Genomic DNA, 52,775 nt, shown 5'->3' on the forward strand with positions numbered 1-52,775 from the left:
TGTGTGTGATATATACATATATATATATATATTTTTTTTTCCTGTGACTTACAGGTGAACCTAAACTTACATGGTACCCCATGGTTAGAACCTACATTTTATTCCAATCCATGGGGAAACTATTGGAGACTTTTGAGCCAGGAAGTGACAGAAATTGTTTCACTTTTTAATAGACTCATTCTGCTGCTATGAGCGAGGAGACTGGGCCCAAAGGAACAAGAATGGACACAGGAAAGGTCAGCTGAGGTTATGGCAGGTATCCAGGTGCATGAAGATGGTGGCTTGGACCAGGTGGCCATGGTGGAGAGAACAGGAAATGATCATCCTTAATATGAATTAGGATGAGTGTGATTAATAGAGGTGAGGAGAAAAGTCGCAAACACATATATACACACATGCATATGTATATGCATATGTGTATGTATATATGTATATATTATACATTTGACTTAGAGACATAGATCTGATTTTCCCATATAATATTTTCTTAAAACAGGTCATTTCATAGTTCCTATCTCCTTAGCTCACTTCCCCATGTTTCCAGTAGTTTAGTGAACAGCACCTCAATTGTTTGTATAGAATCCATCATAAAGCAAGAATTAGGAAGACTTTTTAAAATTCTCATATTTACAATGAGAATAAATGAGGCAGAAGAAAGTGGTGCAACTTTCTATAATTCATCCCAGTGAATAAGTTTGACACCTGGTATTAAAGGATCTGAAAATATTGAAGCTTCAGTGAAAAGCAGATTCCTCCGAAGCAATTGTTAAAGACTTCTTAAGGAAAAAAAATCAGCATTGCATTTATATGTGTTATTTTACATAAGTATATCCCTCTGTTTCTCTTAATAATTCCAACATATGCTTTAGCTCATGGTTGGCATCTGAAATAGCATTTGATAATACACATGGCAACATAGAGAAATAGATTTAAGAAATGTAAAATAAGGCTAAAACAATTGAAAGGGGATCAAATCCAGGGGAAATGTTGCACCAGGGTGTACAGATTATGGCTCTTTGATGGTTCCTGAGAGGGAAGTAAAGCTTTAACTCAGGGTTTCCTAGCGAGAAGGAAACACAGTTTATTACATGTTTCTCATTGTCCATAAGAAGAAAACATACCAGCTATAAAGGGGCCATGAAGGTGTTCCCGCCATTGAGATCTGAAAGAAAAATATTATGAACAGTTTTAGAACAGAAATAATTACCCTGTAGGCTGACTTCTGCAGTTTCACTGATAAGCATTATGGAGTCAATTTTCTCTTTTTTTTTTTTTTCTGAAAAGTTGTGGTTGTGTGCATTTTTTCCCTCTGGATGGGGTCCACGGTTTTAATTATATTTTCAAAACGGTGAAAAGCTCTCAAACTGTTAAGCATCATTTACATAGAAAATAATGCAGTAGGCAGCATTCTCCAGGCCATAAAAGCTGCAATAAATGTGGCAGCAGGCTTCCCAAAGCTTTCCATTTATATAGGTTTCTTAGCAAAGTTGAGGGTCTGACAATTTTATTTTTATTCCTTACTCTATTTACTCTCCCCCTTTGTTGTCTTTATTATCAGCATATGCTTCCTTCAAATGATGTCATTATCACGATGTTCATTTTAGTGTAGTTATTAAAAGCATGGGCCCAGGGGCCAGAAAGCCCACCTGTAAATTCTGCCTTCACCACTCCCTCACTGTGTGCTGTGGGATGGGTGGCTTCTTGTTTCTGTGTCTCATTTTTCTTGTCTGTAAAATGGGGCTAGTAATAGATAACAGGACAGCATTGTGATGAGATTTACGTGAAATGGAAAGCACATATGTCCACGTCAGTCATGTCGCACATGCTCAGGAAGTTGAGTCCTTTCTTGATGTTGCCTTCACAGTCATTGTTATCATGGACTTTCCTTTCGACGTGCCAGAAGACATCTCACACATCAGGTTACTTAAAATGTGGGGCATTCTAATATTTTTATTCAAATATTTATAGCCATCAAATAGAGAAGTTTACAATCATCCTCACCTCCACATAACTGATCTTGATTTAGGACTGTGCACATTTAGCTTTCACAGTCAGTGTGTATGCGTCTATCCCAGAGTGGGGGACACCATTGTGTACAATGAGGAAAACACAGGTGCCTCAATTCATCTGTCCACTCAATGTGTCCCTGCCCAGCAAGAGGCCACGTGAGTCTCAGAGCCCCTCTGTTGATCCCTTTCTTTGAGACTCTTTTCATTCTTGTCCTTAGAGACAAGATGCTCTGCATGTGTGTGTGTGTGTGTGTGTGTGTGTGTGTGTGTGTGTGTGTGTAGTTGTTTAACTGTTTTACAACTTGGTACTTTAAACTCAAGATCTTCGACTGGGGCTCAGCAGAAACAGCAGTAATCTGTTGCAATGCTGAAGGAAAAGCCAGCTGTGCCAAATATATTGCAATACAGAACTTTACCATCTTTAAGGGAGGTTTTGGTTTAAAGAGACTTTTTAGGAATAATTTGATGCTAGGTGCATTCTGCTTCCATGTAGACGTTAGAGATTGAGCCCTTTTTATATGAGGCTTCACTGAACACTCAAACTGAAGTCAGAGATTCCCTTAGGGGAATGGCAATGGCTGAGTTTTAGGTAAGATGCAACTCTGTATGACTGAGTAGTTTAGCCAGTTCTACATCTGCCCATCCTCACCCCAAACACACCTTATTCCCAGAGAGATTGGAAACATAATCACCAAAGTCAGATGAAAATATGCCTTCAATCTGCAGCTCTGGAGAGTCATTCCATTCCACAGTCTCTCTGTGAAAAAAAATGTCAGAGTAAAAAACATTCTGAATTTTGTTAATTTCTTTCTCTCAAAATTATGGTTCTAATTCTCCTTGCCAATCTATCTGCACACAAACATGCAAACATACACACACACACACACACAAACACGTGTGTGTATGTTTATATAATACATACAATTTCTATTACTCCTGGCAGTTATATTCCAATGAATTAACACATACTGAAGCATTGCTCCTAGGGAAACTGCAGAGATAGGTTTCTCTTAGTCTTTGTTTGCAAAGTTTTCATCAACTGATCAATATATAATTTATTTTATGTGTACTTCTGTATAAAGATACTCTATTTAATATAGATTATTGATTCATTAACATTGAATTCACAGCTGACAACACTGCATAGCTCATGCCTGAGCAAAGTTTATCTAACACAAACAGCAAAGTTAGTCTCAAAATGAACAAAAATAGGAAAAGCATGGAACTGAGCAGACCACAGAAGGACCCTTGCTTACAGAGCTGGACAGGAAGTGAGGGCACTGCCTTTTTTGACCTCAGTTTGGATGATTCACATTTTTTTGCTGCTCTGCCCATGTACAAAAATGACTTCAGATGTTCCACAGGTATTGATTTGGGGGTTAAAAATAAGGGTTAGTAAGGAGCCAAATTTGCAAATACGGAATGTCAATAATGAAAATTGACTTTGTATGTGTGCATGTGTGTGTGTGTGTGTACATGCATATATAGGAGTGACAAGTGGCTGGCCCAATTCAAATTTATATTGATTAGATAGTAGCTACTTATAGCCTTTGCATGGTCCCATAAGATGCATTCTTTTTGTAGCTGAGGAAATTTAACTGTTTTCTACCATAAAAATTGTTGTAGTCATCTGCAATAAGGAAGTAGAATAATGTAATAAGGATTGTCCGAGTCCTTGAAAGAGACAGCTCTTATTAGTTTTGTCTTAGGCTTTGGGGTAGGAGAGTGTGTAGGACAGATTCTATTGAGGATTTTCATGGAAAACTCAGCTAGGGAAAGGAACAGGTTTCATTATTTTTTCAAATTAATGAGCCAGGTTCTTTCATTTCTGTCTTTGAGGTACAGGAAGGAATTCAGAGTGGTGTTACTGAGTGGATTCCGGATATCCGGCAAAATTGGAGAAGTTCTAATTTATGGAGAAGTTATAAATTATGTTCATCCATATGAAAAGTATGAACTGAATGGAAGGACTACTGGTGTAACCTCTTTTGTCACTGGAAAGTTATTGACTAGATATTTCAGTCTTTACAAAAGAATTCCAGAAAGATGGATGTCTTCATTATCTCGTCTGTAGTTGGTCAATTTTTATAAAATCCAAACTTTTCTTCTTCCCTTTTTCTCTTGTTGATAAGGATTGGACTTTCTATGGTTTATCCTTCCCTCTCTTAAGGTAGATGCTTCTTTTTTAAAAACCTAAGACTTGAGACTTCACAGGCCTCCATGGACTGTTTTTCCATATGCCCCATGTAATGGGAGCTGTCTAGGTACAGGAATGTCCTTTCACAGTGGTTCCTATGGTGCTGCTTTCCTCTCCCAGCTTCAGAAAAGGACACCTGGCACCTCTGAGTTCCTCACTGGTGGTGGCAGCAGGGCTTTGACATCCCCAGTTCTTATATCCTTACATAATCCATTGAGTGTAAGAAATAGTCTTCTGGTAGCTCCTGCACACATTCTGAAGGCCACTCTTTCTTGCATTGTCCCATACTCAGTGATAAACTGTGTTGCAGGGTCCTCAAAACTACCCCCAGATTCACTTATTCTCTATAAGAACTCAAGGGATTCAGCACACAGGCTTACCTGCAGCTGTGAATTATCATAACAAAAGATGTAAAGCAAAATCAGCAAAGAGAACAGGCTCACAGAGCAAAGTCTATAGATCGCTGGCACAAGCTTCCAGGAATCCCCTCCCACTGCAGTCGTCCAAGGGTGGGTGCCAGCTTTTGCATCCTATGGTAACAGCATTGTGAAATGTAGACCAGGGAAGCTCATTAGAAAAGCAGCACCCGAGGTCTTTGCTGAGGTCTGGTTGCCTAGGTACTTTCTGCCTATCATGTACCCAAATCCGAAACTCTAAGGAAGGAAGCAAGTGTTCAGCATAGACTGTTCTTTGTGCGAAGAGTTTTATCACAGTGTACCATTCTTCTTAGTTAGTGAATGCTGGAAACTCTCACAAAATCCAAGTTTCCAGAGAGCAGTCAAAGGACAACCTTATAAGCAGATCTTTCTAAGGACAGCAGTCTCAGGCCTCCTACATCCTTTTCTGCACACATAACCACCCTTGACCTAATCAAAGATTAAGTCCAAAGGGCGATACAGAGAATGTTAATTTCCTTAAGCAAATCAGGATTACTAAGATGTTTCCTTGTGTTTTGGATTTTGGCTCGACAAATCCCATTTAAGATTGTGCAGAAGAGACCCCCTGCCCTCCTTGTTGACCTGTTAACAACAAAAGGCTGAAAACAGAGCACAGGCTAACATACCGTTGCCATGACTACCTGTGTGACAAACATCTTAATGGCATTTCGCTGAGATGCTTCAGGTATTGGGCTTTGGAAAAGGGGTGGCTAAATAGAACTAAAGACCTTGTGGCACTCAGCGCCCAGTGGTGCACGAAATATCCAGTTAATGCCCTCAGTGATAGCCATTCGTTTTTTACCAAGGGTAGTAGAAGACGAAATGGGTTCATGCTACCATGAGTTGGTTTGGATACTCACAGAAAGAATGGTCCCTTCAGGCATTATTCAACTTCCACAGCTCCTGCTCACTCTCAGCCACTGTGCTGTGTCTCTGCCACCATGACACGGAACAGCTTTCACCAAGTGAGTGAAGTCCATTACTAAATTCGATGGTTGCTTCTGACTGGTTAGTTCCCTCGAGGCCTCAGTAACATTTGACATTAATACTGATGCCCTTTGTAAAGCTCTCTATGGCTGTGTTCTCACTCTTTGATCACAGGATCTGTTTATCCTTACATTGTTGAAAACCACCCCACCAAAAAAACCATTTTGCTTATAAACATTGATATTTATTAGAAATTAAAATGGAGAAATTTCATGATGTTGTTTCTCCAGTTTGTTGCAATATCACCTTTCCGGTAGCCTCCGGAAATCTCCATTCTGCATTCATGTGCTCATGAGAATGAAATCAACAAATAACACCTTAGTATCCATATAGAGATATTTTGGCTTGTGTGGACCTCCTACAAGGGTCATGGGAGCCCCGAGAGTTTGTGGACCTCACTTTGAGAATCACTGTTCTACATAATTCCTGTGGCTGTTTTTAACACCATGGGCTTCTGTCTTCCTCCTACCTTCCTGGCTCCTGCTTCTTGTTAGGTTTCCAAGGGAAGGTGAGGGTTAAAGACACACATAGAGCGAGAGGGCGGCTCAACAGCAAATGCAGGTATTTATGTCCAGGTAAACCTGCCGAGGTGGAGGACCAGCTTAATGCCAGTGCCCACCACTGCTTACAGGCTGGGATACTTGTAGGTATGGCAGGGAGGGGTCTGGGCAGTATGGCGTGCTGCCAGGGAAGATGTTGAGAAGACGTTCCCACAATGAGGCAGTTGGGGCCTTGTTCCCACAGAATGTAATAATGATGTTCCTTGGACTTTTTCTCAGCAGAATGTGTTAAAGTCAGGCGGTTGGGCAGGCAGGTTCTCATGGCCCGAACCCTCGTGGAATGTTTCACTTTGACCAAGGTCTGCATATTGGCAGGGAGCTTACAAAATGGTGCATTTTGGATTAACAGGTCTCAGTCTTGGGCTCCTCGTTGTCTGACAGATCCTAAATCTTGGCCCCTGCTGTTCCAGGTTCTCTTCTCATCATGCATGTTCTCTGGGTAATTTCATTCACTCCTAAGGCTTAAAACATCATCTCTCTGCTGAAGGCTTCTAAATCTCTTTCCCTAGCTCGGAGCCCTTTTCTGAGATTCAGATCCATGTGTAGTTTGATCTGGTGGGCACTGGTACTTTTGTATTCCACAGGTATCTTTGGCAACTATCTACTTCTTTCTATCTTCAGGGCTATTCTTTCAGGGTCATTCTAGCAGTCCCTAGCAGAGTTTACTGTCCTTGTCCCCGCCTGCTTTTGGTCCATTCTCCATCATTGTAGAGAGATATATTTAATCAAATCTTCTCATTCATGATTAGGTCATGTCAGTGCCTTTCCATTAGTCTTTGGATAAAGGCTAAGCATTTTAAAATGCTTAATGGCTTTTTGTGATATGACTCTTACCTAAAACTCTCCAGCTTGTGTTTTGCAGTTTGTCCCTTCTCTTGAACTTCATCTTTCAGTCACACTGAACTTTCAGGCTCTCCTAATGGCTATGTGTTCTCATCCTCTGGGCATTTACCTCTGCTGTTCCAGGAAATGGTCTTCAACATCTTCAGATACCTAGAAGGTTTGCCCCTCAGTGGGAAGAAAGCTTCCAACTCCCAGCGGTTCCAGCAGAAGTCCTGGGGCTGGAGAGCTGTTCCTGAGTTGCCTGTGATCACATACCACACCTGATGGCATCACTGTATCCAGGCTCCAGGTGCATAGAATGTTGTGAGGTCATGACTGCCAGCATTATGACCAGTCTTGGAACTAGGATTGGGGTGGGGTTCATCCCACCCAGACCACAGAGACTGAAAATAAGAAAGGGGTGAGGCCTAAGGGACAATCAGGATGTTTTTCAGAGAGAAGTGTGGATGCTGGACAGGAAGAACCACAGATACCAGATACGGGTACTGTTGTAACTCTGTTCTCCATGAAAAGTAATTTGCTTTTGCTTGATACTAATCTTTTTGCCCTCATACTCTTGTGCGTGGAGTTTATCTATCCACCTCCAACAGACACTCACACACCTCCCAGTCATTTCTTATCCTTCAAAACCAGCTCAGACATGTGCTTTTCCAGAGAAAAGATTGACGTTCTTCCCTCCCAGGCTGACTTTCCATATGCAAAGTACACATGTAGACACTGCAATGCATTACACACAGCATTTGATTTGTGGGTCTGTCTTCTCCACCACATGAGCTGACCAGAAATCATGCCATCTACATTTCCACATCCTCAACAAGTAGTTAAGACCTGGCACAGAGGAAGTAGTGCTTGATTAGGTTTGGGGAATAAGGGATATAGTTTTTTTGTTGTTTGTTTGTTTTTCGAGATGGTGTTTCACTCTTGTTTCCCAGGCTGGAGTGCAATGGCGCGATTTCGGCTCACCGCAACCTCCTGGGTTCAAGCGATTCTCCCAGTTTCCTCCAAGGCTCTTGTGTAAACTGTTCTTATTGAGACTTTGGGTTGGAGATTTCTAAGGCTTGTGGGATAATAAATCTTCTATTTTTTTTCTTGAGTTCCTCTTTATAGGTTTTATTCCACAGACATTTCCTGAAACTTTACTAATTAAAACAATGATGAGGCCTGCTTTGGGTACTTAACAGGACTGTCTACTAGGGGACACAAGAGAAGGACATGACAGAGCCTGTGACTTTTACCAGCCATCAGTTCAAAGGGAAACTTGCAAACAGCCTGCAGCTGGTTGAAGGATCAGGAAGGAAATAGTTCATCTGAGCACAGCCTCTGGAGCCTGAGTTCAAATCCTAACTCACCCCTTGTTAGTTTTGTGCCAGTGGGCAAACTTCTTAACCTCATATGACTCAGTAGATGCAAAGTACTTAACTCATGCTTGATGTATAGTTAGCAATTAATAGTTAAGATTAATTTAATTACCTATTTGTGATTATTTCAAACTCATTTATCTCTTCTTTTTCTAAACTCTGACAATAGTTAAAACTGTATAAAGCAATTTTAGCAGTGCATAATGCATTTTCATTTATGCATCAGTATTTATTGTGAGCATATGTCTTCTCTTCCCAACTATATTATTTGTTTCCAGGGATAATACTGTGTCTTCCACTGTGGATATGTGTTGGCTGTGTCATACGTGTAACAGCGGCCTTTACATAATTAGCTCTGATAGAAATGATACTTACATCTGTTTTTTTCTGTAACATAAGTTAAACATAATATAACAGTAATATAATACCATGAAAAAGACGGCAGGAGTGACAGTTAAGCTCCTGAGCTGACACTGTTTCAACTCTTAAGAAGCACCCATTAATACATCAACAAGTGTTATGGCCATTTTTAAACAGTCTTAATTTCCTTAAGGTAGTTGCGTTAATCTTCTGGTACTGCCATAAAATACCATAGGCTGGGTGGCTTAAATTTTATTTTCTCACTATTCTGGAGACTGGAAGCCCAAGAGCAAAGTGCCTGCTGATTAGTTCCAGGGCTTTCTTCCCAGCTTGCAGACAACCACCTTCTCACAGTGTCTTCACGTGGCAGAGAGAAATAGCGAGCGTTCTGCTATCTCTCCTTATAAGGATCCTATCAGACTACCACCTACTTTAACCTTAATTACTTCATTACTCCAAACTCAGCCAGATTGGATGTTAGGGCTTCAACATACGAATTTTGGGGGACACAGTTCAGTCCATAGCAGAGGTCTTTCCACAAGAAAAAAGCAACATGATTGTTCTATCTCTCTAGTTTTTGTAAATCAGTCCATACAAGAAACTGGCTTCCCCAAGTTATCCTGGATGACTTGTATTTTACCTTTTTAACAAACAAATTAAATTACCATATTGATGAGGAGTCAATGCCTAGATCGGGGCTATAAACTCACCCTGGGTCCTGGTATTCAAATGTATCATGGGGATTCTGTCTCCATCTCCAGTGCTGCTTTCCCCAATGTCGGCCTTGTTCTCACACAGTTCCCTGAAGGGGTGACAGGAAGGCCAGGCAGGGGACACAAATGAGGCAAGCAGTCTGGGCATGGGCAGCAGGGAATGGTGGGGACTGCAGCGAACCTTAGGACAGAGGCCCCATGTAAAGGGCTCAGCAGCCACTGAGGGCCATCTGACTAGTGCCAGGAAAAATGTATGTCCCACTTTCCAGATCTTTTTATATTTTCAAAGAAAAGCTAGAGAGCTGGATTTTTTAAAGATTGACAACTAATTAGATGTTAAAAATTGTGTTAGATTAGAAGAAAAATGTCATCTAGCATGGGATCTATTTTGGATCTCTAGCCTAAGCTTTTGGAGGAAATTGGTAAAACTGCCAAGATCACATTGGTCGGGGGTTAACTTATGTCTGATTTTTTCATTGCTACTGAGCTTATTACTGAGGACCCAGTGTCATAAAGTATTTCTATTAGATCATTCATGGCACTGGGTTCAGACAGTCTAATCTTACAATGCTAAAAAAAAAAGAGTCAATTCCAACAGTAACTTTTTTCTCCAGAATAATTGCTTAAATATCTGGTACACTCTGAGGGCACTCTTGGTTTCTCTTTTTTAACAAGATTACTGAGTTGAATAAGTCAGATTATGTTATTATTTCACTATTTTGTTTGGGTTTGGGAATGAACAATTGTTAATTTTTTTCTGCTTAGCATTCCTTTGCCCTTCCTGTCCTAACAGTATCTAAGAATGCTATGGAAAAACACCACCTGTCCCCTACCTTCCAGCTTTGTACTTCAGAAAAACTGACCCTTTTTTAGGCCTCGGTAGGGGGCCTCCTGGCATAGGCTGGGCTACTCAATATAGTCTCCCCCTAGGCCACAGTGATAGGGTTAGTGACGACACATGACCCACTAGAGACAATGACATGCTGCATGGCTTATTCCTTCTTCTACTGTGACTTGTGGAAAAGGAACCCTAACCAGTTCTTGATGGACTGAACAACATTTAGGAGATGGTGTTCTTGTCACCTTGTGGAGCTTAAGCAAAAAGCCACACCATGGAAAGCAGGACTGAGAAATGAATGAAAAAGCATGTTGGTGCCATTGGTTGCACCTGAATCCATCTGAGCCTGAAGCCAGTCTACTCCTAGTGACTGCATGTTTTATAGAATTCTTTTAAAAGAATCCTTACTGATATACATAATGGCCAAAGAAGAGGAAGATCAGTCTCAATTAGTGAGAAGTCCAAAGCAAATGGACTCTGTGGATGGTCCCATCAAAATGAAGTCAAAGGTTAAGGGCACATTTAAGTTGTCTCATGGTGTGTTTTTGGTGGGTGGATAGACTATAAAATCCCACTTAGCACAGAGAAAACAAACTGAACCTCAGAGGACTTACGTGGTTTCTCTCAGTACCTACAGTGGGCTCATGCAGGCCTGGGGCTCCAGCTCAGGTGTCTCAGCTTCTCAGGGCATCAGCTGCCTCCTATTCAGGTAGTGACAGAGCTACTAGGATTGCTCAGTGAACATCCATATACCAGCTCCTAGATTCAACAGTTAATATTTTACAATGTTTGCTCATCACGTATCTATCCATCTGGTCCACTGTCCACCCTTTAATCCATCTTATTTCATGTTTTAATTGGAGGTCATCTTACTTGATGCACAGATTTTTATTCATTTGGCAAATATGTAAGACCTCCCTCTAGGCACTTGGGATGAAACAGTGAGCTAAATACCAAAACGTTTCCTCTCAGGAGGCTGGACATTTTGGGGGGATTGATGATTGATAGAAGAGTAACAAAACGTATACATAGGACATTTTTAGGCGGCAATAAATGTTTTTAAGGAAACAGAATAGGATGAAATGACTGAATCTCTAAGACACATTCCAGCTAGGAAAACAAAAAACATTCTAGGTATTTTAACAGAGGGATTTAATACAGGGATTATTTACCCAGGTGTAGAAAAGCTAAAAAAAAGCTTAATATTTCTTGAGAAAAGAACGCAGAGGTTAAGAGTTGCAAGAAACTGTTACCACTCCTATGGTTGGAGGGACAGAGGGAAGAGGTGATACTGCTAGTGCGCAAGTACGGGGACTGTTTGGTGGAAGTTAGAACCATAGTCGTAGCTGTCCTGGATGATGTTGCTGGAGGATATGAGAAGACGGTAAGGGGAGCTCTCAAGGAGTTGGAACCACATAGGAGACAAAGCCATTAGCAGAAAATGCTGCAAGAAGCAGGAAGAAAAACACATACTCGAGTTCTTCCTTCTTCTTCTCCTCCAACCTTGCACCAGTGCCTCCAAATTGGCTGAACCTGCTGAAAGCCGGTGGGAGAGAGCCTGGGAAATGTATTTCGGAGGCATACACAACAGAGGAAGGTGTCTGGGGGCCCAGGACAAACCGGCAGTTGACAGCGTAGTGGCTTTTCAGAAACAAGTCTTGTCAGAAATGTGACTTTTTCTGGGGAAAATTGGACTAGAAGCGAGAACAAGAACTGTTTTCTGGGAATTCCCTCTATGGGAAAGTCATGGTGGTATCGACTGTAGATTGGCAGATGACAGAGGGCCTCTTTGAGGGGGTGCCAGATGGCTGAGGATGCCTGACCAGGGGCTGACATCTCTGCACACATCCTGGTGGAGAGGTTTCCAGGCTGAGCAAGGAGCCAGTAACAGCCATGAAGACAGCACAGAGGAAGCTGTGTCAAAAAATCAGAAACCGATATTTCAGACAAGCCTGGTTACAAAATTATGAGGAACCTTTGGCCCTTTCCTTCACCCTAAGCAGTGACATCAACACCATCACCCCGGATGAATATCAGTTTACTTACCGAGGCTCCTTCAAGCTCTTGGCAGGCAAGACCATGGACCCAAGAGGGTATGTAACTGTGTATTGTCAGCGACTCCACACGGCTACATTTCGGTATTTAATGAGGCATTGATCTTGCTGGAGATTTTTGAAAGTCTGGCCAGCTGGCCCATTGGAAGGAGACCTGAGCTTGGTTCTCTGTGCCTGAGTCGTTGGCTGTCTATGCTACAGGAACTGCCTCAGCTGTGGAAATGCCATGAATCCTTTTCCCCGTTGGCCATGCAGCAGGTAATTAGCTTTATAGAGATGTGGGGAGGATATGGCAGGCCTTCAGGTCTGCGGGTTGTATCAGGGGCCCTGTCACACTGCCGGAGTGTTTGCATTCAGGGCTTCCTCAATCCTGACAGAGGCACATTTCCAGGGATGATGTATGTGTTCCAAGCACAGCTACAAATGAGACAGTTAAGTCCGTGGAAGCGCTGTGGGCCGCAGTCTCCTGCCAGGGTTCCCAAGACCCTGGGAGTGGCTTCCTTCCAATGGGCCATTAGCTTTCCCCCGAAGCTCTTTGAGGCTTCTCTGGAGCCAGCTTCTCTTGGCACCGCCGGGCTGGAGGAAGCTTCTCCCATAGCGCTTGTCTGGCAAGCCTCACAGATTCACTCTGTCTTTCTCTGAACCTCTATGCTTGATTCTCTCTGTAGCTCATAACCAGGCCAGTAATGAGACACCCTGTTGAGCTGGGCCTCATTAAGACTTTCTTCTTCTCTCTTCCCAGGACATACTTTATTCAGCTGGGTGCTGAAAAAGAATCTTGGAAATTAGGAAACTGAATGAGGCCTCATTTCACACTCAGAATGTGGGTTGCAATAGTCACTTCCTCTGCTGCTGGGAAAGAAAGAATTATACTACCTTTTGAATTTTGGATTAAGGAGAGAGGTGTTGGCTTGTCAAACTACCATGTATTCCTCAAGACATATTTTTGTGGCTTTATAAAATTCAATATATATGTCTAAATTCAAAAATATTTTGTTGCAATCTGGCCCTTGGACAAACTGAGGCCCTAGCAACTGATGTTTATGGCTTTCCGTAGAACCTTTCAGATAAAATTTACACAGCATTTTACTGCAGCTATTTCACACAAAGCAGAGGATTTTGCCACAAAACTGAAAGAAAAAAGAAACTGCATTCTTAAATTTTTCATAAATCAAAAGGTATAAAAATATCTACCTAAACGATAAAGGAGATGAGAAACCCCACCCATGATGGGAAGAAAGCCTATTTCAGTTTTGCCTTTACTTCAAGTTCTTTTTTCCATATCTGGAATGCAATCAGAATTTTAATCTTGCCTTGGGTTCCTCCTGGATTTGGGGAGAAGACAAAACCTGAAAATCTCTAATCTGCATGTGTTCAGCTGCGTATCTTCTGGATACGGAAGGATCACACTGCACAGAGTGCTGGACTTGCAGGAGCCCCGCTTCTCAACCTCCATCGCTTTATGAATGAATTCACCAGAAAGGTAACTGGCCACTTTTACAAGGGGAAATAAACCAACTAAACGTGACATTGGATTTTTCCCAGATTCTTTATTAATGGTGCTTCTGCATCGCTTTACCTTTTCAAGTATAAGTTACAGCAGATAATTCTTCTGAGAATGATCTCCTAAGGCATGTCTTCCTCTTTGCATTTTTATCTGGACCCTGTCCCATCTATAGGGTCACATTTTTTATTAGAAATGTTGCTGAAGATCCCCTCAAAATAACAAATACGTGTGACATAATTATATATGCTTTATGTATTTTACATATACACGTGTACACTTGTGTAAGGAATTATTAGTTTTGGTTAAATAGTATTTTATATATGCTGCTTCATATAACACATTGCAAATGCTTCCCGTGAGATTATATTATCTTCAAGTCATGGTTCTGATGGAGATTTAATATCCTATTTATAGCATGTCTGAACCACATTTATTTAATCATTTTAATGATGGATATTCAGGTTGCTTTCAAAGGCTTCTTGCTGTCATAAATAATGGTTACCATGAACATCTTGGCACATATATCTCTTTCCAAAATGTTTGATTATTTCCATAGAATAAGTTATTAGATGATGAACTAGAAATATACACTTTAAAAAGTATATCCTGATTTCTTTATGCAGTCCCTTATTAATTACCATTTAATGCTAATTATTAATAAAGACAATAGCAAGGGGATATTTATGATTTAAACATGCCAGTAACTCTTCTAAGTGCTTTAGCATAGGAGTTCATATGATGCTTACAATCACCCAGCAAGGCTGAATCTATTATCATCCCGTGTCCTATGTGAGAAACCTTGAATCACAGGAAGACGAAGCAGCTTGCCCAGGATTGTTCCGCTTATAAATATCAGATTCCAATTCAGGAACATGGCTACAGCATATTTGCTGTTTATTTGGTTTGATGTTATAAGTGATACTGCAGTTAATATGCTTGAGTTTCAATCTTTAGGCACCCTCAGTAGCAGCTATGTGGCATGACTTTTAATTTTTATAGAATGGAAGATTCTAGAAGTGTAAATGTTCTCCCACAGCATTATTCACATTTTAGTGGAAATGATGGAGATATCTGAATGTCTCCTTAACAGGTTCCCCAAGTAGATGCAACATAAAGGGATGATGGAAATAAGCAAGAAGTTCTCAAGTATCAGCATGCCACATTCCACAGGCGGGATGTCAAAAATAGTTTTGGGTGATGGGCAGCTTACTGTGCATAAGGTTTGCAAACAAACGATATTGATTCCTGTTTTTCTTTCCTTTAAGAAAAGGAAGAATCAACACTTTCAGAGATGGAGCCTGTTGAGCCACAGTACCAACTAGTCAATGCTGAATCGACTTCTCCCTTTCTACATTGCCTGAGAGAAGTCATTGGGGAATACTCTGTACACGAATTTTCACTGTTGGGGAAAACAGGTATTGGAAGTGATGGGTAGACCTCAGTTTGTATGCATTGTGTTAATTACTATTTCTTTGCTTTTCCTTTTTTTGTGCGGTTGCAGAGAGTCAAGGGATTGGATTGTGGATTGCATTGGTGGTTTTCCTCAGTTTCCTCATCTTCTCCACAAGTTTCTACATATCGAATGCAGAGCAGCCCTTCTTCAAAGGACCTCCTACGGAAGCTGCTAAGGAACTCAGTCTGTAGCTCTGCGTGGAGCCATGTGTAAACACTGAACTGAGACCTGCCACCTCCTACTACCTAAGGGCCCATTTTCATCTGATATCATCCCCCAGAAACAAACTCATGATGACTTCCATGTTTTTTTTAGATTAGATACATGGAGAATTTTCCTTTCCCTTAGAATTAAAATCCTGCATTCTAATTTTCAGTAAGCTTTTTTATTTCTGAATAATTTTAAATTTAAAGAGAAGTTGCAAAGATAGTATAGAATGTTCCCTTATACCTGTTTTTATTTAGAGTGATGTTCCCAGGAGAAATGATAATGCAGCAATGGACAAGAACAGGAACAAGAGACAGTCTTACCATCTTCTTACAATTTATAGATGGGACAGTGGAAAGAGAAGCCACATCGGGGTTGGGCATGCAGAGACCTGGTCCTAAATCTGTGTGACTTTTGCGAAATCCTTTTGCCTCACAGAGCTCTAGGTTCTTATCTGTCAAACAGGAACCAGACCATCAGATCCGTAGAGATCCAACCAATGAAGGAGACTTCGAAAACTTCACATTGCCGTGTCAATGTGAGGTTGCTGGATGGTTATGACAAGAAATCACATTAAATTCACTGGGGTAACATTGTTCATGAAACGGGATAATGTGTTTCAGCGATGAACCACCCATGGCCTTACTACAGACATATTTCCACTTTGAAAATGTGTGTGAGTGTACATGTCTGTGTGTGAGGCAGAGATTAGAAAGTGTAAATGTGTGCGTTTTCATTTTACACATCTTACATTTTCCTTTAATTTGTTTGAAAGCCTGTTTTGTTTGTGGCTTCCATTCCTGGAAGTCCCATGAGTTGTTAGTGGTGAAGATGGAACAGATGTGTCCAACCCGGGGGACTCCTGCCCTCAGGGACTGAGCAGCTGCAAACCTCTCTCTCATCTGATTCCACTGTTTCTTCCACATGTACACATCATGAGAAATATTGTTCAATCAATATCTTCCCTTAAATCAACTCATATGCTTATTTACATGAATTTACCTAAAACAGAAACTTGATATCACTTCTGTAAATGAAAAAATTAAACTTTCTGGCTTTAAATAAAGCATAACAATAATAATCATGTCAAAATTACCTCTCCAGTGTTATGAAGTTCAAGTTAGGGGTGAAGATTCCTGAAGGCCCTGGTCCTAGGTCATAGTTGTTCCTGATTAAAGGGGAGACGGACAAGTGTTCAAAAGGGTCAAAGACATAGTCCCCTCAATTGAGACTTCCTTCTGAAATTAATCAGAAAGTTTAAAAGAGAGTTCTTCCTCATTTTGTTAATTACTTTCACATATTAATATATATTAACATTTTATATGGTAATATGTTTTTGACATTCCCCTCTAAAATGTTCTCATGGGCTGGCAGTGGTTTCTTATATTATGGGAGCCCTACTCTTTACTGAATTTTGTCCTTCTGTCATAGGGTAAAACTTTTTCGTCTCTACAGAACTCTCTCCAAGTGCACACCCATAGATTGGTTTGCTTGTGGAATCCTAGCATATCAGAAATGAAGGAATCTCAGAAATTGTTTTCATCAAACACCTCATATGCAGAAGGCAAAATGAAGGTTCAGAGCAGAAATGATTTGTCCAAGGATGCAACACTCATCTGCAGCAGAGGGAAGCTGAGCTCTGCAGACCCACCTAGCACTGCAGAGGCAGCCCTCTAGGACAAGGCTTCATAAAAAAGTGACTTTATGAGTTGGCTCCATAAAAAAGATACAGATTAAGAAATTGTTTAAACAGTGATCTCTATATAATTACTCTTTTATTTAAAAGTATGGGCTGGGAGCGGTGGCTGACGCCTGTAATCCCAGCACTTTGGGAGGCCGATGTGAGCAGATAACCTGAGGTCGGGAGTTAGAGACCAGCCTGACCAACATGGAGAAACTCCGTCTCTACTAAAAATACAAAATTAGCAGGGTGTGGTGGTGCATGCCTGTAATCCCAGCTACTCGGGAGGCTGAGGCAGGAGAACTGCTTGAACCCAGGAGGCAGAGGTTGTGGTGAGCCGAGATCGCGCCATTGCACTCCAGCCTGGGCAACAAGAGCGAAACTCTGTCTCAAAATAAATAAATAAATAAGTATTCCTTTCCCAGTCTTTTGCTGTGTGGAGCCAAGATTTTTATTTGCAGAAGTCTGCAGGGCTGGTGTGATCTCTTTCAGTCATAAACCATAACCTTCCTAACGGGCCATCTGCAATATCCAGTTGTGTTTTCTCGAATGTGGGGAAATGACTTAAAGACACTTCAGAATCAATTGGAGGAAGGGACCGTTCCAGAGCTTAATTTTCCGTTGTGTTTTAGAGTTCTGTTGTCCACACCTAATTTGTCAGAAATGGTTTTAGTCATGTTGTTTTGTAGAATCTTTCCACAGCATTTATGCTCCTTTTCATAGAAGCGGCTCAATCTGCTCACGGATTTATATAGTATAGATTAAAGGAGGGCAGTGTAATAATGCCATAACAGAGGCTGGTACTAAGCTTAAAGCACCCCTGATGGGAGCAGAAATGCCCTGGCAGCTGGAGAGAGAGCCAGCACCTAGAGCGAGCGCCCCCTGCTGGCCATGGAGGGGAATGGAGGGTGTGGGATCCCCTGCAAGCAGGTTAAGTGGAGGTTGTTTCAAAAGCTTCTTCTCTAATCTTTCTGGATACTACAGATGATTTACATGAAACTCAGTGTGATGCTTTAATAGACCAATGAGATCAAGTTAACAAATAGATCCTAGAAATTATACTATTTTTAATGTTTGTGAAGTACCTGCTCAGCCAGGTGTTGATGGAGGACAGAGGATTAAGAGGAAGCCTTGAGTTACAGGGACCGAAGCAGCTGCTGTGTGGATTCAGATCTGGGCGATACCGCCCCAAGGCTCGTTCTTCCAGCATTTCTATCATTCTCTCTCTCTGTCTTATAGGCAAATGAGATGATGTTTCCGGGTCAATACATGACGGGATTAACTGGGATAGAGAAACGTGGTTTTAGGATGTGAGTCTCCAAAATTTCTATGGTTCAAATGTGGGATCTCACATGATGGTCTTGGGCAAAGAGAATATCATTGATTCTCAAGATTTAAACACAGGAGAGCCTCTCACTCCTCCCAAAGCTACGAAGGGGATGGAGATGGCCCAGGGACATTCGAATCGGAACTCAAGATCAGTATTGGAGACCCCACCCTGTGACATAGACATCATGGACAAGTTCCTTGAATGTTGGAGCTTTATTTTCCTATTTGATAAAATGAGAATTATAGCTTCTGTGGAGGGCACGGGGGTGGTCTCTGAGGATCACAGGAGATAATGCACATCGAAATGCTTTGAAAAGCATCAAGTACTGAAAAATGTCCAGCTTAGCTATTAGTAACAGTGACTGTGTTGGGAGTCTGGGCTTTCTCCTGTCCAGCTAGAAACACTTTTATTGTGCTATTTTTAGTGTTACACCTGCACATGCTTGTTTGAGCAGGTATTAATGGTATAAAGATGCCAGGCTCAGGCCCACAGTGGGCCAGTTGTTCTATAATTTGTTCTATAATAGCATAACTTGACAACAGCTAAATGCCATAAAATGAATTGAGGATGGGGTGTGGGGGTGAAGACACTGCCTAACTCCTCCCCACTGTTGGGGAATGATATCCAGCCTGTCACCCACTGATGGCAGGTTATGTAGGAGAAGCAGATCTATTAAAATAGAAGCACAGCTGCATGCCATGATTACTTCTCTAAAGTTATTGTCTAGCTCTGCACTTGATCCTCCTCTGATAATACTCAAGAAATAGAACACCAAAGTTTGCTTGTTTTAAATTTGGTAATTAACGTCTGTTTTGCTTACACTAATGGTTTCTCGCGGGAAGGATGCGTGCATTATTAAATGTTGCTTAAGGAAAAGAAAACGTTTTGTGTTGGTTAACAATTTTTGACTACAAATAATAGAAAACGATACCAAAGCTGGCTTAAGTAAAAAAGTAATTTAATGCTTTCTATAAATAATAAGCCAGGGGTAGCATGGCCAATTTATCCAGTAGTCTCAATAGACACCATGCCTGAGGCCCACTGTACTATTAAAGGGTTCATGAAAATATTTTAATTTTAATTTATTTTAAAATTAGAAGAAAAATCACTATAACAATATTTTAATAGAGTAGGAATCCACAAAGCAAAAGCTTCTGAAGCACCCAAAGTCATAACATAGCCCTGAGGTGTAGGCCTGCCTTCAGCCTTCATTTGCTATCAAGAACACACCAAACTCCTTTGACTTCCCCCTGCTCTCTCTTCTTTTTTATGCCATGCTGTTGACATTCAAAAATAGGCTTTTCCTTTGCCTCCTACCATCATTTACTCTGTTCACCCCACTCTAGCTCCCTACTCTCCTATTTCCCCATACTCCAAGGCTGTGTCTGCAGCAGGATCTCTGCCCTGGGTCTTCTCTCTGTCTGAAGTACGTTTCTTTCAGGTAACTTTCTCATTTTACTTGCTCCAGGAGTATTCTTGGCTTCTCAGAGAGACTTTCTTTTATATGTAAAAAGGATAATGAGGCCAGGCATGGTGGCTCACACCTGTAATCCCAGCACTTTGGGAGGCTGAGACGGGAGGATCACTTGAGGTCAGGAGTTTGAGACCAGCCTCGCCAACACAGTGAAACCCCGTCTCTACAAAAAAAATATATAAAAAATTAGCCAGGCATGGTGGTGGGCACCTGCAGTCCCAGCTACTCAGGAGGCTGAGGCAGGAGAATTGCTTGAACCCGGGAAGCGGAGGTTGTGGTGAGCCAAGATCATGCCACTGTACTCCAGCCTGGTGACAGAGTGAGACTCGGTCTCAAAAAAAAAAAAAAAAAAAAAAAAAAAAAGATAATGGATGAATCAGTGAAAGACAGATGCACCAGCCCAGACTTCAAAACCTCTGGATGTCAGCTTCCACGCAAAAGGGTGAGAATCTCATCTGTAGATGACCCAAGGGAGTCTCCCCAGCGCTCCTTAGCTCTCCCCAGTCAGTGCTCCTTAGCTCTCCCTGGCTCTCCCTTAGCTCTCCACGCCCAAGCCTGAGCCAGTCACTGTGGAGAGAGGCAGGAACACACTGCTTGGCTTAGCTGTTATTGTCTAAGTTTCCTCTGTTAGCAGAGGTTGGGTTCCACACGGGCAGAACTGAGAGTCGGAGAGGGATGGTTCTTCAGCGGGAAAGAAGATACAGTTACCAGAAAGGCAATCAGAGTGAATTTACCTGCAGAGCAAAGATAATGCCTGTTTCTTAATTTCCCACTCTAGAATTTTCTTTTGATTAGTTTTGTGCATCTATATTGCTTCACATCTTGATTCTGGTAGTTGTTCATATTTATCACAAATTAGACCATTGAACATTTTAATATTTTTTTCCTTAAAGTGAATTAGTAGCATTTGTTGTTTTTTCTTCAACTTTTATTTTACATTCTGGGGTACATGTGCAGGATGTGCAGGTTTGTTACATAGGTAAACGTGCGCCATGGTGGTTTGCTACACAGATAAACCCATCACCGAGGTATGAAGCCCAGAATCTATTAGCTATTCTTCCTGATCCTCTCTCTCCCCCGCCACCCTGCGACAGGCCCCAGTGTGTGTTGTTCCCCTCGATGTGTCTAGGTGTTCTCATCGTTCAGCTCCCACTTATAAGTGAGAACATGCAGTGCTTAGTTTTATGTTCCTGCATTAGTTTGCTGAGGATGATGGCTTTCAGCTCCACCAACGTTCCTGCAAAGGACAAGATCTCTTTCCTTTTTATGGCTGCATAGTATTCCATGGTGTATTTGTACCACGTTTTCTTTATCCAGCCTATCATTGATGGGCATTTGGTTTGATTCTTTGCGATTGTGAATAATGAGTAGCATCTATTTTAATTTTGAAAATTAAAACAGTTTTATAAGTAAAGGAGACTATACAGACACATAAAAAGAATAATGTTTTGACATGTTTTGGAGAGAATTAGTTTTAATGAAAATGAGAATGTGAGAAACCCCAGGAATTGATTTCACCTTGCAACTGAAGAGACTATGTTATCATAATAAGGAAGATTGTGTTGTCACAGCATTTTGTTGAGATCACTACTGGATTTTCTGAAGCACTTTGAGATAGAAGAATGTCTCCCCAGGGGTATCTGCAGAGTCTAAACTTATCAAAAGACTGACAGATGAAATATCCAGGGAGCTTGTACAAATCAATGAGCAGAAGATGAACCCCTCAGCATATATGTGTGAGAATGCTTACTGCAGTGTTGTATCTTGGAGATGTGTGCTTCAATGCAACCTGGGTACCCACCAATGGGAGAGTGGAGTGGTTAAAAAGTGTTATTGGAAAACTGTCCAGCATTGTGCCATACTTAGGAACAAAAGAGTGGATTTAAAAATAGAAACAGAGGTAGGTGTTTTTAAAAAGGTATTGTCCTGAATTAAGAAAGAGGCAGAATGAGTATATTATTTACCCCAAATAGCAATATATATTGTGACAGAACACATAAATATCTTCATGACCGTAACAAAATACATGTGAATTTTATGTAAGTGGCTGGCGATAAAGAAATGAAAATGGTAGTAGAATGTGGGGGTTATTGTTTGTTTGTTTGCTTAGACAGAGTTTCACTCTTGTTTCCCAGGCTGGAGTGCAGTGGCAAGATCTCGGCTCACTGCAACCTCCACCTCCCAGGTTCAAGCGATTCTCCTCCCTTAGCCTCCCGAGTAGCTGGGATTACAGGCACACACCACCACGCCCAGCTAATTTTTGTCTTTTTAGTAGAGTTGGGGTTACACCATGTTGGTCAGGCTGATCTTGAACTCCTGACCTCAGGTGATCCACCCGCCTCAGCCTCCCAAAGTGCTGGGATTACAGGAGTGAGCCACCACACCCAGCCTGGATGTGGGTTTGATAAGGAATAACTACTAGGCAAGCCACTTGAAATCATTAATATTTGATTGCTTTTTTATCTTACAAAAGTGGTAATTTTACATAGTTCAACATAATGAGTGAACAAAAAAGGATTCTTTCACAGACCAATAATAATAACATGCCCTGAAAGATAAATGAGGTGAGGTTGACCCTTTGCACCTGTGTTGCAATAAACAAAACTAAACTGCAGATTCTTCTGTAAAAAAATATGCTTCCCAGACGTGGTTTCATCTTGCAATTCGATTCCGCTGAATAAATGGACTTGGTTTCATTTTGCAATTTTATTCCACTGCTTCTAAATGTTGTTATAGAATGATCCAAGTAACAGAAGGTCCTGCCCGCTAACAGAGAGAGCCACCCTGTCTGGAAAATGCCATCTGAAAAAAAATGACTAAGTTATTTTCTCTTGGTGACTTCAAACCCACCAAGTTGAATACAGAAAGGTAGAGATGGTTATAAGAATAATGCTCTATTCCAGCAATTGATTGATTGCAGTGGCATTTATTCATTTTGCTTTTTAAGAGAAAAGCAGTTTTCTTCTGCTTTTATTAGTGTGCTTACAGATGTGGAAGGGAACCAAAGGAAGACAAATGAAGCATGAAGCTTTCTGTTGCTCCATGGATCTGTCTCTCTTCAGTGTCTCCTCACCGCCATCTAAGCAGTCATAGGGACCTCTCATTTCATAGAGGTCTTGAAACAGGACAAAAGTGCCTAGATAAGTCATGTGGGGTATGTGTCCTATCTGTTAAGGAACAGTGATTAGGAAGCGGGAAGACATAGAAGAAAGGATACAGGGACATAGTAGGAGCCCCTGGTCTGAGTCCTTATATGTAAGTAGCTTTACGCATGTGATTTTGGCAACTTTCTTCCCATTTAGACCTTAGTTTTATTGTGTAAAAATTAGTTGGTTGGAGTGAATGAAACCCCAAATCTATACTATGCTAAAGCTTTCTGTGTTTATTTCACAAGTTAAGGAGGGTTTTGTCTTGTTTTGTTTTAGTTTTTTGTTTTATTTTTTGAAGAGCGTGGGTCTCGCTTTGTCTCTCAGGCAGGAGTGCAGTGGTGTGATCATAGCTCACTGCAGCCTCAAACTCCTGGGTTCAAGTGATCCTTACATCTCAGCCTCACAAGAAAATGGGATTACAGGTGCATACCATCATGCCCAGTCAATTTTTTTTTTTTTGTAGAGATGGGGTCACATTATGTTACCCAGGATGGTCTTGAACTCCTGGCCTCAAGTGATTCTTCCCGCCTCAGCCTCCCAAAATGTTTGTATTACAGGCATGAGCCACGCACTCAGATCTTTTCTATGTCTGTAAGTATAATGAATGCAAAGAAGATCATTGAAGAGAAGTGACTGATGGATCATAGCTTGAGAGGCTCCTAACCACTCCCTGGATCCAACTGCCTTTACACGGCCCAAGGTCCCATCTCTCAATTACTGGAGCCAGTGGCAGCCTCCCAGATTGTATTTCTTCATCTGTGAAATGGGATTTTCAACCATATTTATCTCATGTGTTTTCACTTGGTACAGTGTCTGATATTCTATAAACTCCCAAAACAATAGCTATGTTCATGTTGAAAATATTTTCCCTCCAGTAAACATAGTTTAAAATCGCATTCCTTTAGCCACTGTTAAGTTGAGGCATCTTCTACAAACATTCTGTTTTCCATTTACATTTTGACTTTAGTAAATTGTCTCTTTATATTCATTACACATTTTTTTCCTATTTGGTTGTTTAGTTTTTCGTATGATTTAGTATATTACGATGTTAAGCTTTGTTTTTCCTAGTGCATGTGTAAAAGACTAACATGGACTGCAAGTGATGTGTAAAGATTATCATCAAGAAGTGCAGTGTAATTTTCTATCCTTGTGATGTAAGCTTGCCTCAAGGTGTGCTTTGGCCAATGGAATATGGCAGAAGAGTCATTGGACCACTTCTGGGCGTAGGCTTCAAGAACCCTTGCCACTTCAGTTTGTTCCCTGTTAGAATGTCTAAACCCTGAGGAGGTGGGGGAAGAGGCGGGGGAAACCCTGTATTTACGCTCTAGAGGTTGAGAAGCCACATGGAGAGAGAGACCTGGCCAGCATCAACTTCACAACAGAGCTACCGGATGACTACAACCATATGAGTGACCCAAGCTAATCCAGGTAGAAGAACCAGTATGCCAAGCACAGCTCAAAGTGTAACTCCAGATTCAGAGCAAATAAAATGGCTATCACAGCCACTATGTTTTTGGGTATCGGATATGCAGCAATAGATGACTGATCACACACACACACAAACACACACACACAAACTTGAAATCCTTCTGTGCGTACACATTGAGCATTATCACAGGACGGGGAGATTATTACTGAGATTTTGGGGGACAAAAATTTTAACCTCTATTTTGTATATTTTCTTATTGCTTGAGTTTTTACAATAAGCAAGCATAACTTTTTACACAGAAAACAGTTTTTTTTTTTTTTTTTTTTTAAAGATAATAGTCTGGCTCTGTCAATTGGTAACATGTCTTCTTCAGGACAGTGATTTTTGTTACTCTGATATTTTTTTTAATCTCAAAATGTTATCTATGCTATGAGCTTCCAAAATCTGATTTGAGGGTTTTTGAAATACAAGAATTTACATTTGATTATCTGCATTTTGGCTGGATCCTTCTTGACTTGAGCAGAGGATGTCATGGTCTAGTTTTAATACATGTAAAAGGGAAATTTTAAGAATGAAAAGCTCAGTGATTAATTTAGGAAAATGTTCCACCTTATGTACAATATATTATAATTGATGAAAGGGATTATACTGTCAACACAGTTTTGAGCTTGCTGTTTTCACTTCAAAATATTTTTAGACATCTTTCCATGTTGACACAAACATTCTACCACATCAATTCTATATAGATTCTATAATCTATATAATGTAGCATTGTATAACCGTGCCACAACCTATCAACCAGTTTCTTGTTGATGCACATTAGGGTTTGCAGGTAGTATTTCTGAAAGCAAACAATGCTTCAGTGAACATCATTGCACACATATTTTGCATTTTTGCAATAGGTCCTTAAGGTCCTTCTGCCAGGGCAGAAGTTGAATGTCTATATTGCCATATTGTTTTTAGGTTTTTCTCCGATGGACAGGACCTGTGTTTCTCAGTCCCCTGTGAAATTTGGTAGGGGTTGCAGGAGACAAATGTGTAAAGGGAATACAGAATGCAACCAGAGACCCATGAATACCAGGTGTGCTGGTTATTCTCTGTTTCCACCCCATCCACTTGTAACTCCTGTTCACCACACCTTGTGCCCAGGAACTGACTCCTCCAGACCTCATCACCCAGCTCCTCTACCAGCCGTGATAAAGGACTGTGGTCAGTGTTGGTCAGTGGGAGGCACCAACAGGGGTTTGGAAGGTAGAAAGAAAAAGACTGGAGGGTTTCTTTCCACTTGTTTTCTGCTTTGGCAACATGGTTCTGGCAACGGCGGCATCCATTCAGAGCCACAGCCCCTCTCACATAGCCCCTCTGCCATGGAAGTAGCTTTCGAGGGGCTCCAGCAACACTATATCCTCCTCTTGGTCCTTCAGATCCAAGGATGATAACAGCTTTCTGATGATACCAGTTTCTGGGTTCCTCAACACCCTTCTTACTCTTCTTAACCCTGTAAATATTCCCTTCAAACCCACGAATACTTTCTTTATGAAATTTTATCCCATAAACCCATTTGAGAGGAATCTTATTTCCTGCTAGGGCCACTATTGATTCACCCTTCTTGAGTGCTTGAATTTAATTCTGTGGGCAATAGGCACAAATAAGGAAAGCCTGGATTTGGTCATCACTACTTTGCCCTACCTCCCTGCGGTAGCCATTGGGAGAATGGATAGAGCAACTCCTACAATATCACATATACTGAGGCTTTGGAACATTTTAAATTATGTTGGATCTGGAAGAACATGAGTATTCCTTCAGTGGCAGTTCATGAATAGGTCAGGGTCTTTTAGTAGAAAGGCCTTTTATTCATTTAATACTTCAGTACAGTTGCTTCGAGGAATTTCTATGAACATTCAATGTGCAATATTGTTGAAAGGTTGTTAAGGGAGTTTAATTCATTGAGATTTATTTAAGTTGCAACAGAACCTGGCATCCCATATCCTCCTGAATTATATTACCTTCTCTACTACAAATTTCTCACTGGGTTGAGCAGCAGCAAATGGCCAACCTTTAGCTCCAATTTTTAAAGCAGAAATAGTTGGAAAATGGACCCTGAGACTATGTTGGTTTGATTTAGCAAACACATAGAACTGGGTAGAAGAGAATGAGATTTGTTGTTAGTAATTTAGCCATTTCAGGGAATCGTTGTGAGATGTCAACTTCCTAGAAGGATTAAGTGTTCCAGGAAATAAGTACTAAACTTCAGGAAAATAGACTAACCTCGATTTTGAAGGTAATTTGCACTTTTCTACTGCACATTTTGCTTATTCCTTGAAGTATAGTTAAATATAGGTTGAAATTATAAGGCAAATCAAAAGGCTGGTGTACAGAGAAACATGGAGACTCTGCCTCATTAAGAATGCTGGGCTGTCATTTGGTAGTATTAATTTCCAATTGCTGCTATAACAAATTATCAAAATTTTAGTGGCTTAAAACACTAGAAATGCATTATCTTACAATTCTGGAGGTCAGGGGCTTACATTAGATTTTGATAAACTGAAGTCTAGGTGTTGGCTGCATTCCTAATGGACGCTTCAGGGAAGAATGCTTTCTTTATCCAGTTTCCAGAAGCTGCCCATGTGCTCTGTTCTGTGACTCCTTTCTCCATCATCAAAGGCAGCAGCATGGCATCTCAATTTCCCTCTGACTTTCATCCCCCTGTCTCACTCTTTCACTTATAAGAACCTTTATGATTATATGGAGCCTGCTAGATTATCCAGAATCTTCTCCCCAGCTCAAGATCCTTAATGTAATCATGCCTGTAAAGTTACTTTTGATACGGAAGGCAACATATTTACAGGTTCTGTGGATTTGAACACGGACCTCTTTAGGGACCCATTATTCTATGTATCGCATGTAGCATATAACATTTTCCATTGCAAACAACAGAGCTTCAGATTATCCTAGGAAGGGATGTATTGACTCATGAATTGGAAAGTGCTTCAGTGAGTGAATCTGGAGATACCTGTATGTGGATTTTTATATCTATACTCTATCTGTATCTCTATCCTTCTATCTTGAAATACTAACTGATCAGAATCAATTTGTTTATCATTCCACGCTTTCTACATTGCATTCAACTCATATGTTTTCAGTGTTCACTACATCTTAGGCTCTTGTGAATTAGATATGGTCATTTCCTGAGATACTCACAGCCTAATGGGGAAATGAATCCATCTGTTTTGTGACACACATAAGCAAAGGGAGCATGACAGGGGAGGACTACCTGCAGCAGATGGGACATTATTTACAGCAGCTTGCTCTTACGTCCTCCCAAGGTTCTTGATGGACATGTCACTTATAGCACTTGCCACATTCTGTTTCAATAATGAGCTTGTTTCTCCAGCTTTTCTGTGAGTTCTACAAAGATGGAGAGAGTCAGGCATCTGCTTCTTTGCATTCATAATTCCCAGCACAGTGCCTGGCATGCAGTTAGTACCATACATTATTTATCCAATGCAGGTTATCTCATGGGGCTAAGTAGTTGTTGCAGCTGTCCCTGCAGGCAATAGGCTGGGACATGCATGAGTGATGGGAGCCGGAAGGGACTGAAGGCCTCTGCCCCATCCAGAGGGAGGATCAGGGCCTCAGCACAAGGCAATCCTTGCCATGTTGGAATGTGTGCTCAGTGCAGTTGGATCTTCCTGTAATCTCAGAATATTGGAAAAGTTTTCATGTTGTGTGAAATCTAGGTTTGTTTTCTGTTGGTAACTAATATTCGTGCTTTAAGATACAGATAAGGCTGGGAAAAAAAAAAAAAAACAAAAAAATGCAGCCCGCTCTCTTCCAGTATTTGATCTTTGATTAAAAGCTTGTGGCCATTTTTCGCCTTCTAGGATGGTAAGGGGGAAGGGGCAGGGGGTGGAGGGGAGCTGCTGGAGAGGTCTGGATAAAAACGTGACTTAGAGGGATAAATGAGCCTGCAAGGGTTGGATGTCCATGCCTTCTCTGACATGGAAACCTCATGCTGAAAAATGCAAACATTAGCACCTTATGGCACAGCTGTTCCCAAGCCCTTGGGGACATTTTGTCTCCTTCTGCTCTTCTTTGCTAGGCTCTCCTTTGAAACTTATGTAGAAATCAATTATCCAAACTGGGGACTGGAATTCCAAGATACCCACTGGTGGTCGTAGCTCCCTTTTGCCTAAATCGGCTGCCATTCACGACTTAGCGAAGTTGCAAAAATTTCAGATGGCACAAGAAAAGGAGAATGCTGCAGAAATCTCTTTCTAGAGTTGATTGATTGACTGAAAAGAGGAATCATCTCCATCATAACATGTCTTTTAATTAAACTATTAATTTTAATATTATTAAATATTAATATGTGTATTAATTTTCTCAATGCCAATCTGACTACCCTAAGCAGACTCTAAGCTCCAAGTAGTCAGAAAATTTTCATCTTCTAAATTACCCAGCAAAGAGGGCAGCTGATAACAGATATTTTTAATATGTTGAATGTTTACATGAGATCAAATAAAATTTGACTTAGCTTATGATTTCATGAGACATTTTGAAAATTTTGATAAAGGGGTGTGGTGAAACATAAGAATTACTATGTATCTTTCTTTACAGTCTCATTACAATTAGGCCTAAACATTTTAGATGTTTATAAACAATGTTAAAACAAGGACATTTATCTGATAAGATCTGGTATCCATAAGAATGTTACATTTATGTCTGTCTTAAGATAAAAAGTTTGAGAAAAATTTTTTTGACAGCAAGAAAAATTACTTGAATTCTAGAGATCTAGAAAGATTTTGAATTCAAGTGAATGATGCTCTTTAAAATACCATTCTAACATCCTTAGAAATATATTTCCACTAAATGATTATAGGGATGGACAATCAGCCGTGTTTCCTGGAATGCTTAGCCGGGCTGGGATGATCATGGCTCAAGATTTGGCTTTCCAGAGCACAGCAAAACAAAACAACACAAAACAAAACAAACAAACAAACATTCTCTTTAAGGAAGCTGTTCAGGAAGGCTTCATAAGTACTTTTCCAGGGCTGATAGCATAAAACCCAACCCCTAGACATAGCATGAGGCCTTTCCCATACTTCTCCAGATTAATTCTTTCATTGATTAACTCCTTCCTTCTTCCTCCTGGCCCAAAGAACATATCCCAAAGCCACAAAAATAGCCATCTTTTCAGAACACCTTGGGCCACAGGTAGATGGGATTATTGCTCCTAAATTTTTATTCTTCTCTACATTAGAATCTATACCCTGTGTGAAGTGAGTTTGCAATTCCTCCCACGGAAGCTTGGCTGGGCCTTGTATTTTGGTCAATGAAATGTGAGCAGAAGTGACTGATTGCAAGAAAAATTCTTAAGGGTTACTGAAAAGCTTCTGTCTGTTCCTCTTATGCTGTTGCCATTCTCCATGTAAAGAACATGCTGTACCCAGTAACTGCTTGCATGAAAAATGAAGAAACACCTGGAACAGACCTATACTTGAGACTAGGGTTGTCTGTTACCCAGCATTGTTGCAGCAATAGCACAGTTACACCGTTGTTTGTTTCTCTCCTCCTTTGCCAAACCCATTTCTATCTCAGGCTGAGGCCATTCCCATTGCCCAGGGACTTTGCTCCTCCCCACCAGTCTCACTTCCCCTCCCCAAATTATTCAACAAGATAATGTGCTCTGTTTATTAGGTTTTAGCTTAAATGTCACATTTTTGGGGTGAGAGAGGGGAAGAGAGGGCTTCTTTAACTCTCAGTATAAATAATGACTTTGCTTTGTGTTTGCTGTCTTGGTAGCTTGTTTATATTTTTCTGCAGCCCTTATGACAATTTAAAATCATATTTATGTGTGAATTGGTTTCATGTCCTTCTTTCTCTCCTAGCCATGGAAACAGAGATCATGTCTATTTTATTTCTCACCATACAGGCAGTACATATAGTGGCTAAAGTCATGGGGTTCTGGAGGCTGGGTGAAAATTCCAGCTCTGCCCCTTACTAACTATTAACTATTGACAGCTGTGTTACTCAGCCATTTAGCTTCCGTTTCTTTACTTCTACAGTGACGTCATAACAGAAAATACCTCACATGTTTTTCATTCAGAACAAGAAGAAAAGGCACATAAAGCACTTAGAATAAATTTCTATATCAACCCACTCCGTTGGCATTGTTAGTGTCTTATAACCCTGATCATTTCAATATCTGCACTTAGGACCCACTGTGTAAATATCTGTTGGATGAATGGATGCATGCTACCTCCTATGATGACAGTCTATTATGACAGGGCCTTGTCTTTGGTCATAAGGTAAAAATGTGGTGGGTCAGTAGACGCCTGGTTACTCTGCAAGTTTCCCAGCTCCAAGAGTATTATCACTAGCATGTCAGTATCACTCTTCTTCATATCCTAACAGAAAGCATCCTAGCATGTTATCTGGTGGGGAAGGTGATGGTTATACATCTTGTTGCACAGTAGACAAAAGAGAAGACTACTCAAGGAAGAACACTATCTTTGGAGAAGAGTGGGATGAAACTTGGGAGGCATCTGAGTTACACTGATTTTTTTTTCTTTTTACCATATAAACATGAAGCTTTGGAGACAGAAAGGGTGAAGTTTGATTCTTAAATGCAAGAGGTGGGCAACTCCATGGATGAGATATTTTCACATTCATGTAAGCACGGCTTTCAGATGTGAGCTCACCTGTGGATGAAGCCCCTTAGTCCTCAATCTTCCTCTGCATCAGGCTGTCTTTATCTTGTCTGCAGTGCTTCAGTCAAGGTGATCAATGACCTTCTCCACATGTTTATTCTGCGGCTGTGGCCGACACTGTTTCAATTAACACAACAGCCATTTTCACCACCTTCTCCTTTGTCCCCTCCCACTAAAATACCTGCAAAGCCAGGCACTCACTTTACCAAACTTCCTTCTAACAAGAGGTGGCCATGTGACCCAGTGCTGGCCGATGAGGTCTTAGACAGTCATTTGAGATTTCTGGGAAAACTCTTGCCTCCTTAACAAAAGGAAAAATATGATAGGAACCTTCCCTCTTCTTTCTGCCATGAAAAGGCTGTGATGGCGAAAGCTGTGCAGCCATCTTGTGAACATGATTTGCTAAGCAGGAGAATGAAAAATCAACATTGGAGGATGGCAGACATGGATTGTACAAAGGGCCCCTGTTTTTGGTTTCATTGCTAAACCAATGCATCAATCTAGAATCACCTACTCACAGTTTTCTCCACTAGGAGATACGTAGGTGCCTTGACTGTGTGAGCCATTATTTTAGCAATTTCTGTTACTTGTATATAGAAATGTCAGAATCGTTATAGCACTGAATATTTGGTTCTTCACTAAACCCCTGAGATATACATGATAGGGATATGGTACCAGTGACTCACTTTCTGAGTAGACAATGAGACATATATAAGTAAAACAGAAAGTGATAGAAGAGAACACACAGTGGCCACATCTGTCCAGCTCATTTGTTCAATTTTCTACATAATTTATCCCCAAAGTACTGAATCTGGAAACTTTAAGTTCTACTTTAACCATTTAAAATTTCCCCATATGTTAGATTTGGAAACTGATCATTAGGGAGTTAAAGTAACTCTCTCAAGGTCACCAAATCAATAAAAGGTGGAGCTGGATTTCTAAACAAAATCTTCACCTCCTAAGTAGCTGCTTCTGAGCCCCATGCATTATTGCTGTCAATTAACCTAATTAATACTTAGTGTCTAAGTTACTTAATCTCTTAATTTTATTTCTTATTTTCTATATCAGGAACAAGCCAGAATACAACATTTATTGTTTCATTTATTTTTTCATTCATATTGCCATTCTTTTATCCAATCTTCTTTGAGAGTTTACCAGATAGTTACTACTTTTTCTTGATCTTACTGGTGAGAACATTGAGGCTCAAAAGGATTAAATGATTGCCCCAGGGTCACACAGTCTATAAGTAGCAAAGCGGGAATTTGAATGCTGACCGTTCACCTGTGAAACTGTCCCTGTAAACTTTAGAAAATGAACCAGGGAAGAAGGAAGCTGGGGAAAAGGAACTGAACCCAGCTTGCAGCACGCTTAGCATTCACCATGAGGGAAGCCTGCTCTCTGAACTGCTTCCTGCTCTCTGAACTGCTTCCTCATAGCTGTTTGGTGCTGATTGCCTCATAATCACATAGAACCTGTTCCAAGATTAGAGTTCCATGTAACTGCTCTGTAATTAACAACTTGAACATTGGAAAATATTGTCCACTTGGGATACTGTGCTAGTCCATTTTCATGCTGCTGATAAAGACATACCCGAGACTGAGTAATTTATACAGGAAAAAGGGTTTAATGGACTTACATTTCAATGTGGCTGGGGAGGCCTCACAATCATGGCAGAAGGCAAGGAGGAGCAAGTCATATCTTCCATGGATGGCAGCAGGCAAAGAGAGAGCTTGTGCAGGAAAACTCCCCTTTTTAAAACTGTCAGATCTCATGAGACTTATTTGCTATCATGAGAAGAGTATGGAAAAGTCCTGCCCCCATTATTCAATGACCTCCTACCAGGTCCCTTCCAAAATACATGGGAATTCAAGATAAGATATGGGTGAGGACACAGCCAAATCATATCAGATACCCTTTCAATCTGGTATACCAGTGAAACTACTAACTCAGCTGGTCTGAAGGACCCTGCAAGAAACTGTCTTACCAAAGAATGCAGTTTCCATGTCCTGATGGTTTATCCCTCCTATCCTAACCAATCAATGACCCCAATCTTCCAGCCCCTCAACCTCCATGAACAGCTCCAGCCCAGAAACCCTTGCAGAGATGGAAAAAACAGTCTCCTTCCATCTCCTCACTTGGTGCCCTGCAATTATTAAACTCTTTCTCTGCTGCAAACCCTGCTGTCTCAGTGTATTGATAAGTTACTATGCAGCAGGTATACACATCTGTTGGTCCTTTAACATGTATTCCATTATTTGTTCATTCACTCATGTTTTTGTTCTTTCATCCAACATTCCTTGAGAGTTTACCAGACGGTACTATTTTTCTCAATTTACTGGTGAGAAAATTGAGGCTCAGAGAGGTCAAATAATTGTCTTAGGGTTACACAGCCCATGAGCAGCAGAGCAGAAATTCAAACTCTCAACTGTTTGCCTGGATAGTCACAGCCTCTCTGTTTTACTGCCTTGCCTCACCTGCAGGTGCAGTGGGCATGGCAGCCTGCTGTGTTCCTCTCCAGGTCCCAGGGAACAGCTCTTCAATGGGGTTATGCTGGGTACCTGTTTATTCAAAGACAAAATGTTTCATGAGGGTGTTGGGCTTACCCGGGGTTACACAGGAAGTCACTATCTAAATCACATACATCCTGTGTTAGTCCCAGTGCCCATCAGTCCTTTTCTGATCACCACTCAAACTGGCTTGAGTGAGAAAGGAATTTATTAATTTGTTGATAAGTCCAGGAATACACGAGTTCCAGGTGTAGCTGGAACCAGTAGCTGAAGCATTTTTCTCAAGACCTGCTTTCTCTGTCTCCCTGCTCTGATTTCACTTGTGCTGGCTTTTCTTTCAGGCAGACTCTCTTCAATTGGTAACCCCTGACAGACACATGCTCTTGTCCTCGCAGAAGGCAGAAGATGTCCCTTCTCTACTCTTGCCAGCAGTTTCAGTGAAAGTCCTGGACCCGACTTCCTGCCCAGATAGAGTCTTGCATCCATCTGATATGGTTTGAATAACTCTCCCCTCTAAGTCTCATGTTGAAATGTGACTCTTGCCTTGTGGAAGGTGTTTGGGTCATGGGAGCAGATGTCTCATGAATAGGTCTGTGTCTTCCCCATGGTAATGAGTGCTAATGAGTTCACATGAGAGCTGGTTATTTAAAAGAGTGTGGCACCTCCCCTCTCTGTCTCTTGCTCCTGCTCTTACCATCTGATATGCCAGCACCCTCTTTGTCTTACATCATGATTCTAAGCTTCCTGAAACCCCACCAGGAGCAGATACTAGCACCAGGCTTCTCATAGAGCCTGCAGAAATGTGAGCCAAACTAAACCTCTCTTCTTTATAAATAACCTAGTCTCAAGTATTTCTTAATAGCAATTCAAGAACCGACTAACACACCATCCCTGAATCAGTCACCGTGGACAGAAAATGGAATGTTCTGATTGTTCAGGCCCAGATTATGTGCCCTTCCTGAGCATGTGGTGGAATCTGGAAGGACTGTGAGTGCAGCTATGATAGGAGTAGAAAAAAAAGGACTCCAGGTCAGCAAAACAGCAAACATCCCCTGTGTCAATGCAGGTGCACCACACAGCATTCATAAATGAGCATTCTTCAGGAAGAGAGCCATAGTGAGGGCCCTGGAACCATGCTGGACACACAGTAAATGTCAGAAACTGTCTGCTAAATGCAGTGCATCTAAACAAAAAAGGGCTCTGTTAGTACTGTATCTGGAAAAGCTTTATTCAAAAAGAAGACAATGCCTTGGAAAGCAAACTTCCTAATCATGCTGGACATTTCAAGGATGTATTTGCACTTTAAAAATGTGGTTGAGAAGATATGCTTGCAAACTTGAAACTTGCTTTCATAGTCTAGTTAAAGAGAAAAGTTGTTCACTAGACACTTGTTGATAAAGGGAAGTCGTATTTTATTCAAAGGTATTGCAATAAGGGAGAGAGACTGAACTCAACTCTGAATACAACAAGGACAAGGGAGGATGTTTAGCAAACTAGCTGAATAAGGAGATCAATGGATGGAAAAATAGGCATCAAGTGGAAAGGGGCGTTTGATAAACTGACCTAGAAAGATTCTTGTTAAGGGCAGACCAAAGATTTGGATGTCAAGGGCAGAAAAAGAAATATTTTATGATAAATAAAATTGATGGGTGGTTCTCAATATGCTGATTTAGCAGGCTGAAGACATGAAGGTCTTCAGGGTCAAAGCTTAGTCAAGGACAAAGATCAAAGAAATCAAACTAAAGTGTGGTCAAGAAAGCAGTCTTCGTCAGTAAACAACAGAATCCTGGCCTTAGCAGAAAGTCTGTTTTTCCTGGTTCCTCCACCCTCATGATTTTGAGTTTTTAAGGGTTAGTGTATTTTCTTTTCTTATTCTTTTGTATTTTTCTTTTGTAGAGATGGGGGTCTTTCCATGTTGCCCAAGCTCATCTTAAACTCCTAGGCTCAAGCGATCAACCTGCCTCAGCCTCCCAAAGTGCTAGGATTACAGGCATGAGCCACTGTACCCAGCCAGGGCAAGTATATTTTCAACTAGTGCAGGGACAGCAGTTCCCTTGTGGTGTAGAAAAGCTTCCTGGCCATAAAGCTGGGCAAACAATTAGAAAAACATTTAAGTGATGATTTAATATAAATAAGAATATTACAAGTTGAGGGCTTGATATTCCCCTATTAAGCATTATTAGTCAGAAATTGCACTGGATATGTGTGCAATCTATTTTACTGAGGAAAAATATATGTAGACTATAGACTTGCTAGTGTAATTAACAGCATCCTTCTAGTGAATTTTAAAGCATCCAATTTACTCAGATTGTAGTTTTCATCTCCCTACACTTGCTAATCAGTCTGTCAAGCATAATAGCCATTTTGGGATGGAAGTATTTAATCCTGTGTGAATGGGCTTATCAGTATGCCTTAGGAAGACAATATATGACTTCCTGGCAAAGAAATGGCTGCAATTAGGCAGTGATTATGAAGTGTACTTGTCATTATGGTTTTAAAAATCATACCAGGCTAACCTTGTGGTAGAGGAACTCACAAGGTACAACTGAAGGTTCAAAATATGATTACATTTGGTGACTGGGAGCATTCTTGACTCTTGACTCAAGGGTGTGGTTCTGAAATCTCTGAGTCCATCCCTGATGCAAAAAGATCAGCTTTAGCATCTGGCTCAATGGATACTGGGGAAATGTGTAGCTAACACAGGACCCAAAGTCTTGGGGAGGGTCATGCCACCATTAGCTTTACAACCCACTTGTGAGTGTGCCGATGTTGGAAACTTGAATCTCCTCATTACTTGGGGACCTAACTTCTTGTATCCCACATCACTGTAACAGTGAGAGAAATCTAACACAGCTGAATCAATCTTGTTTCTAACCTCACTAGCTAACTGCCTTTGATCATTACTATATGTAAAACAAGCTAATGATGGGAGGAAATTAGTTTATAGTTTAAAGCAAGGATGATAATAGCCACTTTCAAAAACTCATCCCTGAGGAGATAAAGAGGGCCATACACATAAATAACCATGGTATGTTAAATGTTTATAGGAGCATTGTGACCTGACCAAGGACAAAGAAGCTTCACAACCCCCTTAGGCTCCTGCCAATGCCTTGATGTCTGCGGTCACCTGTTACCCTCTGATCTCAGGCCCCTCCTTGATTCCCCTTCACCCAAATAAAAAGAAGCTTGGAAGTCATGCCTTTTAAGATGGTCCTTCAGGACATTAGTATGCCAGCTTCTCAGTTTGCTGGCTTTCTGAAATAAACTAGCTTTTCTAGCCCCAGTGATAGAGGCAGGAGGCAGAGAAATCCTAGGCAGACAAGGGCGGGTCCCTGGTAAAACCCCACCTTCAAGCAAAAGACAGTTTAAAGCCTGAAGGCCAAGCTACAAATCAAATCCACTCACCGGGTTGAGAACCTGTCTTCCTGTTTGACACACTTTCCTTTAGTTCCCACCCTTCACCTATTTTACATATACCTACCCTTCCCTAATTGCTTTTACACTGTGCCCACCTTTGAGTGCTACCTTTGTTTTAATCTTTTTTGCATATTCACAAATCAATCAGCATGCACTTCCTTATCCTGTGCCTATTAAAGCCCCAGACTCAGCCACACTGAGAGAGACCACCTGACTTCAGGAAAGAGATGACCCCACCTTCCCATCCTCTCTCTGCTGAGAGCTGTTTTGTTGCCCAATAAAATTCTCTGCTCTCATCACCCTTCAGTTGTCAGCATGACCTCATTCTTCTTGGACACAGGACAAGAGCCTGGGAGCCATCAAAGGCAGGTACCCAGGAAGGATGTAACACTGGCCCTCTTCCCTTGCTGGCACTGGTGGAGAGCAGTCACCCCACATGATAGAAGCAGCGGCAGGGCCAAGCCAGCCCCAGAGCCACACCAGTCCCAGAGTCATGGGCCGGAGTGGGGCAAGAGGCTGGCTGAGCTGCTAACACACTACTGCCCATTGGGCTGTGGATGGTGGAACTAAAAGAGTTAATTAGCACACTGTAACACCCCGTCTGGGGCTTCAGGGTCATTGGCACCCCTGCTTGGGCCCTGCAGCATTCCCCTTGGGGTGACATGCCTGGTCTGGCCGCAGGCCCCGCACAGAGTTTGCTCCTGTGTCAGCCCTCAAAGGGGCTGATCAGGCCCTGCACTCACTCACACACGTGCTCCCTCCTGCCAGGGGCTGAGCGTGGCTGGCGGAGTAGACAGGGCGCCCCTTGCTGTGAGTCCAGCAAAGGGGCCAAGAACAATTCTGCATCACCAACACCTTGTCTCTCAACTTATTGACTATTGTACAGCAAGCAGTGTGAGCTTTGGATTCAACAACATGAGTAAAGGCAAATGTATTCAGAGTAGGATTAAGTCACTTCGCTTCTTGTGTTCAGACTTGAGATTTTTCTCTCCCTAATTATATATTTATTTTTTCTTTTTGTTTTTTTTCTTTCTGTGAGATGGAGTTTTGCTTTTATTTATTTATTTATTTTGTTTGTTTGTTTGTTTTTTGTTGTTGTGGTTGAGACAGAGTTTCGCCCTTGTCTCCCAGGCTGGAGTGCGATGGCATGATCTCTGCTCACCGCAACCTCTGCCTCCTGGGTTCAAGTCATTCTCCTGCCTCAGCCTACCATGTAGCTGGGTTTACAAGCGTGCACCAACACACCTGGCTAATTTTTATATTTTTAGTAGAGACAGGGTTTCACCATGTTGGCCAGGCTGATCTTGAACTCCTGACCTCAAGTGATCTGCCCACCTCAGCCTCCCAAAGTGCTAGGATTACATGTGTGAGCCACCATGCCTGACCTCTCTCCCTAATTATCAAGGAGCCATAACTAATAATAATTTTGCATAGAAGCAGAATGTCTGGAGCTCCTGATCTCCCTGTAAATATAAAATCTAAGTTACTTTGCCCTGAATTTGGGAAATATCTGTCAGAATTATACTGTGACTCAGAATCACATGGCAGATACAATGGACATGATTTTTTGAGTTAGAGTTTAATGGTCTAGGGGAAAATGTCAAAGTCAAAATATTACAGACTATTTTAGGGCTACTTCAATCTGAAAAACAATCTTCAAAATCTGAATATTCTTTTTTAACCTGAATCTGAAAATCAGAGTTTAGCCTAAGCTGGAGAATTATAGAGACCTGAAATGTCATTCTGTTCCCAAGAGGAAACCGCAATAATTTTGAGACTCTAGAGTGAGGAAGAAAATTGTTTTCATCCACTTTTGATTGGTCGTGGTTTCATGTTGAGAACAGTTTTAACAAACAGGAAATCTGTCAGATTGCTTAGTGATATCGGTCATACACGAGATGCATGTGTCCTGTGTTAATTCTCACCACTTCAGGGCAGTGAGAAAATGCAAATGGTGGAATCCCACCCAAGTCAGTCTCTGCTGATTCTCTATTCTTTTTTGTTTGTTTGTTTTTTGTCTTTTTTTTTTTTTTGAGACAGTCTTGCTTCATCGCCCAGGCCGGAGGGCAGTGGCACAATCTCAGCTCACTGCAACCTCCACCTCCTAGGTTCAAGTGATTCTCCTGCCTCAGCCTCCCAAATAGCTGGTATTACAGGCGTGCACCACCATGCCAGGCTTATTTGTATATTTGTATTCTTAGTAGACACTGGGTTTCACCATGTTGGGCAGGCTGGTTTCGAACTCCTCACCTCAAGTGATTCACCTGCCTCGGCCTCCCAAAGTGCTGGGATTATAGGCGTAAGCCACCACGCCAGGCTGATTCTCTATTCTTCCATGAAAGCAAAAACTCAGATCTGGCTAATTTTCAGAGGCATCATGGCTTAATGAAAAGTACATGGACTTTGGTGTTATAGCTAGTGGTTAATCCTGGTTCTGCTACTTAACGAAGTGTGAGAACTTGGGCGAGTTACTGAACATTTCAGAGCCCAGTTTATCATAGGAACTTGGGCAATACTGATGTCTCTTTTAGAGAGTTGCAGCTGTGTTGAAGTGAATAACACTGTCAAGGGACAGGGTTGGCATCAAGTAAATTACTCAAAACAGTACTACTTTAAAAACACAATCTTGACAGGGGAAATAGCTCCTAGTCTTATATTTAAATAAGTGATAGGGATTAATTTTGTTTAATTTATGCAAGTAGCTCATGAAGTATAATTTTCTAAATCATAAAATTATGACTCTAAAAATACATAAAATTAAACCTGTATAAATTTTCTTTTAATTACTACTTAGAGAACCAGTAACATGGTAGGACTGGCTTAAAGAACATTTTTAAAGCCTAATATATAAAAGCAACATTAATATATGATGTATGAGTTATATACAAAAACTGGCTTATATTCAATATGACATATTTTGGGGGGTGTTATCTGTTCCATCAAATAGAAGTAATTTGTATCTCTACCAGGACAAAAACAACCTTACTAAGTCTGGGATGCTTATTCAATAGTATCAATGATGAGTTCACTTCCTAGCTGATTTTGCACATGGCATTTGGCAGGAGGGTTCAGTTCTTCACTGGCTTTTGATAGGAGTATGCATTTGTTGTTGTTGTTGTTGTTGTTTGTTTTGTTTTGGCTACATGGGTTTGAGTGTCTTGCTGAAATACGGCCAGATTTTCCTAGAGTAAGTGATGAGAGAGAACAATGCCTTTTATTTTCATGACTTAGCCCAAAAGCCATATGTAGTAGTTTGTTTTCATACTGCTAATAAAGACATACCTGAGACCAGCTAATTTACAAAAGAGAGAAGTTTAATTGGACTTACATTTCCACATGGCTGGGGAAGCCTCACAATCATGGCAGAAGGCAAGGAGGAGCAAGTCACGTCTTACGTGCATGGCAGCAGGCAAAGAGAAAGAGAGCTTCTTCAGGGAAACTCCTCTTTATAAAACGGTCAGATCTCATGACACTTACTCACTATCAGGAGAACAGCATGGGAAAAATTTCCCCCCATGATTCAATTATCTCCCACTGCATCTCTCCCACAACACATGGGAATTCAAGATGAGATTTGGGTGGGAACACAGCCAAACCATATCACCATATATTATTACTTCTGTTTGTAAATTACTTCTGTGAGTAACTCATTTGGACTCTCACTCACTGAGAGGGGAAATAGACTTAACATGATAAGGGAGGGTTTGTTAAAGAAAAATTTGTGGACATATTTTAAAGGCACCTACCTAACAAACAACCTCAGAACCTCAGTGGTTTGAAACAATAAGGTTTATTTCTCACTCATGCTATAGGTTCTTCAGTGATCAGTAGAGAGGTTCTGTTCATTATGATCAGATGCACAGGACAAATGAAAACCACTGTATTGAATACTATAGATCACTCTGGAAGAAGGAAAACAAGCTTTGGAGAGTCTTCAGCCAGCAGTTAAAGACCCCCATCTAAATACCACATTATTAGAATAAATAACAAAAACCACATAACCATCTCAGTATACCCAGAAAAAGCATTTAACAAAATCCAACACCTTTTCATATACATTTTTAAAAAACCACTCAATAAATTGGAAATAGAAGGTAAAGGACATCTACAAAAAACTCCACAGCTGTCATTATAGTTAATAGTAAAAGACTGAGTTATTTTCTCTTAAGATCAGGAATAAGACATGAATGTCTACTCTTATAACTTCTATTCAAAATTTTCCTGAAATTATCCAAGATAATTAGGCCAGAAAAATAAATAAATAGCATCCAGTTTGGAAATAAAGAAGTAAGTCTATTTATATTCAAACATGATATGACCTTGTGTATGGAACATCTTAAGAAATCCACTTAAAACCTATTAAAACTAATAATTAGTTGGACAAAGTTTCAAGATACAAGATCAATATACAAAAATAAATTGAAATTCTATATGCTAAAAGTAAGCAATCCAAAAATGATTTTAAGAAAATATGTAATTATATTTATAATAGCACTCAGAAATAATATGATATTTAGGAATAAATTCTTAAAAGGAAGTGCAAAACCTATGCATGTAGCACTAGAAAACATTGTTGAAAAGAATTAAAGAAGATTTAAATAAATGGAAAAAAATTCATGTTTGTGGATTGGAAGACAATATTGTTCAGATGGCAGTACTCCTCAAATTGATCTATAGATTCAATGTGGTCCCTATCAAAATTCTGGCTGGATTTGTTGTATAAATTGAGAAGCCTATCATAAAATTCATATTGAAACACAGGGGACTTAGAACATCCAAAACAGTTGAGAAAAATAACACATTTAGAGGACTCACACTTTCCAATGTCAGACATTACCCGGGCACAATAATTAAAGAGTGTGGTATTGGTATAAAAAAATGACACACAGACCAGTGGAATAGACTTGAGAGCCGTAAAACGTACCGTTACATTTATAGTCAATTGATATTCAACAAAAATTCCAGACAGTTGAATGAGGAAAAAAATAGGAAAAATAGTCTTTTCCACAACTGCTGCTGACAAGTATGTTTTGGATCCCTTCCTTACACCACACACAAAAATTAACTCCAAATGATCCACAGACCTCAATTAAAGAGTTAAAATTGTAATACTCTTAGATGAAAGTATAGGATTAAATTTTTGTTGCCTGGGTTAGGCAAAGCTGTCTTAGAGACAACACTAAAAGTACAAACAACAAAATATTTTGTTACTACCTGTCTTCCTGATGTGCGTCTAGTCTAGGCTGTTTTTCTTGTTATTGTTACTGAGACGAGAAGTCTTCTTCCGACCGAAGGTTCTTCTCAATCGAAGGGTTCGTGGTCTCACGGCTTCAAGGAATGAAGCCGTGGACGGCAGTGGCGAGTGTTACAGCTCGATTAGAGAGTGTGCTGCGGCAAGATTTATTAAAGCGAAAGTGAAAGGAAAGCTTCCACGTGGGGGAAGGGGACCTGGAAGGGTTGCTGTTTCTGGCTTGGGTATCTTATGCTTACATCCCCTTATGACCCCTGCCCTCTTCCTTTTTCTGTCCTATAGAATCAGCTTATTTTCTATCTGCTTGTGGGTTGGCGGGCCTAGTTGGTTAAAAACATCAGGCTGAAGCTAGAGCTTAAACTCCCTATATGACTGGTTCAAGTTTCAACCACTTAGCTTGCAGCTATGAGTCAGTTTGTCTTAGGGGAAAGTCCCCTTTGATTGGTTGAAGTTTCCATCCCTTAGCTTTCAGCTATGACTCATTTTGGCTTAGGGGAAAGTCCCCTTAGGGAAGTCCCTATTGACCCAGGAAGTCCAGCCAACTTAGCCACTTAGTCCCTCATTACAACTCTTCCCATTTAACTGAATGAACCACTCCTTTTTAAAAAAATCACCACTTTTTTTTTTTTTTTTTCTTAGAGACGGAGTCTCGTTCTGTTGCCCAGGTTGGAATGCAATGGCGCGACCTTGGCTCATTGCAGCCTCCGCCTCCCGGGTTCGTGCCATTCTTCTGCCTCAGCCTCCTGAGTAGCTGGGATTACAGGCGCTGGCTAATGTTTGTATTTTTAGTAGAGATGGGGTTTCACCATATTGATCAGGCTGATCTCAACCTCCTGACCTCGTGATCCACCCGCCTCGGCCTCCCAAAGTGCTGGGATTACAGGTGTGGGATTACACCGCACCTGACCTAAAAATCACCACATATTTTAAAGCACTATTTGTCTCAGGGCATTGTGGGATTTCAGTGATGAACTGGATTTAGCTTTTAGGTTGAACAGGAAACGTCAATAGAATTTTCGGTTTTCATGTCAGTGCAGATCTCGCAAAATAAAAATAAATGTGGCATTGGCTCTAAGGGCAGGGCCCATACACTAGTCCAGGCTATTCTGTAAATGATTAACACATCTCCAGGAGGAGATTGCCGCCCCAGAAACACCAATTCTGCTAAATACTGAAAGCAAATCTCACACTTGGGTTCTTGAGATCCCATAGAGTGTGGCTTTGCCATTCTAATCTCCTGGGGAGAGGGGAGATGTGGCAGGAAGAGACCACTGCACAGAAGACTCCTAGGCTGATAAGAATGTGTGAAGATGACCTGCAGATGAATATGCAAAGGAGAGTGCATGGAGACCACCAGCAGAGGACTAAATTAGAAGAAACAATCTGGAAGGGTGCAGGCACTGGTTTGGCTGCCATTAGTCTGAAATCCATACAGGAATTCAGAGGGGAGACACATGTTGCTAGAGAGACCAATTCAGGGCTAGAGAGAGGCAGAAGTGAATCTTCAAAGACAAGAGCTAAATTTTCAGCTGTAAGGAAGGAAAGAGATATTATACCAAGGTGCCTTGATTCTGATGGTCATGGTAAGTCATTCATTCATTCATTCATTCATTCATTCATTCATTCATCTGTTCGTTCATGCAGATTGTGGTGGTGGCACACAGGAGTTTAGTTTCAGACATATTAATTTAAAGATGCATAGTAGATATCTAACTGGAGACAGGTATTGGTAGTTGGATGGAGGAATCTTGAAGTAGGAAGAAATATTCAGGCTGAAGATATGAACTCTGTGATTTTTATTCTTATGTTTTTAAACTATTAATATATACCTTTTTCTGAAATCAATGAATTTCCCCAAGCAACTCCAGACAGATGTCTGGGGCCTCATTTATTTATTGGTTTCATAAATCTGAGCCCTCTTTGATTTAGCGTTATACAGCCAGCCCATCCCGGGCCTGATCTTTGCCATCCTAATCATGAACTAAGCCCCTGCCATGTAATTGTGTGTCTACTCCTCTGCCTCCGGGGATTGTAAGTACAGTGTTCTTCTTTATGCATCAAGATGTTATTGCTGAGATGTGAATCATGCAATTGCCAGGAGGGTCTCTGATCCCAGCTGCAACTTCTCCATTGAAGACTAGCACGCCCTACAGGGGGTTCAGAATAAAGGGAACCTCTTGACCACCCCTGAGAGCCCAGCCAACCAGCAACCCCAATGCATGAATATATGGCCATGACCTCAGTAGTGATTGCTCTCTCTTGGATAGGCCAATCTGTCTTCTAGAAAGTTAAAATTCTTCAGTTAAAAAGGCTCATGTGGTGCAAACTTGTAAAGACAAGAGGGGGGAATGTTTCACATTCTAATGATCTGTTTTTGAAAGTAATTTGAGGGTCCTTATATAACTCTGCTTTTTTTATGTTCCCACTGGATGTGCAACTATGTCATGCACGAGGCTGGGGACACCGAATGAATGAATGGAAAGTCAGTGAATAAATGACTGGGTTCTACGTAGACTCTGCCCCACCTGGGATCCAGTGTCTCACTGAGCAGCTGGTGAAACCTGATGCCTCCACTTCATACCTCTGTGACCTCCCTACTCCCCAGTTGCCTCTTCTAGCAGTAGACATGATAGACTTTCACTTGCTGGCCTCATTAATTCCAAAGATGACCTTGTGACTATGTCTGGCCAATGGTTTGCTAGCAAAAGCCAACCATCCCTCTTCTGGACTTGAGCATTTAAATCCCAGTGTCAAAACTTCCAGAGCTCTTCTTTCCCTTCAAGTCCAAAACCAAATAATCTAAATTTAGAATGGCATGTATAGTATGTATTACTTATGTAAAAATGGTGCAAAAAAGGGTGCATAACCATGTAATTGCTTGTAGATATATAGGATATTCTAAGGAAAATCAATAATAAACAGTAACATCTCGATCAAAATATCCCAACGCCAGTCCCAGATAAACGCATAAACATTTACCTCTAGAGCCCCAAATAATAGTTTCCCAGATGTGACTGCCTGCTCACTGTGTATATTGACAGAGGTTGTTGAAGTATTTCTTTTTTTTTTTTTTTCCGAGATGGAGTCTTGCTTTTCTGCCCAGGCTGGAGTGCAGTGGTGCGATCTCGGCTCACTGCAACCTCCGCCTCCCAGGCTCAAGTAATTATCCTGCCCCAGCCTCCCAAGTAGCTGGGATTTCAGGCATGTTCCACCATGCCCAGCTAATTATTTTTGTATTTTTAGTAGAGATGGGGTTTCACCATATTGGCCAATCTAGTCTTGAACTCCTGACCTTGTGATCCGCCTGCCTCGGCATCCCAAAGTTCCTGGCTGCAGTATTTCTTAAGTCAACCAGAATGAGCTCATCTTTTTTATGGAGAGACTTAAATAGAAATAACCAGCATTTATGATGTGTCCATGTGATTCTAGGTAAGAGTTTTCATCCAGGGTGGTGGGTAATAAGAATAAATGCAGATGGACTATTCTTAAAAGTTGTATTGGCTAGGTGCGGTGGCTCATGCCTGTAATCCCAGCACTTTAGGAGGCCAAGGCGGGTGCAATCATGAGGTCAAGAGATCGAGACCATCGTGGAACATGGTGAAACCCCGTCTCCACTAAAAATACAAAAATTAGCCAGACATGGTGCCAGATGCCTGTGGTCCCAGCTACTCGGGAGGCTGAGGCAGGACAATTGCTTGAATCCAGGAGGCGGAGGTTGCAGTGAGCTGAGATCATGCCACTGCACTCCAGACTGGGCAACAGAGCGAGACTCCATCTCAAAAAAAAAAAATTTGTATTTAAGGAACAGTGTAAGAAGACGTGTGTGCTGTCCTATGCTGGAGACAATCCTGGGATGTTTTCAGACAGACAGGGCAAAAAACAAACAAACTAAAAAAAAATGTCTGGCCAGTGTTTAGTGTCTCTGGTTGTGCCATAATAATGTTGATGAAATCAAATAAGCGGCACATGAGGGAGAGTTGTTTTTGTGAGGAACTGTTGTAGATTTGGCAACTGAGAAAGTGCAGGTGCTGAAAGCATCTGTTCATTTTCAATCATTATTATTGTTCACTCCCAGATATGCTGGCTATGTAAAAATATAAAGTCACTTCTACCAGTCATAAGAAAGATCGTTATCGATAGAGCTGGGAGACAGCCAAATGTGGCCCAGGTCATTGTGCACAGGCAGCTTGCCTAAAGATGCCCACAGTGAAAAATTTCATCCCTGAACCTATGCACAGTAAGGGAATAAAGCAATGTGGAGTGGCTCAGACTAAGGGCCCACCTGCCCACTGGGAGAAGCGAGGGGAGCCACTGTAAATTCACGCCTTATGCAGTGGGAGGAGCTTGGCCTCTTCAGCTCATGTGTGGTGGCCTGGTATTCAATCTGTGAGGTGGGAGCTTGTTGGCAGGGACCCCCTTTTTTTTGCTGAGAGCTTTCTTTTAATACATTTTGCCTTCCTCACATTTCAGTGTGTCCACGTGCCTAATTTTCCTGGTTGTGAGACAAGAACCCAGGTTTTAGCTGTGCTAAGGAGCAAAAAATCCTGCATCACTATTTTAAAAATGAATCCACAATGAGGTTGAAAGATGGGATTCTATGCACACACACACACACACACACACAATTGTTTGCATGCTTTCAAGCTTCATATAAATAGTGCAACTTGCTTTTGTTTTCTTAGTCATATAGTTTCAGATTTATTTGTGTTGAAAGATGTAGTTCTAGTGACTCCATTTTCAAGTAGTTATTTGGTATTTTATTTATTGATTTATTACACTGTTTTATCCATTATCTGGTTGGTAGACAATTATTATTTTTGACATTTCTGTGATTACAGATGATGCTGTTAAATATTCTTATATCTATCTCCTTGTGCACATACACAGACACACCCACGTACATGCCTATGTGTATATATAATATACATGTATTATATAAAATACTTTATGTGTATATACATATGCATATACACATCACACACATGCATATACACATGCATACACACAAACATCTGTATGTTTAAAAATTACATATACACTCAAGAATGGAATTGCCGCTTGATATTGCATATATATCTTTAATTTTACTAGATATTGTGGAATTGATTTTCCAAAGTTCTCCCGCTAAGATACATTCCCAGAAGCAATGTATGAACATTCTGGTCTCCTTATATCTTCTCTATAATGGTTGGTACTGTCAGGTGTCTAAATTGTCTGCCCGTATTTTGGATGCTCGGTAGTAGTTCATTTGCTTTAATGTGCGTCCATGGAATTGACAGTGAAAATGAACCACCACCTATATATGTCTTTTGCCTATTTGAAATTATTCTCTAAAATATCCATTTATAATGTTCACTGATTTTTCTGTTAGTTTGTTTGTATTTTACTTATTGCTTTGTTAAAACTCCTTCTCTATTCTGGATACTATTCTCTTGTGTTTTGTGAGTTATGAATATCTTTTTGTATTTTGTAATCTGCATTTTTTATTTTTTGTCTTTTATTCTATAGAGTGATGTATTTGGCTGTTCAGTTATGGTTTGCAAGAATTTTTTAAATATAAGCATAATTGCCACTATGTATCCAACAATTGGTAAGCTCTAATCTTTGATGTATATTATCTTAGTGCTCACATCAACCTTGTGAACAAAGCATTGTCATTATCTCCACTTTACCAACGAAGACTCTGAGATCAGAAAGTCGAGTCAATTTCCTAGGGTGAAACAGTCAGTATGGTGCTGAACTTAATCCAGCTTCTTGTGTCCTCAAGTCTATGTCTTTAAAAATGTCAATAAATAAGTGATACATTGGCCTAGTTGTTCAGGATGTAGGGAAGAGATTAGCACATGTGCTATAGTGTGGGTGGGGACACAATGGTATTTAGGAGAGTCATTCATTCATTCATTCATTCATTCTGTGTGCGTCTGTCCATTCCCTTCATCATTTCAGTCATCAGACTTCTACTGGGTGTCTACCACGTTCCAAGTACTCCACTGAAAACAGAGGTAACCAAAAGAATAAGAGAGAACCTGTGCTCAAAGTCACCAGTGTGTGTACAAAGGGTTGTGTTCCATGGTACCATTAAAGGAAGTAAAAAGGGTAATGAAATTTAAACTCATAACATACATAAATAAATTATAATGAAGATAAGAGCAAAAACATCAATAATATTTATAATAGATAACAAATAGAGAACATGAATGAAAACCATAGCTACTGCTTTGAAAAGATTAATAACATTGATAAACCTGTAGCTTAAGTGAACACTAATAAAAGACATACATTACCAGTATGAGAAATAAACTAGGTAACATCCCTAACATGCTACAGATGCTAATATAATAATAATGAGATGCAATGAACAACTTTGTATCCATATGTTTGATAACTTAGATGAGATGGACAAATTCCTTGAAAGGCACAAACTGTGAAAGCTCATTCAGAAGAAATAAGTAAATAGTGTTACTTATTTTAATTTAATTTAGAGTCTCAAACCTTCCAAACAAAGAGAAACTCAGACCCAGGTAGCTCCACTAGTGAATTCTATCATACATTTAAGAAAAAAAATAATAATCCTACGTAAACTCTTTAGATAACAGAAGAGAACACTTCAGAGCTCATTTGATGAGACCAGATTGTCCTGATACCAACATCAGACAAATGCAGAAATTACAAAACCAGAAAACTATAGACCAATTAATTGCTTATGAAGATAAATAAAAATTATCAACAAACTATTAGCAAATCAAATCCAGCAGTAAAACAAACAAAAAAATAACATGCCCAAACCAAACAGGGCTAATTCCAGGACTATAAGGCTACTTCAACATCCATTAATCAATTAATGTAATTCAAAATATCAGCAGATTAAAGAAGAAAAGCCATCTGATCCTTTGAATTGATGCTGTAAAAGCATTTGACAAAACCTAACGTCAATTTATGGCAAAAAATCTTAGCAAACTAGGAATGTAACTATTTTACCTTAATAAATAGCATCCATAAAAATCGTATGTTTAACAACATATTAAAGGCTGAAATAATTAAAGTTTTCCCTGAAAAGAACAGAAACAAGGCAAGGATGTTCATCTCACCCATCTTATTCAACATTGTACTAAAATTCCTAGCCCATGAATAGGAGAAGAAAAAGAAATGAAATAAAAGGCATGTGGATTAGAAAGGGAGAAAGAAACCCTTCTCTATTCATAAGGAACAAAACTGTCTTACAGAAAATCAAATACATTTTGAAAAAAAAACGGTAAAAGTAATTAGGGATTTATCAAGAATATAGTGTAAAATGTCAATATATCAAAAACTCAATTGTATTTCTATATAGTATCAATGAACAAATTGAAATGGAAACATAAAAGTGCTATTACAATAATACCCAAAACTATCAAAACTATGAATCATTTAAGTTTATGTCTAGTAACATATATGTAGGACCTATATACTGAAAACTATAAAACACCAATAAAATAAGTTAGAGAACGATACTCATGTTAATGTATTAAGAGACTCAACATTTTTAGTATGTGATTTCTCTCCAGACAGATCTACAGTTTTAATTTAATATTCATCTAAATCTCAGAAGATTTTTGCTGATATTGGCAAGCTGACTCTAAAACATTTGTAGAAATGCAAAGGATCTTGAAAAGCCCAGATAATTTTTAAGAACAACAAAATTGGAGGTCTCAAGCCTTAAAACTATCCAAATTTACACCTTAGCATAAAGGCATAAAGTTTCAGTAATCAAGCCAGTCTGACATTAGTGAAAGAATAGACACATAGTAAATCAATGATTGAAAGGAAGAATACTCCACAATGGACACACAGGTATACAGTTAATTGACTTTCAACATAGGTGGAAGTTAATTCCATGGACAATGGATAATATTTGCAACAAATGGTGCTAGAACAATTATGAATACAAAATATGCCACAAATAACACTTGATATGTGCCCCACACAGTCTTTACATAAGTTAACTCAAATTGAATTACAGACCTAAAGGCAAACATCAAACTACAAAAATTACAAGAAAACATAGAAGAAACTACTTATGACCTCAAATTAGACAAATAATAATGCTTAGATATTATACCAAAAACATGATCAATAAAAAGGAAAATTGATAAAATTGGCTTTTAAAGAATTAAACACTTCTTCTCTGCCAAAGACATTGTGAAGAGAATGAAAAGGCTATCTGTAGAATGAAAGAAAATATTTGCGAAGCTTACATCGGATACTGAACTAATGTCCAGAATAACAAAAAAAAACACTCTTAAAATTCAAGTTAGACAGTGGTCATTCTGTGCTTTTAAAATACTGTTGAATGTACAGAGGTGCCTTGGGAGTATCGGCTGCGATTGAGGGGAAGGCTCTGTAGACAGAGATCCAGCCTCCCCCGCAACCAGTCATATCTGTTCTGCAGTGGTTCTATAGCTTAATGGGAGTGGGGTAATCAGTCACCTCTGAAGATGGCCCAGGAGCAGTCAAAAGTTCCATGAAACCCTTAGAAAGACGCAGGTTGGAGACAGACACCTCATCTTTCAAAAAGTCAAGCAGCCAGTTTTCCCTCTGGATTTGGGACAGTTGTTGAGTTAATGCAAGTACTGGACTTGAGCTTGGCCATCATATTCCAACACACACACACACACACACACACACACACACACGCACACACACACACCCTTCAAACAGTAGTCACAGCAGTGCAGTGAGACTCTCACATTATGAGAAGCATTTGAAAACGGAACCTGCTATTAAGGAAATAACAGACCTTCATCTTTATCTCCTACTAATTCCAGGACACAGACATTTTTCCTGGAATTGTGGTTGAATTTCCTACACTATTTAGATTACCTTTACATCCTCTTCCTTCTTCCTCTCCTCTCGCTTTTCTTCCTCCTTCCCTTTTTCCTCCCCTTCTTTCTCTCTTCTTTTGTTCAGTATAAATATATATGATGCTCAGAGTAAACCTGTATATGCTTTTCAGCACAAATGTTATACGATGTTCAGTGTTGACGTGCATATGATGTTCAGGGTAAATGTGAATATAGTATATACACATTTTCTTGTAAGACTTTCTTGTAAGACTTCATTTGAAGAAAGAGTTCTGCAGGTCACTGTTATAGTGTACCATAAATGAGGAAAATTGAATCACTTGAAGCTAGGTGTCTTCTTTGTGTACTGAAGCAAATAAACGAGATAGGACTAGGAGCCAGGCTTCTTCAACTTCAGTCCAGTGCTCTTTTTCTTTGACACAAGTTCTTTCTATTTTGAGGAACTCATAAATTAACAACCAGAGAAAATACTCTTACAGGGAAATCAGAGGTTCAGAATGCAGAGGTGACCTCTCTTTCCCATGTTCTCCCAAAACACACTTCCTTTAAATGGGCAAAGCTTGGCTATACCTCTCTCAGTGCTCTCTCTCTCTCTCTCTCTCTCTCTCTCTCTCTCTCTCTCTCTCTCTCTCTCTCCTCCTGGAAGACAATCGTTATTGTCAACATAAATTCTGTACTGAGCAATATCTGGGCAGGTCTGGAGACTGGAGTTCAGGCACACTCTCCCTCTCCACCCCTCCTTCCTTCTTGTTGCTGTATCTGAGCAGCCAGGCTGGGCAGCCAGTGTTTCCTGAAGGCCCCCCCACACTGAGGCTGTCATGACTCAGGGGATGGGAAGAGGTACAGTGTTTACTAAAGATATGATTTTCATGGAAGTGGCCTTGGGAAAGCAACATTTTTTTGAAAACAAGCTCTATCCTTTAGTTTGACGACAGAAACAGGGAGCTAACCTGTGTCACCACTCGACTGCAAGTGTCAGCTGTCCCAAAACACACAGACATGTATGTGTACACACATACACACACACTCTTCCCTACTCCAAAGGAAATAGATCTATGGCTGAAATAACATACTAGACTCATCAAAGGGTACTAGTAGTTCCTAGATTGTAAGCATCATGCAGCACTTTTTTGAATTCAAAAGACTTATCAAAAATAGATCAGGAGCAGATAAAATTAATATTTATGAACTCAATTATATAGAAATGGACCTTTAGCAAGCATGCCAGCTGCTAACATTTATAAGGTCTCTTTTCTCTGGCTCCTGGAATATAACTTTAAAAATACATAAAAGTAATTCCAGCTTAATTGGATTGTCCTTCTTCGCTGTGCTTTGGCAGAGTTCCTACAGTTGGTTTAGCTTAAAAGTCAGAGAGGAGGAGGAAGAGCCCGCAGTGTGGCTTTAGCAGGATTCAAAGGCCAGTGTCAAAAAAAGTTATGTTCTACTTCTTCCCTTGCTGGA

At 40.5% G+C, this 52,775-nt stretch overlaps 2 long non-coding RNA genes across 2 annotated transcripts, besides 3 other annotated features; one reads left to right on the forward strand and one right to left on the reverse strand.

Moving 5' to 3' along the window:
* Positions 1–1,059: 1,059 nt before the first annotated feature.
* Positions 1,060–42,621, reverse strand: LINC00944 (long intergenic non-protein coding RNA 944). The gene is made up of 5 exons (NR_033878.1): positions 42,438–42,621; positions 18,290–18,486; positions 16,620–16,691; positions 2,702–2,766; positions 1,060–1,162 (listed from the first exon to the last, which is right to left on the reverse strand). It is a non-coding gene; the product is annotated as a long intergenic non-protein coding RNA 944 (long non-coding RNA).
* On the forward strand, positions 7,366–16,615 carry LINC00943 (long intergenic non-protein coding RNA 943). Its single transcript, NR_038256.1, has 4 exons — positions 7,366–7,515; positions 13,099–13,839; positions 15,129–15,247; positions 15,365–16,615. It is a non-coding gene; the product is annotated as a long intergenic non-protein coding RNA 943 (long non-coding RNA).
* Positions 11,917–13,116: an enhancer, noted in NCBI's record as "CDK7 strongly-dependent group 2 enhancer chr12:127226104-127227303 (GRCh37/hg19 assembly coordinates)". NCBI's record gives its function as "activates an origin of replication core promoter dependent on BRD2, BRD4, P300/CBP, MED14 and CDK7 cofactors, with strong dependence on CDK7, by STARR-seq in HCT116 cells {active_cell/tissue: HCT116}" and the evidence as "EXISTENCE:reporter gene assay evidence [ECO:0000049][PMID:35650434]".
* Positions 42,195–43,394: an enhancer, noted in NCBI's record as "P300/CBP strongly-dependent group 1 enhancer chr12:127256382-127257581 (GRCh37/hg19 assembly coordinates)". NCBI's record gives its function as "activates an origin of replication core promoter dependent on BRD2, BRD4, P300/CBP, MED14 and CDK7 cofactors, with strong dependence on P300/CBP, by STARR-seq in HCT116 cells {active_cell/tissue: HCT116}" and the evidence as "EXISTENCE:reporter gene assay evidence [ECO:0000049][PMID:35650434]".
* Positions 42,870–42,949: an enhancer, noted in NCBI's record as "active region_7323". NCBI's record gives its function as "activates an Ori minimal core promoter by ATAC-STARR-seq in GM12878 lymphoblastoid cells {active_cell/tissue: GM12878}" and the evidence as "EXISTENCE:reporter gene assay evidence [ECO:0000049][PMID:35858748]".

The sequence above is a fragment of the Homo sapiens genome, chromosome 12, assembly GCF_000001405.40.
Source record: "Homo sapiens chromosome 12, GRCh38.p14 Primary Assembly".
Taxonomy (NCBI): domain Eukaryota; kingdom Metazoa; phylum Chordata; class Mammalia; order Primates; family Hominidae; genus Homo; species Homo sapiens.